The 72089-nt window shown below is 39.0% G+C and overlaps 2 protein-coding genes across 2 annotated transcripts; one reads left to right on the top strand and one right to left on the bottom strand.

Moving 5' to 3' along the window:
- The first annotated feature begins 31245 nt into the window (after positions 1 to 31245).
- Positions 31246 to 31908, top strand: LOC111921659 (uncharacterized). The gene has a single exon (XM_023917239.2). The coding sequence runs from the start codon at positions 31246 to 31248 to the stop codon at positions 31906 to 31908; it is 663 nt and encodes a 220-aa protein (XP_023773007.2).
- A 27444-nt stretch (positions 31909 to 59352) lies between these two features.
- Positions 59353 to 61006, bottom strand: LOC111921678 (protein LIFEGUARD 2). The gene is made up of 4 exons (XM_023917260.3): positions 60484 to 61006; positions 60121 to 60234; positions 59801 to 59958; positions 59353 to 59711 (listed from the first exon to the last, which is right to left on the bottom strand). The coding sequence occupies exons 1-4, from the start codon at positions 60737 to 60739 to the stop codon at positions 59505 to 59507; spliced, it is 735 nt and encodes a 244-aa protein (XP_023773028.1). The 5' UTR covers positions 60740 to 61006; the 3' UTR covers positions 59353 to 59504.
- Between the last annotated feature and the right edge of the window lie 11083 nt (positions 61007 to 72089).

Consider the following 72089-nt stretch of genomic DNA (forward strand, 5'->3'; position numbering starts at 1 on the left):
TGGTGTGGCTTAGAGGTGCAATCGAACCTTGTTAGACATGGTTCGTTCCATGATGAGTCAAGCTTCATTACCTATCTTATTCTGGGGGTATGCCTTAGAGACTGCCGCCTATATCCTTAATCTAGTCCTAACCAAAAGGGTTTCTAAAACACCTCACGAGATGTGGACAAGGAAGTTTCCCTCGTTAGTACACATCAAGGTTTGGGGTTGCGAGACTTTCGTGAGGCATGAGACTCACGACAAGATCGAACCTCGTAGTGAGCATTGTGTTTTCATCGGCTACCCACATAAGTCTTTTGGATATCTCTTCTACAGATCGAGTGTAACGACCCAATTTTTACGTCCGAAAATTTCATTTTTAAAATATTACTTTAGAAAACATTAATAAATAAAAACATTGTCTAAATAAAAAGAAACGTTGTTTGTTCACACCATAACACATTGCAACCATGTTCTAAAAAGCTACACCATACATCCCATCAAAATATCAGAGTACAGTCCCAGTAAATCTCATAAATGCGGAAACCGAAGAGTGTGTGTATGACGGGCTGCTACCGCGCCGGCTCCTTCCCCTTCGATGCAGAGGTACCTGAAAACAAAACTGTAAACGTAAGCACAAAGCTTAGTGAGTTCCCCCAACGTACCGCATACCATACAAACACATAACATATATACTGCCAGGCTATTCTGGGGTGCCTGACTACCCGGTACGGCCATTATGGGGTGCCGACCTACCCGTGTCAAGCCATTCTGGGGTGCTGACCTACCCATACGGCCATTCTGGGGTGCCGTCTTACCCGTGTCAAGCCATTCTGGGGTGCTGACTACCCATCGGTCCTGACAACCGATCCTCGGGGACTATTTCACCCCTACTACTATGATCACATATAACATAACAAGCCAGCATGCAAACATATCATCACATACTGTCAGACGTATCTGGGGTGTCTGACTACCCTTCGGTCCTAACGACCGAACTTTACTACTATCACAGACACATATCATGCTAGCATATCACATATCAGGTAATAGCAAACTTAGATGATATCACAAAGACAATCATCTACCATACATCTCCTACTGGTGGGTCGGCATTGTGGCCTTAGACCCACCGCTACTGGAAGGTAACTCACCTCAAAGTAGCTGCTGAACTGATCGGAAACTGACTGCCTACTGCTGCCGCTGCTGCTCCGGAAATCCTCCGGCTGCAATTTCCACAATAAACCCAATCAAACATTGCTCACTGACCTTTGGGTAAAATGACCATTTTACCCATGACCATGCCCTAAGTCAAAGTCAGAGTCAACTTTCAGTTGACCCGACTCGTCGAGTTGGCTTTCCAACTCGCCGAGTCCCTATCCAAACGACTGCCCTGAATCCCGATCCTACCCGTCGAGTTAGGCGATGACTCGACAGGTTCACCTTCTTAACCAATATTCAAGTCCTTCATCCTACTCGCCGAGTTGTATGAACAACTCATCGAGTTCATCTTCATCCGATGAACACTTTATGCTAAGACTCGCCGAGTTGTATGAACAACTCGCCGAGTCTGTTCTTGAGCTATGAAGATTGCCTTGGACTCGCCGAGTCAGGGCATTGACTCGCCGAGTCCTAACATGGGTGAGTTCAGCTCCCAACTCACCGAGTCACCCCCTGTGACTCAAGGCTCAACTCGACACATGAAGAAGGGACCAACTCTGAGACTCGCGACCAGACTCGCCGAGTCACCTATGCGACTCGCCGAGTCGTCGCCATGCACTCCTTAAATATACCGATTTGCTCGGTTCCAGACCATGCCATTCATAGATCTGGGCTTCTAGGACACGAATCACACGTAAAGTTTCCAACTTTACGTGTGGATATCCACCAATAAGGATTATAAGGCTCAAAATGTCCTAAAATGGTAGATCTAGGGCTAACAAGTCTTATGGGGCCAAAAAGCTAACAGATCTGAGCTCCTGGAGCTCAATCTTACATAGATCCAAAGGCCAAACGCCTTATTACAACATATAATGAACATGCAACCTTGGGAAAATGACCAAGAAGGACCCAAATGAAGTTTTAAGCATAGAATCAAGGGGAAAACGGGTTATACCTCAAAGGAAATGTTGAAATGACACAAGGATGGCTGATCTCCTTCTCCTCTTCTTGATCTACTCCTCTTACACTTCAAAACCTTCAAGAATACACTAAGAGCACCTCAAACTCTCAAGAAAACAAGGGGAAAACGATGTAGGGGGAGTTCTGGGGTGAATGGGGACGAGTTGGGGCGGAATGAGGGTTTAAATAGGGTGCAAACCCTTGAAACTTAGGGTTTCATCCCGCAGCGGTGACTCGCCGAGTCCAGGATATGGACTCGTCGAGTCGCCTACTTAAAACACGTCCTGAGTCCCGTCCCTACTCGGCGAGTCGGACCCTATGACTCGCCGAGTCTAAGGCTAAATTAGGTCAATGCTTAAATAAAATTCACATACCGGAAACCAGGTGCTACAAATCTCCCCCACTTATCTTAGACTTCGTCCTCGAAGTCTGCTGCCTGATCCTGAAACAGCTCGGGGTAGTGCTCCATCATCTCGTCTACCGGCTCCCAAGTCCACTCTGAACCCTTGCGGTGCTGCCATTGCACCTTCACTAGCTCCACCCTCTTGTTCCTTAAATCCTTCGACTTCCTGTCGAGGATTGCGACTGGGCGCTCGATGTAGTTCAGGCTGTCATCAACCTGAATATCCTCCAAAGGTACTACTGCAGAATCGTCCACTAGGCACTTCCGCAACTGCGAAACATGGAAAGTGCTGTGGATCTGGCTAAGCTCGGCTGGCAGATCCAGCCTATATGCTACCTTGCCCACCCGGGCTAAGACCCTGAACGGTCCGATGAATCGCGGGCCCAACTTGCCCCGCTTCCTGAATCGGATGACGCCTTTCCACGGCGACACCTTCAGGAGGACCATATCCCCGACCTGGAACTCTAAATCGGATCGACGCTTGTCGGCATAACTTTTCTGTCGACTCTGAGCAGTCTGAAGCCTGCTCCGGACCTGCTGTATCCTCTCAGTCGTCTTGAGCACCACTTCGGTGCTCCCCATAACTCTCTGGCCAACCTCACCCCAGCATATCGGGGTCCTACACCTCCGTCCGTACAACATCTCGAAAGGAGGGCGGTCGATGCTCGCGTGATAGCTGTTGTTGTAGGAGAACTCAGCCAAAGGAAGATAGGTATCCCAGCTACCACCGAAATCCAGAACACACGCCCGCAACATGTCCTCCAAAGTCTGGATGGTCCGCTCACTCTGTCCATCTGTCTGCGGGTGAAAGGCGGTGCTGAAATGCAGACGAGTGCCCAACTCGTCATGGAATCTCTTCCAAAACCTGGAAGTAAAACGCACATCCCTGTCCGAGATCACCGATACCGGCACCCCATGCCGTGCCACAATCTCCCTGATATAGATGTCGGCCAATTTCTCGGCCGATATGCTCTCCGGAATCGGAATGAAGTGAGCACTCTTGGTCAATCTATCCACGATGACCCAAATCGAATCCACTCCACGTGCGGTCCTGGGAAGCTTTGTGATAAAATCCATCGTGATATCTTCCCACTTCCACAGTGGAATGTCCAACGGCTGCATCTTGCCATGCGGCCTCTGATGTTCGGCCTTGACCTTCCTGCAGGTCAAGCACCGCTCGACGTACCATGCCACATCCCGCTTCATGCAGGGCCACCAATAGTCTAGACGAAGATCCCTATACATCTTCGTCGCCCCGGGATGAATGGAGAATCGGGACTTGTGCGCCTCCTCCATCAAAATCTGGCGCACGCCCCCGTGATACGGCACCCACACCCTACGGTGTAGTGTCAATAACCCTCGGCTATCATAATCGAAGGAGGAAACCTGACCTACTACGCGCTCGCTCTTCCGATGCTCCTCCTTGATAGCCTCCTGTTGAGCTTCCCGAATCTGCTCCAACAGGGGAGTCACCACAGTCATCCTCAAACAGGCGTCCCTGATCGGCGCCGTCTTGCGGCTAAGCGCATCGGCCACCACATTGGCCTTTCCCGGGTGGTAAAGGATCTCGCAATCATAATCCTTCACCACATCCAACCACCGACGCTGCCTCATGTTCAGATTCGGCTGGTCCATGAGGTACCTCAAGCTCTTGTGGTCCGTGTAGATGGTACACCGAACCCCATAGAGGTAATGTCGCCAAATCTTGAGGGCAAATACCACCGCCCCCAACTCCAAATCGTGCGTCGGGTAGTTCGCCTCGTGAGGCTTGAGCTGCCTCGAAGCGTAAGCAATGACATGCCCCCTTTGCATCAACACCGCGCCCAACCCAGAAATGGACGCATCGCAATAAACCACGAAATCCTCTACGCCCTCTGGCAGGGCTAAGATCGGCGCCTCACACAATCTCTGTCTCAGCGTCTCAAACGCAGCCTGCTGCTCGGGTCCCCACCGAAAGACCACGGCTTTCTTCGTCAGCCGCGTCAGGGGCACGACTATCTTGGAGAAATCCTGGATAAATCTCCGATAGTAGCCTGCCAAACCTAGGAAGCTCCGAATCTCAGATGGGGACTTCGGAACCTCCCATCTCATCACGGCCTCGACCTTGGCCGGATCGACCAGAATCCCGTTCTGGTTGACGAGGTGCCCCAGAAATTGCACCTCGCGCAACCAAAACTCACACTTGGAGAACTTGGCATACAAGCTCTCCCTCCTCAGGGTCTCTAACACCTCTCTCAAATGCTCCTCATGATCCTCCCGGGTCTTGGAATAAACCAAGATATCATCGATAAAGACTATCACAGACCGATCCAGCATCGGTCTGCATACACGGTTCATGAGGTCCATGAACGCGGCAGGAGCATTGGTGAGCCCAAACGGCATCACCACAAACTCGTAATGGCCATAGCGCGTCCGAAACGCGGTCTTCTGCATATCCTCCTCCCTGACCCTCATCTGATGATAACCCGAACGCAAATCAATCTTGGAAAACCAAGATGCGCCCTGAAGCTGGTCAAAGAGGTCATCAATCCTCGGAAGCGGGTAACGGTTCTTCACCGTTACCTTGTTCAGCTCCCGATAATCTATACACATCCGATGCGACCCATCCTTCTTCCTCACAAACAGAATCGGGGCTCCCCAGGGCGAACTGCTCGGCCGAATAAATCCCTTGTCCAGCAGCTCTTGCAGCTGCGTAGACAACTCCTGCATCTCGGGAGGAGCCAACCGATACGGTGCTTTGGCTATCGGAGCCGCACCGGGAACGAGGTCAATCCTGAACTCCACCTGTCGCTCCGGAGGTATCCCAGGTAGTTCCTCCGGAAAAACATCAGCAAAATCTCGAACCACCGGGACCTCGCTCACGGTCGCCTTACCCGCCTCCCGGGTGTCCATCACGTACGCGACATAACCCGCGCATCCCTGCTGAAGGTAGCGCCTAGCCCTCGCTGCTGAACATACAGTGGGTCCACACTGCGGCCGCTCTCCATGAATCACCAACTCTCCCCCACTTGGGGTCTTGACTCGCACTAGCTGCTGCGCGCAATCTATCACTGCCCCATTAGGGCTCAACCAATCCATACCAATAATCACCTTGTTCCCACGCAATGGAATGGGAACCAAGTCCACCAGGTAACACTCCTCAAACAGTCGCAGGGCACAATCTCGAAACACCCTCGATGCTCGCACCGATCGATCATCGGCAATCTCTACCTCTAACGGGCAATCTAACTCGCCTGAAGTCTCATGAAATCTCTTGCTAAGAGCAAGAGAAACGAACGATCGGGATGCACCCGAGTCGAACAATACCTGAACCGGGATGCCGTTCACATGGAACGATCCTAATACACATGCATACACACAGAGCACATATCAATATCATAACAACGAAAAATAAAAGATAGAAGGAAGAAATCATACCCGTCACCACATCGGGCGCGGCGCGTGCCTCCTCGGCAGTCAACTGAAATGCCCGACTCCTCACCACTGGAGCCTCTGCCTTGCCCTGCCGGCCATCCGTGATCCGCAGGGTCGCTGGAGCTGGCGCCTTCACTGGCGCTGAAGCTGTCAACATGGGGCAATTGGCCTTCTTGTGGCCCCTCTGGTTGCAGTGGAAACACAGCAACTCCGATGTCTGAATAACGGTCGCAGGAGCAGTGCAATCCCTGCTGATATGCCCAAACTTGCCGCACTTGTAGCAGCCTGACGATCCCATCCTGCACGCCCCCTCGTGCGGCCTGCCGCACCTCCTGCAGCGGCTCGGTCCCGACTGACCTTTCGGCCTCCCATCTGATCCCTTGGGCTTCTTCCCCGAAGCCCCTGATGCCTGACCATCCTCCAGTTTCCGTTTCCGGATGTGCTCCAAATCTATCTCTCTCTCCCTAGCCCTGGCAATCATGGAGTCCAGGGTAGGGCAAGCCGAAAAGCTAACATGCTCCCGAATGTCAGCTCGTAGCATGTCGTGGTAACGAGTCCTCCTCATATCCTCGTCACCTGCATACTGGGGCACCAATAAAGCCCTCTCCCGAAACTTGGCGGTGATCTCCTCCACGGTCTCTGTCGTCTGCCTCATATCTAAGAACTCCCTGGCCAGCTGCTGAAGCTCGACCGCTGGCGCAAACTCTGCCCTGAACCTAGTCACGAAGTCAGACCAGGTCATTGCCTCGACAGCCGAGGCTCCCATCGAGTCACCCACTGACTCCCACCAATCTCGGGCCCGGTCCCGTAAACACCCTGCTGCGTACCTCACCTTCGACCCCTCGGGGCAGAAGCTGATCAACTGGGCGGACTCGATATCCGCAATCCACCGCCTGGCGACAATGGGGTCCTTCACCCCATGGAAATCCGGCGCACCACTGCTCCTGAAGTCCTTGAAGGACAGTGTGCGAGATCCTGACTGGCTAGAGGCCAAGTCGCTCCTGAATGCCCGTAGGCGATCCTCCATCATCTCCATGATCCCTTCCTTGATCGACCCAAAGATGATGGGGGTCGACTCAAGGATGCCCCTAGTGATCTCCGACGTGATGAACTCACGTAGCCTCTCCTCAATCGGCTCGGTGCCAGATCCCGAACCTGACCCCTCTCCTGACCCGCCATCTGTCGGTCTCGATTGAAGTACCACCATTCTGCAAAACATCAATGATAATCATTAGTGGTACTGCTACTTTCTGAGGGATCTCAACTACTTACAGGTTCCTTGGTCTCGTCTTGGCCTTCCTCGGCTCGGGTACGGATCCTCTGCTTTCAGTAGTACGGGCCCATACTACCTTCCACATCTATCCGTACCTTCTCCGAGGAATTCCTCGACTCCACCAACTCCCCTCTACTACTGCTACTCTCCGATATTCTCACCCTAGGCTTGCCCTAGGGAGAACTCAAGTTCAACACAACTGGTCCTCAGCTGCTGTAGGTCTCCTCCTAATGCCAGTTAGCCACCACCTAAACACCATCACATGTAATGAGGATTAGATAATCCTTCAAGTAAAAGATCCGTCCCTACAACGGTTGGACTCAAACAAGAGCTGCGCAATAGGGCCAGTTCCAACACTTTGGGATTATTCAACCCTGATTACATGTGGTGTGACGTGTTTACCTAGTGGCTCACTCCCATTACTCAGAGTCCTACGTAGCACGAAGCAAGCAGCATTCAGATAAGGGTAACAATCTCAATTAACTCTATCTACTTTCAGGAATTGAGCTAGCATTTAGTGCTAAGCTCATACTACCAGGCATAACCTAATCAGGCTATCCTACTTACTGTCTACTCAATATCTAGCATGCAATTCTCATACCACTGAAACACATAAAGCAGGCACATAAGGCATCACTCCTAGATCCTTAGTCCTATTCTAGCATGCATCATTCATAAAGCTGATAAACATAACATAAACTTGTATGGGTACTATGGGGAATACTTACTTGAGCTCGGCCGGTCGCGCACGTCACACACTTTACTCTTTCTCGAAACTCTTTCCTCAATTTTAGAAAACATTTTCTTTTAGAAAATCTTTTAATCCCTCGATTTGAGTTCAAACACTCCCGAGGGTGTGTCTGAATCCCTCAAACCAGGGCTCTGATACCAACTTGTAACGACCCAATTTTTACGTCCGAAAATTTCATTTTTAAAATATTACTTTAGAAAACATTAATAAATAAAAACATTGTCTAAATAAAAAGAAACGTTGTTTGTTCACACCATAACACATTGCAACCATGTTCTAAAAAGCTACACCATACATCCCATCAAAATATCAGAGTACAGTCCCAGTAAATCTCATAAATGCGGAAACCGAAGAGTGTGTGTATGACGGGCTGCTACCGCGCCGGCTCCTTCCCCTTCGATGCAGAGGTACCTGAAAACAAAACTGTAAACGTAAGCACAAAGCTTAGTGAGTTCCCCCAACGTACCGCATACCATACAAACACATAACATATATACTGCCAGGCTATTCTGGGGTGCCTGACTACCCGGTACGGCCATTCTGGGGTGCCGACCTACCCGTGTCAAGCCATTCTGGGGTGCTGACCTACCCATACGGCCATTCTGGGGTGCCGTCTTACCCGTGTCAAGCCATTCTGGGGTGCTGACTACCCATCGGTCCTGACAACCGATCCTCGGGGACTATTTCACCCCTACTACTATGATCACATATAACATAACAAGCCAGCATGCAAACATATCATCACATACTGTCAGACGTATCTGGGGTGTCTGACTACCCTTCGGTCCTAACGACCGAACTTTACTACTATCACAGACACATATCATGCTAGCATATCACATATCAGGTAATAGCAAACTTAGATGATATCACAAAGACAATCATCTACCATACATCTCCTACTGGTGGGTCGGCATTGTGGCCTTAGACCCACCGCTACTGGAAGGTAACTCACCTCAAAGTAGCTGCTGAACTGATCGGAAACTGACTGCCTACTGCTGCCGCTGCTGCTCCGGAAATCCTCCGGCTGCAATTTCCACAATAAACCCAATCAAACATTGCTCACTGACCTTTGGGTAAAATGACCATTTTACCCATGACCATGCCCTAAGTCAAAGTCAGAGTCAACTTTCAGTTGACCCGACTCGTCGAGTTGGCTTTCCAACTCGCCGAGTCCCTATCCAAACGACTGCCCTGAATCCCGATCCTACCCGTCGAGTTAGGCGACGACTCGACGGGTTCACCTTCTTAACCAATATTCAAGTCCTTCATCCTACTCGCCGAGTTGTATGAACAACTCATCGAGTTCATCTTCATCCGATGAACACTTTATGCTAAGACTCGCCGAGTTGTATGAACAACTCGCCGAGTCTGTTCTTGAGCTATGAAGATTGCCTTGGACTCGCCGAGTCAGGGCATTGACTCGCCGAGTCCTAACATGGGTGAGTTCAGCTCCCAACTCACCGAGTCACCCCCTGTGACTCAAGGCTCAACTCGACACATGAAGAAGGGACCAACTCTGAGACTCGCGACCAGACTCGCCGAGTCACCTATGCGACTCGCCGAGTCGTCGCCATGCACTCCTTAAATATACCGATTTGCTCGGTTCCAGACCATGCCATTCATAGATCTGGGCTTCTAGGACACGAATCACACGTAAAGTTTCCAACTTTACGTGTGGATATCCACCAATAAGGATTATAAGGCTCAAAATGTCCTAAAATGGTAGATCTAGGGCTAACAAGTCTTATGGGGCCAAAAAGCTAACAGATCTGAGCTCCTGGAGCTCAATCTTACATAGATCCAAAGGCCAAACGCCTTATTACAACATATAATGAACATGCAACCTTGGGAAAATGACCAAGAAGGACCCAAATGAAGTTTTAAGCATAGAATCAAGGGGAAAACGGGTTATACCTCAAAGGAAATGTTGAAATGACACAAGGATGGCTGATCTCCTTCTCCTCTTCTTGATCTACTCCTCTTACACTTCAAAACCTTCAAGAATACACTAAGAGCACCTCAAACTCTCAAGAAAACAAGGGGAAAACGATGTAGGGGGAGTTCTGGGGTGAATGGGGACGAGTTGGGGCGGAATGAGGGTTTAAATAGGGTGCAAACCCTTGAAACTTAGGGTTTCATCCCGCAGCGGTGACTCGCCGAGTCCAGGATATGGACTCGTCGAGTCGCCTACTTAAAACACGTCCTGAGTCCCGTCCCTACTCGGCGAGTCGGACCCTATGACTCGCCGAGTCTAAGGCTAAATTAGGTCAATGCTTAAATAAAATTCACATACCGGAAACCAGGTGCTACATCGAGTGACAATGTTGTCTTCGTTGCGAAGAGAAGGGTTTTTCAAGAGAGAGAACTCATATGCCAAGAGGACAGTGGGAGGCAAATTAACCTTGAAGAGCTTCAAGAGTTAACTGATGAAGGAACCTCAAACACTAGTGTGACATCCCCAAAATCACGGCCAGAAAAGACCGATTTTCATTTATGCTTTTAAAATAATTTCAGAGTAAATCCTTTTGATTTGAAAGAGTTGCGGAATTTGTTCCCAAAACAAAACATGATAAAATAATATTTATCAAAGCATTTCATCAAGAGATGCATTTTCATTATATAATCAAAACTCGGGATGTCATGTTCTGATACAGACCATAAAGCATAAACGATAACATTACAAGTCATTCAACAAATATATACATATACAGACTTGTAAACAAAAACAACTCGATGGTTCATCCATCTTACGCCCTTGCGTCACTTCCTGTAATACAAATAAAACTTAGTGGGTCAGGCTTGGGAGCCTGGTGAGCATATAGGGTTTTCAACCCACAATAAATAATTTATATTTAATTTCACCAACCAATCACTATCCCGATTACCCATTCCCGTTATCCTCACTTTACGTCCCTAAAATAACATCTATCTCAAGGGACCTAATCTAGGATTTTCATCGGGACGGACATTACTGCTAAGGGGTTTCCTCAACAATAGATATGCTAAAGGCAACCATGAGGGGGATAGAGTACACCGGTGAACACATCGTTCACAACACCTACGGGTTATGAACCTGCTAGTGTTCCACAGGACTGTCTAGAAAGAGTCTGTGGTCATTATCCATACTCCGCTGAATAACTAGATCAACAACAACAACAACATCGAGGCCTCTCATCTATTTATTACACACCAACTATCTACCCATGTTCTACCCAACATATTAGTAGATAAAAATAGATATTTTCATACATAGTTTAAAACCTGTATATCATTATCATTCAATACATATTCCACATAACAGACGAGGCACACCCACATAACACGTATTTCATAGAAAATAAATCAGATCTATGAGATAGAAGAGAATGAATATACATTCACACATATAACAACAAAATTATACACATAACACGTATTTCGTATAGAATACTTCATAACTATGCGTTAGAAGAAAGTAACTACACACTCACGCATATAAACAACAATATACTTAATACACTCAAACCATACTTGTATTATTATCGTGTTTATGAAAGGTAGTATACACTCACTTGATCAGAAGATGATCAGACAGCACTACGGCTTGTAAAAGTAGTATCTCTCCGCAGATCTGGAAGATCTTCACAAAAATCGAACTTCTTGCGGGCAGAGCTTCGGCTCGAGAATCACACTCTTCGGGATTCTCGGGGCTTCGGATCTTGCTTCGGGACTCGGGAATGATACCGGGGCTTCGGGGTACTTCTGGCACGCAAATCGATGCAAAACGGGAGAGAGAAGAGAGAAAAAGAGCAATTGAGTCGGCTGCCCTCGCATCCTATTTATAGGAGGCTGGAGCCTCGGAGTACGCGGTGCGTACGGCGTTACGCGGGGCGTACTGGTCCGAAATCATCATTGCTTACGTATCCGAAGTCACTTGAGTGCGAGGTTCGTCATGCTTCGCGGTAAGCGGGGCGTACAGCAGTACGCTGGGCGTACTCCGGATGAGTCCGATGACTCCTCTTCGGATAATACCAAGATTTAGAATTAAATTTAAATATTAAATATTTAATAAACTTCGGAAATTCATATCTTCTTCATACGAACTCCGTTTTCGACGTTCTTTATATCCACGCGTAGGTGAGACTACGCTCTACAACTTTCGTTTAGACTTCGTCGGCTAATTTTGACCTTATTTTTATTATTTATTTTTAGTAGGCCGGGATAGAAAAACTTCGTTATAAATTCATAACTTCTTCGTTTGACGTCCGTTCTCGCCTAACTTTTCATCGCTTCGATACCAACAACGAGATCTTCGATTCTCGTTTAGATTGTTTCGGCTAAAAACCGCTCGATCTCAAATCGAGTATTTCAGGCTGCATACCGCTAAGTCGAAACTTCAATAAATCATAACTTCCTCATACGAAGTCAGATTTGGACGTTCTATATATATTCAGAAACCTCGTTTCAACTACCACAACATTATCCAAAGATATCAAGTTTATTTTACACTTAAATTTTGACGTTTATTTTTATTCTTAATTAATCAAACCACATAGTTAAGAAATTAAGCACAAAACACATAATACTCAAATAATATACTTCTATTATTTCAAAACGGGTTACAAAGGTTAACCTAGACTATTACATCAATGGTAATGCCTAGCCTGGAAACGCAGGCGTTACAATTCTCTCCACCTTAGAATGATTCCGTCCCCGGGTTCACACATCAACAAACAAATGCGGATAGCGACCCATCATGTCACTCTCCGTCTCCCAGGTGAGATTCGGCCCATTCGTGTGTTTCCATCGGACAAGCACTAACTCGACCATCTTGCGTCGCAACTTCTTAGTGTTTCGGTCAACGATTGCCTCTGGTTCTTCTATCAACCTTTTGTTCTCATCGATTCTCAACTCCGAAAGTGGAATCATGTTGGGAACTTCCCCCGTGAACTTCCTCAAATAACACACATGAACAGTGTTATGAATTCGATTCAGTTCTTCTGGTAGTTCGAGCTTGTAAGCTTGGTTCCCAATCCTCTGAAGAACTTTAAACGGTCCAATAAACCTTGGACTCAACTTTCCCCTTTTAACAAATCTTATAAGTCCCTTCCACGGCGAGACTTTAAGCAAAACCGAATCTCCAATTTCAAAAGTCATCGGTCTTTGCTTTTTGTCAGCATAGCTCTTTTGACGATCCTGAGCTGCTAACATTCTTTCCCTAATTATTTTCAACTTTTCAGCAGTTTGGTGGACCATCTCCGGTCCCATAAACTGTTTTTCCCCAGCCTCAAGCCAACAAGACGGCGTACGACACTTCTGTCCATACAAAGCTTGGTAAGGTGCCATCTTAATGCTCGAGTGGAAACTATTATTGTAGGAAAATTCTACCAAAGGTAAAAGTTCATCCCAGTTACCTAGGAATTCCAGAGTACATGCTCTCAGCATATCTTCAAGCATTTTTATTGTCCGTTCGCTCTGACCATCAGTCTGCGGATGGTAAGCTGTACTTAAACACAACTTGGTACCCAATTCCTCTTGTAGACTTTTCCAAAACCTTGAGGTGAAACGGCTATCACGATCTGATACAATCGTTAACGGAACACTGTGAAGCCTCACAATTTCCTTCACGTAATAATTTGCAAGCTTCTCAATAGACCATTTCTCATTGGCTGCTATGAAATGCGCACTCTTAGTGAATCGATCAACGACCACCCAAATCATGTCGTGACCATTCTTTGTTCTAGGCAGTTTAGTGACAAAATCCATAGCAATGTCTTCCCACTTACCCATAGGCACAGAAAATGGTTCTAAACTCCCGTACGGTTTCTAATGTTGTGTCTTTACTCTCGCACAAGTCACACACTCAGCCACATACTTTGCAACGTCAAGCTTCATCGTCGGCCACTAGTAGTAATGTTTTAGGTCCCTATACATTTTAGTGCTACCGGGATGAATCGAGTACATGGTTTTGTGAGCTTCTTCCATCAGAAGATCTCTGACTCCTCCTGTCTTAGGTATCCAAATCCGATCTTGGAACACCTTCAGTCCATGACTGTTTACACCGAACACCAACGTTTTGCCCAAACGTTCCTCCTTTCGGTCATTCTTTTCAGAAGCTTCCTCTTGAGCTTTCTTTATACTTTCCACAATGGTCGAGACAACTTCAACTCTCAATGCTCTTGGCCTTTTCCTTTCAAGATTGACTTTCCGACTGAGAGCATCTGCAACAACATTAGCCTTACCGGGGTGGTAAAGTATCTTGCAGTCGTAGTCCTTGAGTAACTCCAGCCAGCGTCGTTGCCTCATATTCAATTCTTTCTGATTAAAGAGATATTGGAGACTCTTATGATCAGTAAAAAGTTTGCACTTCGTGCCATAGAGGTAATGCCTCCATATTTTCAGAGCGAAAACTACCGCTGCCAACTCCAAATCATGAGTCGGGTAATTCTTTTCATGCTCCTTCAGCTGTCGAGACGCATATGCTATCACCTTTTCTCTTTGGGTCAGAACACAACCCAATCCAACCCCAGACGCATCGCTATAGACAGCGAAGTCTTCAACTCCATCGGGTAGAGAAAGTATCGGTGCCTCACATAGTTTCTTCTTTAGCTGCTCGAATGCTTCTTTATGCTTATCATTCCAACCATAAGTAGCTCCTTTGTGGGTCAAAGCTGTCAATGGACTAGCGATTGAAGAAAAGTCTTGGATAAACCTTCGGTAATATCCAGCTAATCCTAAAAAGCTTAGGATCTCCGTGGGACTTTTCGGTGGTTCCCACTTCATCACAACTTCGATCTTCGCTGGATCAACCATTATCCCTTCTTGGTTGACCACGTGACCCAAGAATTGGACTTCACGAATCCAAAAATCACATTTGGAGAACTTTGCATACAACTTCTCCTGCTTCAAAACTTCTAACACTTCTTGCAAGTGTCTTCCATGCTCCTCCTGGCTTTTCGAGTAAATCAGAATGTCGTCAATGAACACTATCACGGATTTATCAAGGAACAGATTAGAAACCCTATTCTTCAAATCCATGAATGCTGTCGGAGCATTGGTTAGTCCAAACGACATAACCAAGAACCCGTAGTGTCCATATCTAGTTCTGAATGCGGTCTTCTCGATATATTGCTCTCTTACTTTTAGCTGATGATATCCTGACCTTAGATCGATCTTTGAGAAATAGTTCGAACCTTGCAATTGATCAAATAGGTCATCAATCCTTGGCAACGAATATCTATTCTTTGTTGTTGCCTTGTTCAGCTCTCTGTAATCGATGCACATTCTCATACTTCCATCTTTCTTCTTTACGAATAACACCGGAGCTCCCCACGGCGATGAACTAGGTCTAATGAAACCTTTGTCCAATAACTCCTGAAGTTGCATCATTAGCTCCTTCATCTCCGTCGGTGCTAATCGGTAAGGTGCTTTTGCTATTGGTGTCGTCCCTGGAAACAAGTCTATTCTAAACTCCACTTGTCTATCAGGCGGTAATCCGGGAAGATCTTCGAGAAATACTTCCGGATAATCACACACGACAGGAATGCTCTGCATCACCTTCTTTTCCTTCTTAGCATCGATCACGAATGATAAGTATGATGTACACCCCTTGGTCAAACATTTTCTGGCTTTCATTAGGGAAATGATTCCAGAATTCACTCTGCGTTTGTCCCCATACACCATAAACGATTCCTTCCCAAGCGGGTTCACTTTAACTATCTTCTTCTTGCATAAAATTTTGGCATCATTGGCGCTAAGCCAATCCATTCCCAAAATGATGTCGAAACCGTTAAGTTCGATAGGCAATAATTCCTCGTGGAACTTATTCCCATTCAGATCAATTAAGATGTTTTTCATACGATGGCTAACAGGTACAAACTTGCCACTAGCAACTCAACTAATAAGGCATTATTTAGTCTAACAACAGGCAAGGCTAGTTTTCTACCAAATTCATGCGATATAAAGGAGTAGTTGGCTCCAGAATCTAATAAAATTTGGGCAGGCAATGTGGTTACGAGAAAGGTACCTGAAGCGACATCAGCTTCATCTTTAGCAGCTTCCAGTGTCATCTGGAATGCTCTCGCCTTTGGCTTTGGCGGAATGTTGGGTCTAGCTGCCTCCTTCTTCTTCGGGCAGTCCCTCGACATGTGTCCCTCCTCACCACAACCATAGCAAACCTTCTTAGAGAGGGTGCATTCATTGGCATAGTGCCCTGGCTTTCCACACTTGTAGCATGTGGTCGCTACCTCACATTTTCCATGATGCTTCTTCTTACATTTGTCGCACCATTTCGCTTCGCCTCCACTTCCCCTCGAACCAGACTTTGAGAATTTGTTTTTCTTATTGGACCCTGAAGTTCCATCGAACTTCCTCTTTTCACCAACTTCTATCCTTTCCAGACCCTTTTCATTCTGCTGGGCCTCCACATTCTTAGCTACACGAACAACCGTTTTCAGAGTAGTTGCCGTCTTGACTGTCGGACCAAAGTCGGCAGGCAGTCCATTAGCAAACCTCTCAATCTTGGAGAGTTCCATTGGCACTAGGTACGGAAATAACTTCATTTTCTCAGTGAATGCAGTAGCATAGTCATCTATGCTCATCCTCCCCTTCTTCAAGTTTTGGAACTCATTGTTCAGATCAATCAGATCTATCTCTGAACAATACTGCACCCTCAGTTGTTCCAAGAACTCCTCCCATGACATTTTCAGGGCTTCTCCTCGTGGCATAGTATCTGCCAACAACATCCACCAACTCAAGACTCCAATCTTCAGTTGTATGACTGCAAAGACAGTCTTCTATTTGTTGCTACAGTCGCAACTTTCAAATACCATCTCCATTTCGGAGATCCGATCCATTATCTCAACAGGCTTTGGGCTCCCAGAAAAACTTAGCGGCTTGGCGCCCAAGAAGTTCTTGTACATTCGCCCATCCTTGTTATTTCTCCTTTCCGGATCGTTCCTTCGTTCTCCTTGAGTCCCAACTTGACTCATAATGCGACTATTGTTCCCTTCCTCCGATTGCTCGGGAATCAATTCGGGTTCCTCAATAGGTATGATAGGTTCGTCCCTATTATCATGCAACATCTGTCGCATCTCATCCCTTTGTTCGGCTAACATAGCCCGAATCATGGTTTGCACCCCAGCCATTGTTATTGGTTCTGGTGCTGCTGCTACAACAGGTATTTGCTCAATCACTGGTGGTTGATTCCTGTTTTCATCCGCGCTTCCAACGCCACTCCTCGTCCTCACCATTTTTGATCTACACACTGAATAAGGTGAAATTTAGATCTTCATTCACGATAGACATCCAAATCATCCTTTTTACTCCGAAACGTTTACATGATAGTTCTAATATCGTATACATACGCTTAGAATCCTAAACACATAAACCTTCAGATCCGGTTGGCAACAAACCGTAGATCCGAACAAATAATATCATATATGGCAACATATAACATTTAGCACATAAAAGCATTTTAGGCAACTTTCCTAAAAATAAACTAGTGCTCGTGTCTAAAATCCAACAGACACACATCTCAAAATTCCACTTAGCATTCTAAGTTTAAGTCTAGAAATCCTACAAATTCCTAGTTCGCTTAAACTAATGCTCTGATACCAACTGTGACATCCCCAAAATCACGGCCAGAAAAGATCGATTTTCATTTATGCTTTTAAAATAATTTCAGAGTAAATCCATTTGATTTGAAAGAGTTACGGAATTTGTTCCCAAAACAAAACATGATAAAATAATATTTATCAAAGCATTTCATCAAGAGATGCATTTTCATTATATAATCAAAACTCAGGATGTCATGTTCCGATACAGACCATAAAGCATAAACGATAACATTACAAGTCATTCAACAAATATATACATATACAGACTTGTAAACAAAAACAACTCGATGATTCATCCATCTTACGCCCTTGCGTCACTTCCTGTAATACAAATAAAACTTAGTGGGTCAGGCTTGGGAGCCTGGTGAGCATATAGGGTTTTCAACCCACAATAAATAATTTATATTTAATTTCACCAACCAATCACTATCCCGATTACCCATTCCCGTTATCCTCACTTTACGTCCCTAAAATAACATCTATCTCAAGGGACCTAATCTAGGATTTTCAGGGACGGACATTACTGCTAAGGGGTTTCCTCAACAATAGATATCCTAAAGGCAACCATGAGGGGGATAGAGTACACCGATGAACACATCGTTCACAACACCTACGGGTTATGAACCTGCTAGCGTTCCACATGACTGTCTAGAAAGAGTCTGTGGTCGTTATCCATACTCCGCTGAATAACTAGATCAACAACAACAACAACATCGAGGCCTCTCATCTGTTTATTACACACCAACTATCTACCCATGTTCTACCCAACATATTAGTAGATAAAAATATATATTTTCATACATAGTTTAAAACCTGTATATCATTATCATTCAATACATATTCCACATAACAGACGAGGCACACCCACATAACACGTATTTCATAGAAAATAAATCAGATCTATGAGATAGAAGAGAATGAATATACATTCACACATATAACAACAAAATTATACACATAACACGTATTTCGTATAGAATACTTCATAACTATGCGTTAGAAGAAAGTAACTACACACTCACGCATATAAACAACAATATACTTAATACACTCAAACCATACTTGTATTATTATCGTGTTTATGAAAGGTAGTATACACTCACTTGATCAGAAGATGATCAGACAGCACTACGGCTTGTAAAAGTAGTATCTCTCCGCAGATCTGGAAGATCTTCACAAAAATCGAACTTCTTGCGGGCAGAGCTTCGGCTCAGGAATCACACTCTTCGGGATTCTCGGGGCTTCGGATCTTGCTTCGGGACTCGGGAATGATACCGGGGCTTCGAGGTACTTCTGGCATGCAAATCGATGAAAAACGGGAGAGAGAAGAGAGAAAAAGAGCAATTGAGTCGGCTGCCCTCGCATCCTATTTATAGGAGGCTGGAGCCTCGGAGTACGCGGTGCATACGGCGTTACGCGGGGCGTACTGGTCCGAAATCATCATTGCTTACGTATCCGAAGTCACTTGAGTGCGAGGTTCGTCATGCTTCGCGGTAAGCGGGGCGTACAGCAGTACGCTGGGCGTACTCCGGATGAGTCCGATGACTCCTCTTCGGATAATACCAAGATTTAGAATTAAATTTAAATATTAAATATTTAATAAACTTCGGAAATTCATATCTTCTTCATACGAACTCCGTTTTCGACGTTCTTTATATCCACGCGTAGGTGAGACTACGCTCTACAACTTTCGTTTAGACTTCATCGGCTAATTTTGACATTATTTTTATTATTTATTTTTAGTAGGCCGGGACAGAAAAACTTCGTTATAAATTCATAACTTCTTCGTTTGACATCCGTTCTCGCCTAACTTTTCATCGCTTCGATACCAACAACGAGATCTTCGATTCTGCTAAATGGAATGAACCTAACAACTACAAGGAAGCCATGGCAGGCCCCGATTCTGTTAAATGGAAAGAGGCGATGAACAGCGAGATTCAGTCCATGTATGACAATCAAGTTTGGAACTTGGTTGACAATGTACCAGGTCGTAAGACAGTTAGGTGCAAATGGATCTTCAAGAAGAAGACCGACATGGATGGGAAAGTACACACATATAAGGTGTGATTGGTTGCGAAGGGCTTTACTCAAACTCATAGAGTTGACTATTATGAGACCCTCTCTCCAGTATCAAAGATTAAATCTATAAGGGTTATGCTTGCCATAACTGCATTTCATGATTATGAAATATGGCAAATGGATGTCAAAACCGATTTCCTTAATAGGAAGTTGGCTGAAGATGTTTCATGAGTCAGCCAAAGGGTTTTGTCAGTGCATAGTACCCTAATAGAGTGTGTAAGCTTGATAAATCCATTTATGGATTAAAACAAGCATCTTGGAGATGGAATCTTTGTTTCGATGAGAAAGTCAAAGAGTTTGGATTTTCGAGAAGCGATGATGAGTCTTGTGTCTATGTCAAAGCTAGTGGGAGTATAGTTAGCTTTCTGGTGTTGTATGTGGATGACATACTTCTCATAGTAATGACATCCCAACCTTGCAGGAGCTTAAGTCCTGACTTGGGAAGTGTTTCGCATTGAAGGACCTTGGGGAAGCTGCCTATATTCTAGGGATATGGATATTGAGAAACATTAGTAAAAGACTAATTAGACTTAGTCAAAGTACCTACTTGGATAAGGTGTTGAAACGGTTCAACATGGAGAATTCCAAGAAAGGTGACTTGCCTATCCAAAGCAATACCAAGCTGAGTAAGACTTAGAGTCCGAGTACAGAGGGCGAGATAGTAGAGATGAGTCGAGTACGGTATGCTTCCATAGTTGGCTCGATCATGTATGCTATGACTTGTACTCATCATGATGTGGCCTTTGCTTTGAGCATTGTCAGCAGATATCAAGGGAATCCTGGTATAGCTCACTGGACTGTGGTAAATAACATTCTTAAGTACATGCGGAGGACTAAGGATTGGGTCCTTACCCTCGGTGGGAGTGATGACTTAAGAGTGACAGGTATAGTGATGCCAGATTTCAGACCAACAGAGATAATTTCCGCTCTCACTCGGGCTGGGTATTTACCCTGAATGGAGGAGCAACAACTTGGAAAAGTTCCAAACAAGAGACTGTAGTTGATTCAACGTACGAATCAGAGTACATAGCAGCAAACGAAGCGTCGAAGGAGGCAATATGGATGAAGAACTTCATTGGAGACCTTGGAGTTGTACCCGCTATAAAGGATCCTATGGAAATTTTATGTGACAGCGAGAGTGCGATCGCCTTAGCCAAGGAACCGAGGGATCATGGCAGATCCAGACACATTGACAGAAAATATCACTTCATAAGACATCGGATAGAAGAAGGACTCCTCGTAGCAAAGAGGGTATCATCAGAGGAGAACCCAGTAGATCCCCTTACGAAGGGATTGATTAGGGTTAAGTACTTGCAACATGCGAGGAGCATTGGGCTGAAGGACGATACTAGTTTTAATGATTAGATAGCTGTTTAGAAACTTGTAATAGATAAAATGTAATTAACATTTGATGATTAAATAAAAGGAGTTGTATTTACGAGTAAAGTTACTATCTTGTGTCAATTGTTTTACTATTGTTTCATTTTGCATGTTTTGACTTCCAGAATAATAAGATTATTCAAACTATCCAAAGTCGATCATACTTTGGAAGTAGGTATTGAGGCAAGACTGTCATGAATTTGGCTTGTAGATTGTTTAAAGTGTTTAGACATAGCAATAGTTTACTACAACATTCATGAGTGCTCATAAGGTCTGAGTATTGGATTAAACCCACGCTCACATGAATCACTTCATGGAATTTATCACGAGTGACTATGAGACAATAATATCATATAGTCTTCAAACCGAGATATATGAGTTGTTGACTATGAGTTGGTTGTACATTGATAGTGCGAAAATGCATCAGTAACTTGATGTTATAAAATGTGCTATTGTGTATGATTTAACAAGTAGTTAGTACAAGCATATAAGTCAAAGTTTATCTGTTCCTTTTATCCTTGGAGGATTAAAAGCGATATCTTGGGCCCCTCGATGATTTTGTTTTGACTTATGTGTCGGGCCCGGTCAGGACTTAATTAATGTGTTCAATTAAGTTCTATGTCAAACAAATTAGAAATCGGGAAACAAACTGCTAGACAATAAGTATGATTATGTTCCATTTATTTGTCCGCACGATATCTTGAAGAACAGATGATTATATGATCCCTTATCTAAAATGGCACGTCAAAGTTCGACATCGGTTTTTAAGAGCTATGATTGCTAGTAGGTTTTTAAGTCGTACTTGCAGTTATAGTTATTAGACTTATCCAAGTGGGAGATTGTTGGATTAGGTGTCTAAGCCCATAACTATAATTAGTATGTACTTGACCCGAAAGTAACATGGTTAATTTTGGGTTGCATTAACCAGAACAATATGATAGGATGGATATTTGAGAAAGAGGTTATTTATGATTTATTAATATATTATAAGTATAAAATATTAATTGAGCAATCATATTATTTAATTAGTATTGATCAGGAATTAATTTGGAATTAATTTAGTGATCAAAAGAGACTAATTAAATTTACAAGGGCTGATTGTGTAAATCAATGATATATATAGGTTGGGCTAATAATCCATGATTGATTAGTGATGGTCTAAGCTTATGTAAATATCCATATAGTGTTAGTCCATTACAAGCTCAAGTGTAGAATTAGGTTTTACATATAACCCTTGGAATTCTACACTATATATATATATATATATATATATATATATATATATATATATATATATATATATATATATATATATATATATATGTAACCCCTTGGCCTAGAATGAGGACACTAGTCATCTTAGAGATAATATAGTCGATTCTTGAGTGCATCTAACCTCTCTCTCAAGTTCTCCAATTGTTGGTGGAGTTTTGTGAACCATTTGAGGCATCACACTTGAGGTGCTAATTTCTTAAAGGCCAAATACAACAAGCTACAAAAAAGGTAATCTTCTAACTAGTATTTTATGATCCATATATCAAGTTGTATGCTAGTTAGGCTTCACGCTTTGGAAAATTGTTTATTGCACGTATAACTAGAGAAAACTTAGATCCAAAACATTAGGGTTGTATGTGCACCATAGGGATGGTATAATGCTCAAAACCCATCAAAAATGACCAGCCAAAACCACCACCATGAGCTTCATGAATCAAGAAATCCCATATTGTAGGTTTTGGGACACAAAAGTGATTGCCTTTGAATAGGAAGCCATCTTGAATCACAAATTCACCATTAGGAGCACTTGCACATTTCAAAAACATATCTCTAAAGTCCGCATCAGATTGATAATGGTCCTTTAGAGTTTCAAATCCCAATAAACGAACATCCAAAGTCACCAACAATGAGTAACGCCTAGAGAGTGCATCAACCACCACATTCCTTCTGCCATCATTGCATTTGCATGAAAAATTAAAGGATTGCAAGAACTCCACCCACTTTGCATGTCTTATGCTCAACTTTTGTTGCCCATTGATGTACTTTAAGAATTCATGATCAGAATGCAAAATAAAATGAGTTGCACACAAATAATGACTCCAATGATCTAAAGAACAAACAATAGCATAAAACTCTTTATCATAAGTGCAATAATTCAAACGAGCACCACCCAACTTTTTAGAAAATAGAATGCTTGTCTTGAATCATCACAACACAAAAACCAACTCCACTTGCATCACACTCAACTTCGAATGGTTGAGAAAAAAATGGAAGATGGAAAACTTGAGCACCACACAACAACTCCTTAATCTTCTCAAATTCCTTTTGGGCCTCTTCCCCCAATATAAAAGCTCCTTTCTTCAAACAACTCAAAGAACTCGCTGAATTCCATCCTAACCATGCCTTCTATTTGTGCAACAAAAAACACTTTTGTATATTTCCGTGAACAAGATTAGGACCCTACAAATTAACCTTGCAATAATTTAAATGATTAATAGCAGTCATTTGAAAGAATGGATCATGGTTTGTATTTGTAAGTTGATGAGTAGCATACCCCAATATCATGGCTTCCTTATTTAAGGCGCACCAAAAGAATATGATTCCAAACATCATCAGCTCCCTCCCATGTAAATGCTTGGGACTTAGATCTTTATATTGGTTAATTTCTTATTCTTTTCTCTTAGAAAGATGATTTGTAAAAAGATGGATACGATCCTTCTTCTTTCTTTCACCACAAACTTCACGCCATTGCTCTTGGTGTTTTTGAACAACGAATGAAGAATTAATACAAATATCATTTGAATGTGGACAACATGAAAAATTAGCATAAGAATTGCCACACAATGCCTCTTTTCGTGATTGATTGCTACCACCATAAACACATCATTTTTTAGAAATATTAAAATCGTCTTTTGGAGAGTACAAAATTTTGCCATCGTCCAAAAATAATTGGTCTTTCTATTTTTGAGTCACGAATGAAAAGTCACCATCTTTAATTGTGCAAAAATGCACATTTATTTTGTTTTTGATAAATAAGAAACTTTGGTACTCCCCAAATTTTAATGGGCTGTAGCCGTTACCATCGGAGATTAAGTCATACCAATTTATCATCTTTTTATCAAAAGTAATATGTAACTCTTTTTCCTGTTTTTTGCTCAATGAATGAAGACAAAATAGAGACATCATTGGTAAGATCATCATAATCAGCAAAATCCAACCTCTCACCACACTTCCTCCTCCCGTCAACGCCTTCAAAATGCAAAATATAAGCATGCCATGGTCTCCAAAATGTAAATTTTTTTGTTATGCCCGTGTTCCTGGACTAAGCGTTAGTGTAGTGATGTAATAGTCAGGTCAACAATTGTAACTTATTTTGAAATAATAAAGAGAAATTATGTGAATATTATGTGACATACCTCCGTCCCAAATTGATAGTCCACTTTTGACTTTTGAAGTCTTTTTTCTTCAACTTTGACCTTAAATATTTTTGTTTTTGATAGATAATACTTGATGCAAAATATATGAATGGATTGTATTTTAAATGTTTGTTCATTTTTATAAGTTTTATTAAGTAATATATAACACAAATAAAAATATTTAAGGTCAAAGTTGAAGAAAAAAGACTTCAAAAGTCAAAAGTGGACTATCAATTTGGGACGGAGGGAGTATATGATTTTATGTGCTTAAATACTTGTTTATAATGATATAATAAATAAGGATAAAAATAAGCGTCAAAATTTAAGTGTTAGATAAACCCGATATCTATACATAAAGTGGTAGTGGCCGTGACAAGGATTCCAGGCATATAAAGAACGCCGAAATCCGAGTTATAACGAATAATTTATGACATGTCGAAGTTTCGCGACAAAATCGGCACGACACTACGTGACGTAAATAGTGAAATTACGATAGAGTGCTTTTTAGCCTTAATGATCTAAACAAAAGCCGTAACATACGTTAAACCGAGAGCATGCATAAAAAGAACGCCAAAATCTGACTTCGTATGAGAAAGTTATGATTTTTCTAAGTTTCAGATTAGCAGTACACAACCCAAAGTTTGAATATTAGATCAGACGGTTTTTAGTCGACACAACTTAAACGAGAATCGAAGGTCTCATTAATAGTAGCTTTAAAAATAAAGTCAAAATTAGTCAAAATTATGAATTTTGACGGACTTTTCCTGACTCGGCCTATTAAAAATATAACTTTAAAAATAAAGTCAAAATTAGTCAACGGAGTCTAAACGAAACTTGTAGAGTACGGTCCCACCTACGCATGGATATAAAGAACGTCGAAAACGGAGCTCGTACGCGAAAGTTACGGATTTTAGAAGTTGGAGGTGGGCTGTTGCGAGAATCGATGACGTGGCACAATCTCAGTCGTTGCTTGTTGCCTACGGCCTTGCCTTCGGATAGTGACACCTGGCCTCGCCTACGCCCCACATAGAGAAGGAACGCCCAGCGTCCGAAGTACGCCATGCATACGAGGAGGGAGCATTGCGCGTACTCGTTTTGCTAGGTCCAAAGATTGGCCACGATGCACCACCAGCGAAGTGAAACGTCTCGGTACAAATGCCCCATGTCTGAGGATTACACCCAACATACATGTGAGGCTCAGCTTATAAAAGGCATGCGAGGGCTGCCAGATTTCACACATATTTCTCTTATTCCTTCTCTCTCTACTTTCTCTCTAGCCTACCCCAACCCCCTCCCCCCAAAGCCTAGGGTACCCCTAGCACTAGAAGGAAGCCCCAGAGCTCCTGAAGGCTCCGAGAAAAAGAGTTTTACGGCTCAGAAGTTCTGCTCTAGCGGAGCCCGGTTTTTTTAGCAAAACTCGTTGTAAGTGAGATACGCCTACCATACTTTAAATATAACTTATATGTAAATATAATATCGTTATTATGAACCTATAAATAAGATTTATCAGTGAGTCAAATTCGTTATACTAATTGAACTACTTATGGGAGAGGTGTCTGGAATGGTCACGTTGGGTTTGGTTGTTGGATTTCAGAAAAGCTATATGCCGAAATGGTCATACCTCCCAACTATCCTGTCTGGCTGATCCTTACTTGATAGATCATGAAGTAGACTCTGAGTTAATGACGAATCTAGACTAATAATTAGTCTCAATAAATATTAGACTAAAATCTAGTGGTAATAATACTATGTTTCGTCGAAGGAAATCCTATTGTTAAGAAGCGAAGCGCTGCTCGAATTTCGAGTCGTCACTATAACAAGTGAGTGCATAGTTACTTTCATCTTACACATAGATATGAAGTATTTTATATAAATTATGTGATATGTGTGCATATTATCAGAATACTTGTTGTCTATGATGGATGAACGTTTTTATACATGTTTTGAATGATTTAAACTGTATATGTATTTTATATCTACAAAATGTGTTGGGTATAACATGGGTAGATGTAATAGTTGGTGTGTGATGAAATAAAATGATGAGATGCCTCGATGTCGATGTTGATCTAGTCATCTAGCGGAGTATAGATGACGACCACAGAATCTTCTAGACAGTCCGGTGGAACGCTAGCAGGCTCACAACCTGTAGGTGTTTGTGAACGATGTGTTCACCGGTGTACTCTATCCCCCTCATGGTTGCCTTTAGGACATTTATTGCTGAGGATCCCCCTTAGCAGTAGTGTCCATCTCGATGATGATCCTTAGGCTAGGTCCCTTATTATAGGTGTTTAGGGACGTAAAGTGAGGATAACGGGAACGGGTAATCGAGTTATTGTTGGTTGATGAAATTAAATAACTATTTATTGTGGGTTGAAAACCCTATGTGCTCACCAGGCTCCCAAGCCTGACCCACTTAATTTCTTATATTACAGGTAGTGACACTCGAATATAGATGTGATGTTTGGATGAGGGATTACGGATTATAGGCATGTAGATATGAATAAATGTTGTAATGCTTATATTGTACTGTTTATGCTTTTGATCTGTATCGAACATGACATCCCGAGGTTTTTAATGAAATACATTTATTTGGAAAGGCTTTGATAAATCTTTATCATATTTTCTGTTGGGAACAAATTCCGCAATACTTTTCTTTGAAATGTTACTCTGATTTTTAAACAAGCATAAACAAAATCGGTCTTTTCTGGTCGTGAAAATGGGGATGTCACAATTTTCCTCGCTTTAAAATGAACATGAAGATGAAAAACTAATAAACCTTCTTGATCAATGAAGCATCTAATTTGGATATCTTTAAGATCTTTAGAAAAGGAATTATGTTCTTAAAAGATATGAGAAGCTGAATTTTTGTGGCACTTATATTCATTTGTTCTCGAGGTTATGAGCTCTTGGAATGATTTTTGTTGTTCAACAAAAATCACCATTTCTTCAACAATTTTGTCCATGTCAACAAAATTGATTTCTTCCACAATTGCTTCAACAATTTCATCTCCGATCACAAAATTAATTTCTTCTTCAATTTCTTCAATAAATTTCTCTTCAACCAAGAAATTTATTCTTTCACAAAATTCCCCTTCCCCATCAGTGTTGTAGATGGGACTGAAATCTTCTTCCTCATCTTCTTCAATTTCTCTTCCTCTATTTCTTCTTCATCATATAAGTTACTCAACATGTTTGGAAAACAATTTTTGAACAGGAATTGAAATCAAACAAACTTAGCTGGATTTTTTTTAACAAGAACTCAACAACACCCAATCGGAACTGGGCTTTGATATCACTTATGATGCGTGTATAGGCTTGATTTAGTGAGTAGGGTAGTGTTTAGGTAAATTAAGATCGAATAACAATGATACGTTTATGGGAAGAAATGGATAGATTAGTAACAACTCAAGACCAATTAAGTTGTATACCAGTGAAAACAATCCAAGAGCTATTGGATTGAATTCGTATCAAGTCAAGAACACGTCTCAACTTTGACAAATAGTGAACTATAAAAATAATTCAAGGTGAAAAAAGGTTCTTTTGATTAAAATTTCGTCTATCTCTTTTTTCCTTGCATAAACTTGGCTTATATAAAGCCTTTATTACAAAGTTGGTGGTTACAAGCCAACCAACCAACTACTCATTAAAACTAGTAAATGAAAATTAAGGAAACTCATGAAACAACACAAAAAAACATCTAAAACACTTATGAATGGAAAAAAAAAAACCCAACCGTCCATGCTCCATTGAGGAGCCATGAGAAGCATTAAAGTGTAATCATAATCCACCAAATAGTATCAAAACCGGCTAGGAGGCTTTATGATGAAAAAAGTAACGGTTTTGAGCACTTAAAAAGCCTTAAATCCTTGCGTCATGCAACCCTAATTCAATTTATGGTTTACCATGCACAACCCAGCCATTGAGCCCAAACCACCTTCTAACCCACTGGTAATCACTAATTCATCACATTTTAGGCTTTCATGATCCATGCATGGATTACATCTCAAACACTATTAATAAAAAAATCAATTGTAATAATCATTGATATAGCAAAATTTATTTTCTGATCTCTTCTTATTTAAACGTTAAAATATCATAATTGCCCAGCCTAACATTTAAATATCATATTTGCCGTTCTTAGCATTTTAGAATAACATATTTAGCCAAATCTATTTTTTATGTGATTTTTAATAATTTATAATTCCTTTTTATAATCTTAAATCATTATAATTGAAAAAAACACACTCAATGGACAATAATTCCCTTACTTCTAAATGCCAAATATCACAATCATGTTAGGATTTATAATCGTAGCTTCGCTCTTAGTATCTTATCGCAGTTCCTTCTTCCCACGAATCGTAGTTCCTGATCCCCAACCATTGCCCCAACCCACCCCATGCACACATGTATAGTCACAATATTTCTGCTTGTAGTCTGCTACTGCCATACAATCTAGTTTCTTCTTGGAGTTTGGCACACACGATTTCCTACAAATACATAGTGTGTGAATAATTGGAGCATTAATCGTGGGTAGTAAGAGTTGGCATTTTCGAATTAAATAAGAAGGTTGCCATTCAATTCGACAAATTGAATCTCTCGTTTCTTCTGTATTGCATACATGTTTTACTCATCTTTGTGTTTGACTCTTCATTTTTTTTCCAATCAAATATAAGGTCTTAATTAAAATAATAATATATCTCATGGACTGACTTGGCCGAAAACACATTAAACTTATTTCCCTTTACACTTCAAATACTAGATTTTGATCACAACCATGAGACATAATACACACAATTAAACCGCTTGTTATGTATCACCTTTATCTTTCTATGATTGTCATCATGTAATTGTATTGACATATTAATTGGATGCTCGTTAATGGAAGGTTTTATTTGATATATTGAGTAATCACTACGACAAAATGTATTATAAAGACCCGGTCATATTTAGCCGAGTCATATGTTATAATGTGAAAGACAAATAAAACCCGATTAGCAAATCGGTTCATATGCAACAAATGGAGTCCGGTTCGACTTTATGTAAATGGGTCCTGAGGGAAATAGATTAGTGTGGTTCCCATTTAAGAAATCAGGTTCCATGAGGCTCCTAACCCATGAATTATCCATCCCACATATCGCCATTGATTGATTATAATACAAAGTTATGCTTGCTGATATCTGTTACTGTAAGTTACATCCGAGTTTTTGTGAAAATTGGAATCCTTCAACCCCATATATCATCATAAGAAATAGATGGCTTCAATCTAGTCATTTCTTCAAATCCATATTAAACAAAGTAGAATAAAGAAGAAACATAACTTCAACAACAAAAGTAAGTGAGAATTGAATAACAAAGACATAAACATCAATTAGAATCAGACATCCATCATAGAAAAAATAAAATACTTGTAGTCATCACTTCATCACTATCTAAAAGTATCAACACATTTGAAGAGGCAAAATAAAAAAAATTAAAAAAAAAAAAAAAAAAAAAAAACAAAACAAAACAAAAAAACAAAAAAAAACAAAGGATTCAACAATTTCTCCTTCGCTAAATATCGTAGGGTCGAAGTCAATTACCTTACTTGAAGGGTGATGGGTGTGATTGCTAGAAGCTAGGTGGGATAACAGGGGAAGAAGGAACTTTGATGCGATCGTAAGGAAGAGAGAAGCTACAATTGTAAATCCTAATCGTGTGATTGTGATATCTAGCATTTAGATGGTGTTTGGCTTGTCTTTTTAGAGGCAAAAAGAACTTTTAGAAAAAAATAAGAGGAAAAAGATGTTTGTTAAAAATATTTTAAAAGCAACTTTTGAGATTTTGATATAAACAAAACTCATTTTTTGGAAAAGTCAAGAATTCCTAGCTTTTTGTGACTTTTCCCAAAAGTCCTTTTGCCATCTAAAAAGATAAGCCAAACACCCCCTTAGAAGTAAGGACATTATTTTCCGTTTAGTATGTTTTTTCAATTATAATGATTTAAGATTATAAAACAGAATTATAAATTAATAAAAACGACCAAAAAAATAGATTTGTGTAAATATGATATAATAAAATACTAGGAAAGAGAAATATGATATTTAGATGTTAAACCGGACAAATATGATATTTTGACGTTTAATAAAGGTATATACGAAATTTTGCATTATATCAATAACCTCTTCAAACATATGAATATCTTTTGTAGAAAACTTTATTTATATATATTACTAATATTTGTATAAGGCCAAAACGGTATACATATAACGAGTGGGTTCGTGGTCGAGCTGGCCACGAACAACAGACATGCACACCACCCCGTTGTTTCGTGGTGGTTCGTTTTCGTGGTGACTCGTGCTCGGGACCACGGATTCAAACGAGACATTTGATTGGTTGTTTGGTTTTTGGCCGTTGAACGGCTATTTTGGCCGTTTCTTTTTTTTTTTTCTTCAAACTCAATTATAAATAAACTTCTATTACCAAAACACATACACATACATACACATTCTATTACACCCCATTCTATTCTCTAAACAACAAAATACATACACATGGAATTTTTAAAAAGTTTTGACTCGGATGACGACGTAGAATTCGTCGAGACATTCTTCAATGTTGTGCAACACGTTCACGCCGAAGAAAGTTCGAATGCAGCGCGTACAAGGGCGGTCGTCAATCGTGATCGCCAAGCCGCACACGACTTATTGGTACGTGATTACTTTGCCAATAATTATCTTTATAGTGATAACTCGTTCGAACGTCGTTTCCGTCTGAATAAGGCTATATTTTTATGTATTAGTAATGCTTTAGAATCTCGTTATGATTTTTTCAAACAAAAACCCGACGCTAGAAGAAGAATGGGTTTTAATAGTATACAAAAATGTGCGGCTGCTCTTAGGTATTTGGGATACGGTATAGCATTTGATGCATCTGATGAATACTTGAAAGTATCCGAGTGGACCGCAATCGAATGTGTAGATTGGTTTTCTGCATGTGTTTATGAGGTTTTTCACGAAGAATATTTGCGTAAACCTACTCAACGTGATATTGAGAGATTATATTCGGCTCATGAAGAGAGGCATGGATTTCCTGGTATGCTTGGCAGTCTAGATTGTACGCATGTGGCTTGGGAAAAATATCAAACTGCATGGCATGGTCAGTTCACTCGAGGAGATATAGGTGAACCAACTATCATCCTAGAAGTTGTTGCATCTCAAGATTTGTGGATATGGCATGCCTTTTTTGGAGTAGCGGGGTCTAACAACGACCTTAATGTTCTTGGTCAGTCTCCACTTTTCAATAATATTTGGACCAGCAAAGCACCTGATATGACGTTCACGGTAAACGGGCACACATACAAATACGGTTACTACCTTGGTGATGGGATATACCCGAATTATTCCACATTGATGAAGGCATACTCGGTTCCTCAAAGTGAAAAAGCAAAATTTTTTACAAAAAAACAGGAATTGGCGAGAAAGGATATCGAGAGGGCATTTGGAGTCCTTAAGCAAACATGACATGTAGTGAAATATGCTACACGACTCTGGGATAAAGAAAGAATTAAACGAATGGTCCTAGCATGTATTATAATGCATAATATGATTATTGGAGATGAAGGTCGAGCGATTTGCACGTATGATCCGAACGACGTTGTCGTTCCAATCGAGGACTTTGTACCCGGAACGAATGTTTTTTTAGAGCGAATTGTTGAAATTCATAACAGTGAAACGTGTTTCAATCTTCGAGAAGATGTCGCGGAACATTTGTACCAACATAACATGAACGACGATTATGATTTTTATATGTACGTTTGTTCGTTTTCTAATTAATGTAATGTTTTTTTTTTTCTAGTTTAACTAAGTAATGTAGTTTAAAGTTGTTATTTTATTTTTATAATTAATGAAAAAATAGTTTTAAAAAAATGAATGCTTTTTAATTATAAAAAATGTAATTTTATTGTAATTTTTTAATTAAAAAAAAAGTAATTTTATTGTTTTTTTGAATTAAAAAAAATAAAAATAATGATGTGGAGTGGCGTGTTAGTGGTAGTGGAATGTGGTGCGGATGTGACACCCACCACATATGTGGTATGTGGTAGGTATAACGTATGGTCTAACATGAGAAATTTAAAAATAATCAGTAAATGTTATTAATTTTCAAAAGATGAAAAGTCATTTAATTAAAGCTTATTGAACATCAATTTTAGTACTTAGTAATTATAAGACATAAGATAAAACAAATCTTGAATAATTGTTTTTAATTGGTTGAAAGTTAAAAAGTTTTGAAATTTTCAAATGAATATAATATACGAATTTAACATATCTTCAATTATATTAATTTAAATAACATTTTTATAAAATTTATTAAGATAAAGAATTTTATCAATATATTGAATATAAATTAAAATGTATTAAATATAAATAAACATGTATCCAAAACTTTACCCACAACAGAAAACCTTTTAGCACATGGCTACAAGAACTTCCCATTAAAACCACCATTTGATGATCTAATGCAAATGAAGTGGGCAAATGGGTTAATTTAAGCCATTATTTATAGTAATAATGGGAACTTTACAAAAAGGAAAATAATTGCAAGAATATTAGCGCAAAACTTCACTAGATATTACCTGCACTCTTGCATGAATCTAAATAATTGCAACTTTATATTATTTGTCGATAATCCAACTAACAGTTTTAAGTATAATTATTAACGATAGTTAAAAACTACGCCTTTTTTAGTTTTTTTAAATTCATATTTCATAATTCATATTAGGGAATTTGACTTATTAAGTTAACTAAGGGGTGTTTGGATAGGTTATTAGCTTATTTGTGGTGGGAATAAGCAATAAGCAATAAACATGGGAAGAGATGCTTATTAAAATTATATTTAGCTTAAGAAGCTGGATTTTATCCAAACACTCAAAGTTAGCTTATTGTAGGAATAAACAATAAGAGCCTCTTTTTTTCCTATCCAAACACTCCCTAAGTATTTTGTATGTTCACGTATGGGTAATATTGTTTTTTTGTACTCATTTACCCAAGTAATTTTTTTTCAGTTGTTCACAAATAACCAACATTACCGGTTATTACTTGTTTTAGCCGGTAACATTGATTTAGCTCGGTTAAAAACATTACGTGGAATCTTATGTGACCATTACACCCCTTTCTCATTTAATTAGGGTTCGTCATCGTCAACTTGGGACAAGCTCCAAAAATCAACCCCAGTTACCTTCTTCTGTGAGAAATCAATCAATACAACAAATCGACGATTAGGATTTGGAATTGAAGATACGAGTTGAAGTCGACTGTTAGCATGACATCCTCATCTACAGGTATGTATGTATCTGTAGATTTTCATTACAATGGATTCTTTTCGCCAAACCCATTGGTGTACTTAGACCCCGTAAAAACAAGTGTACGTGATGTGGATTTTGGGGGATTTACGTATAAAGAGTCTCTTTTGTGGCTTACGAAATTAACCAAAGGAGCATGTGATAATGTCTACTATTGTATTAGAAAGGAAAGCTTGTCAGAGGGTATTAGAAGAATCGACAATGATGCTGATTATTGGGAGTTTGTGGAAACTTTTTATAGTCTTGAGAGTGATAGTCTTGAGAGTGAGTTAGATGTGTACATTGACCACGTAAATGAACCAATTCTTGATTGGGCTGATAACGAGTTGTTAGCAGATGGTAAAGGGTATGAGTCGGATGACAAGGATTCTGAACTTTCAGAGACAATGGAGTATGAACATGAATGTGATGAAGAGGTCCATACTTTTGATAAAATTGTTGGAGACCCATTTTTGGACTAACTTTCGGGACATATAAGTGATGATGATGAAGAGTAAGTAAACGATGGAAAATATAAGGATGTTGTGTTCCCTATCCATAATGAGAATCAAGAATGGGAGCAAATGGTGCCAGTTTTGGGTATGAAGTTTTCTAACTCATTGGAATTGAAGTTGTGTATCACCAACTATGCAGTCAAAATGGATATGATTTATGGTATGAAAAAAGTGATCATCAAAGGTTATTGGTAAAATGTTGTAAAGGTAAGACAAATAAGCAGGATAAAGGTTGTCCCTTTAGGTTGTGGGCAACCTGGATGACCAATGAAAAATCATTATAGATTAAATCTCTAAATGATAGGCATAATTGTGCAAGAGTCTTCAAATTTGGGTCCATTGTTACCTATAAATGGATAGCAAATCATTTCATGAATCAGATACTTCAGAAACCAAAGATGTGTATAAGAAAATTGAATGCTAAAGTCAGCAAGAAATTTAATTTGATTGCAAGTGTTGGACTAGGCAGAAATGCAAGGAAGTATGCATTTCAGGAGATAAAGGGTTCTTTAAAAGAACATTATGCAAAAACATGGAGCTATGGTGAAGAGATAAAAAGGACTAACCCTGGATCAACAGTGAAGATGGATGTAGATGTCATGCCTGATGGAACCACTTATTTCTACAAGTTTTATGTATGTTTCAAGGGATTGAAGGATGGATGGATTGAAGGTTGTAGGAGGGTAATTGGACTAGATGGTTGCTTCCTAAAGGGCATATGCAGAGGGCAGTTGCTTTCTGCTATAGGTAGAGATGCAAACAACCATATATATCATATTGCTTGGGCTGTTGTATTAGTGGAAAGTAAAGAAACATGAAAGTGGTTTATTGACCTTCTAATTGAGGACCTTGGAATGGGAGTTGGGGATGGATTAACCTTATTATCATACCAACACAAAGTAATCAATTTCTATTTTTTCCATCTTTATTTGAGCTTATGTTTTGTTTATGTTGTTTATGTTGTTTATGTTTTGTGTCTATTGTTAACATGGATTACTTGAGGCTATGAAGGAAAGGGTTCCAGCAGCAGAGCATAGGCAATGTGCTAGGCACATATGTGCAAAGTTCATGAAAAGGTTTAAGGGCCAACAGTTTAGAAAGCTTTTTTGATATGTTGTTGCAACTACTACCCCTGCAAAATTTGAGCAACATATGAATGAAATCAAGAAATTAGAACCACTAGCTTATGATCATTTGATGGAAAGGGACCCTAAAACTTGGAGTAAAGCATTTTTTCAGACTGATAGGGCTTGAGATGCATATGAAAATGGTATATCTGAGAGTTTTAACTCAGTGATTGAAGTTGCCAAGAAGAGACCACTAATCACAATGTTATAAGAAATTCGAATTTATGTGATGGAGAGGCTTTATACATAGAAGATTAAGGGGCAATCTTGGGATTTAACCATATGTCCTTCCATTAGACTGAATTTTTCCAAGCTTAAGGATCTTCAAAGGTAACTGCTTAAAAATGTTTTTCCTTCATTATGTGTATGTGGATAAGTTTTCAAAAGTTATACCATCTGGTTATCAACAGTATGAAGTCAGACTTGGGTATGATGCATATGTTGTGGACATTGGTAGCAGGACATGTGCCTGTAGAAGTTCAAAATAAACAAGTTACCCTTGTGTGTATGGGTATGCTTCCATTGCAAGCCTCAACAGGGATGTAGAGGAGTATGTGTCAGCATAGTTTACCATATCAATGTTCTTAAATTGTTATATGTATACCATTAACCCACTCAATGGTAGTGAAATGTGGCCTCATGTGGACTACATCAAGCCATTGCCCCCAAAAGGATAAGGCTACTACGAAGACCATCAACAAAAAGAAAAAGAGATCAAATTGAGAGGGAAAACAAAGGAAAAAAGCATTCAGTCACAAACAGAGGTAGTGTGATGAAATGCAACATATGTAGGGAAAGTGGGCATAATATAACAACTTGTCCTCAAAAACCAATTGAGGAATCATCAAATGCAAGTTCAAAGAGAAAGAAACCCAAGAAAACTAGTATGTTTGATATATACATATATCTTATACAACTTAACATATTTGGCATAACTTAACTTTTCAAGTAATGCAAAACAGGTAAAGTGAAGGTTTCATTGGCAAATGAAGTTGATATAGAAAGTGATAGTGAAGTAGAAATGGAACCTGAAAGTGAAGTGGAGTCTTTTGATGTTGAATTTGAAGATGATGTGCAAGCTAATGTGCAACCTAAAGTTCAAGCTCAAGTTCACCCTGAAGCTCAAGCTGAAGTTCAACCTGAAGTGCAAGTTCAAGTTGAAGATGATAACCAAATTACAGTTCAAGATCAAATGGAAGTACTAGCTTTTCAAGTTGTAGTGGGACAGAGGGCAAGGAAACCTTCATAAAGAATTACAAAACTTAAGATAAGAAAGAAGTGGGAGGGAAAACAGGGAAGCAGTGATGACAATCTGTATGAATTAGAATAACTTTTGGCTTCTTGGATTGTTGTTAATGTTTTGGCATCTGTGACTAACATTTTTTAACTTTGGAATCTTTTGGCACATCTTTTGAAATCCAGTTGGAATAGCTTAAATGCATTTTTAAGTGTGTAGTGTTTAACTTTTTGCACAACTTTTGGGTGTAATGAATGTTTAACTGCCTTATGTAAAACTTTTGACACGTCTTTTGAAATCAATGTTCCCTGGAATGTTTATAATTTATTATCGTCTTTTGCACATCATTTAAATACCATTTGTATTGTTTATAATTTATTACTATCTTTTAGAATACCAAGTGTAATCACAATTCCATTACAATGTTTCACAATTACAATACAATGATTCACAATTCCATTACATTGTTTTTACAATTCCATTCCAATGATTCACAATTCCATTACAATGTTTGTATACTTCTATTCCAATGATTCAATTCCATTACAATGTTTATTACCATTGTCCATAATAACAAGTGTAATAACAATTCCATTACAATGTTTGTACACTTCCATTCCAATGATTCAATTCCATTACAATGTTTATTACCATCTTCCATAATACCAAGTGTAATAACAATTCCATTACAATGTTTGTACACTTCCACTCTAATGATTCAATTCCATTACAATGTTTAATACCAATGTAACCTTTTTCATTCAAAACATCCCACAAGCATACATAATTTAGTCATTCTACATCATAATAAACTATATAATTTAAAACAACATTTTGACATACAAGAGAAACAACACAATCAATACAAGTCTATGAGTAAACAATTTCCAATTGACTTTGTCTAGTTCTTGTTTATTGTTGTTCTTCTCTTGTTCAATCTTCATCCTGCATATGCCGATTTCATTCTCCAAGGTACAAATTTTCAAGGTAAGATTGCAACTATCTTCTGGTTTCATCATGTAATGCTTTCTTCCATATTTCCTTCCTTCATCCTCATCCAACCATTGCCAAAATTTACAACTTGGACTTTTTCCATTCTTCAAGAAATTCATAAAAACATGTTAAATTGAAGGATGAAGAAGAAGAAGTAAAAAAAATGATTTACCAATGAGTTTTGACAAGCTCTGAATTTCCTTCCAGGATTGTCTGGGGTTCTTGATGTCTTCACACTAGATGGAAAGTCGCAATCACATGGATGATCCGGTTGCAATTCGTCTTGCCGTTTGGAAGAAAATATGAGGAAGAAGATGCCATCGATCGATCTAGGTTTTTAATTAATAACAGTCGTATCTCACCATTCTTGTAACGTAAACACTTCTCAATGCCACGTAGGTGATGAGTGATATTGCCATATTTATACATGTTTTAGGTAGTATTTACTTATAATTTTATTAATATTTTGGTTATTTGCATTGAATAATGATACTTATAAGCTTTAATTGTACTTTACAGCCAAATAGAAGCATTCTTGAAGAATATGGACTAAAAATGATAAAAAAAAATGGAACTTTGGAGGCTTGGAGAATAAAAGAGAAAGAAACACACGTAATCAGCTACATTCACGATGTGAGGCTTTTAGATTCATGACGCGAGTACGAATGTTCAAGAAGATAAACATCGCGGAGGAGGAATCCTTGTAGAACACGGATATCTATTGTATTCACGGTGTGAGACATACTCATTCACGACGTGAGTGCGAATTTCATGATAACTATATATTCTCTTGATCATTATGACTTGGGAGACTTTTGTCTATCTTGGAGAGTTCCTAGAGACAAAATTCAGAGGGACAAGAGGTCTGGAATTGGCTTTCAACACCAAGGAAGAAGGAAGAGTTCATTATTAGCTTTATAGTTGGTACATTTAGCATGCTTTTAAATATTACTTGTGCTTGTTTATTTGCTAGGACGCCCAACTAAATGTAGTTGCTTCTGTTAGCTAGGTGAAGCTGGAACTCATGGTTATAATACTTTAGCTTTGATTTACTTGTTGGTTATGACTTGTGTTTGATTGATTGAACCTAGCATGTTTGATTTAATATTTGATTGCTTTAAATTCTTGTTCTGTGTAGTTACTGAATATGAATCTGCATGAATTTGAATACCTAATAATTCAGTGAACACCAGTTTATTAGAGCTAAGATCAAACCAATCTTAGATAAATAATTGAACTATTGAATTAAGGTGTGCTAGAGAACCCATATTATGACTGTAAGTGTGTTTTTCAAATCAATCTTACATGGCTCCAAATCCATTTAATAATTGATTATGTGTTAACTATTGTGTGACCATACATAGATCTACATGAATTAATTAATGTTAGTAAATTTAGAACTGAATTGCTAATAGTATCTTAATTGGTAACCAACAGTAATTGTCATAACTAATTTATAAACCATTGAGGAAAAGTGGATTCGAACTAACATAAGTTTTTGTTTATTGATTGAATTTTGTGTTAAAGAATTAAGTTTTTCTAAACTTGAAAACATAGATAAAACCCTTTCCTTTATTAGAAATTAGGTTAATTTAATAGTAGGTAGATTAATTAGTTAAAACCGTTCCCTGTGATCAACACCCGACTTACTCAAACTATTCTATAATTTGAATAGGTGCACTGCCTATGTGCATTTTAGTTAGTTAAGTAGTTAGGTTATAAATTTAGAATTAGGCGTAGCTATTTGCACGCACCAATGAGTATTGCAACGTAGAATCCATGTAAATGCCACATCACCCAAAACATGTAATAGCCGGTAATTTTGGTTATTTGTGAACGGATGAAACAACTTAGTTGGGTAACTGCATACCAAAAAAACAATATTACCCATATGTGAACATAAGAAAAACTTAGTTACCTTAATAAGTCAAATCTCCTTCATATTATCTGCTTAATGGACACACGTAATGTAATAAACGCCTATATTAAAGCATAAATAATACGAATATAAGGAGCATATATTAGTGTTGAGCATGGGACATAACTAATACCGACCCGAGACCTGACTACCGAAATGAATGAAATAATGATATTGCATATCGAACCGAACTAACACTGGATGTACCGGTACCGGGAATGATACCGGTTTTTGATACTGGTACCATTACCGAATACCAAATTTCGTGATTTTAGAGTACTGAGTACCATCTCATATGTTTAAAATTTTGTAACGTTCCAAAAATTACAAAACATATTTTTTATTTGAAAAACGATTAATCAATAAAAGCCCTTTACTTGAAATCATGTTGTAACATCAAATTATTTGAAAACCATATGATTAGTAGAGTTGAATTACAAAGCAACAGAAACAATATCTTCGATGCATGTGTACAGACCTTTCGAAGTACTCTTTACATGAACAACTTGTAAAACATTTAATCCACAATTATAAGTATAAAGCTTAGTGAGTTCCTATAACAGCTGTAGAATCGGGCAAGTCAATTTAGAGATAATAAGCGTTAAAATGACTTTTTGATAGGAGACTATGTAGGACAAATAATCTTAACACAAGTTATAGTATACGTGACAAGGATTCTGTACATATAAACAACACTGGAATTTGACATTGTATGAAGAAGTTATGCTTCTTCGAAGTTTCACGATTAAACCAGCATGACTCTACGTATCGTAAAAACAGAATGCTTGATAAAATACATTTATCCTAAAAATATCTAAACAATAGTCGTAGTAGTCGCTAAACTGATAGCGTGTATATAGAGAACGTCCAAATTTGACTTTGGAAGAGGAAGTTATGATTTTTCTAAGATTCAACGCAACAGTGTACGCACTGATGTCAAATTTTAGAGCGGTTGATTATTAGCTGAAATAATCTAAACGAGAATTAAAGATCTCGTTAATAGGAATCTTTCAATATAAAGACAGTCGAAAATGGAGCTCGTATATAGAAGTTGTGAATTTTACACAATAATTAGTAGTATAATCTTCTTAGACTGTTAAATTTAAGAATGGTTGAGAATTAGCCGACGAAGTCTAAAGGAAAGTTATAGTACTTGGAAATACCTATGCATGAATATAAAATACATTAAAAACAGAGTTCTTATGGCTGATATATGAATGTTTGAAGATAGAACCCGTACTTACGACTTCTGCCATGTAGCCCCATCCACTAATTGCCACATGTTCGAAGCTGAGAGGAGGAGTAGCGCCCAAGCAGGTGCACAGCATGCACCTGCCCTTGCGTCGCACGTAAGCCTGGATTTCTGGCTATAAATAGCTAATTTGTGTTTATTTCTTTCCCCACCTTTCCAAACACACACACACACACACTCTCTCTCTCTCTCTCTCGATTTCTGCTTCCATAGCCTGAATTTTCTTAGAGTTTAGGGTATTTTGGCAAGTTCTGTAGTCCCTAGTAGTCCCTAGGAGCTCGAAATCTTAGAGTTTAGGGTATTTTGGCAACATCTGTATACATCATTTTATGGATTTATGTTTGAGAGATTTTATGTTATACTATGATTTTATGATTATGTTTTAAAACAAAGAATTGGATGACTTATAGGTTTTATGAATATTTCTTTTGAAAATGAAAATTTTACTATGGTTTTCGGGACGTTACAAATATGAGAATTATAATGTCATCTCTATATAAAGATTTAATAACGTAAAATTTCTTGAACATCCACTACTAGAATAAAGGCCTTTAATGACACGAGAACCATGACACACAGAGATTTACGATACGCAAAAGCATGTGTCCTAAAACAATGTCATCTCTTCTAAAATTTAAAGGATTTATGACACACATTTTTGCGTTCCCTTAAAATTAGTGTCAGAACAAAAAAAAAAATAAAAAAAAATAAAAAAATAAGAGAGCCAGTGGACACTCAGGATAAAAGGTGTGTTGTCTAAGCATGACGTTTTATAAAGTTTTTATCAAACGTGCATTCTCCATCTTTAATAGATAAGGGGGAAAATCAAATCCCAAAAAATTAAAACCCCCGCCTTGTTCTCATCTCCTACCGACTGAAAACCCCTTCTCCTTTCCATGACCTAATTAATCAAACTCTACAAATTCCATGACCACTTTAAAATCTAATCGGATCCAACCATACCTTTGGCCAAAATTCTTTAGGTATGGTATGTCTCAATCTTTTATCTTCATATATAGCCCCTTCTTCACATAATCAACAAAGATACTAGGGCTTTGAACCGGACCTCACAAAATTCTTCGAGCTCATAACAACTTCTCACGCTTACTATACGTCTCTAGTTCTTCCTCACAAAATAGCCTTGTAATTTACAAAATGTCCGTATATAGATTTTTTTTACAGAAATGATTAATGTGTTTAAGACTTTTTGTTGGTTAGTAGGTTTGGTCCATATATAGAAAATAAATTATACAAATTATCCCTATAATTTACACAAAGGTCCATATACATATATTTTACAGAATTGTGTATGTGTTTAAAAAAATTATAAAAATAGTCCCTAAATTATAGAAACTTTACAAATAACGCCCCACAAAACAAGGCTTATATCATCTAGTTGTATTCTAATACTTCTAGCCTTTTGAATGATTCTAACAAAGTGTAAAAATTGTGTGGTCGTTAATGTGATCGGATATAAAAAAAAGTTTTAAAATATGATAGATTTTATATAATTATGTGGTTACATTGAAATTCAAAAAAATGGTTAACATGGAAATTTGCCCAAAATAAGATGACTTTTATTTAATTTGCTCTAAGGTTGCACGGTGTGGTATGCGGTTTGGAGCCGCGGTCATGCCACATGGGACACGAACACCGCCCCCAAGGTGCGGTTTGGGGCGGTCGAGACTGCACTACGGCCTTTGAAGACCGCGTTTTGTGATTGGCTATTTCTTTCTTGACCGTTCAAAGATTCGTTCCATTTAATTTTTTTTTAACCTTTTACTCCATCTATATATACATATGTTATCATTTTTACATTTACACAACCTTTAAACACATATAAATACAATCATTTTATCCAATTTTCTTTGAAAAAATGTCTTCTTCCAAAAGACCTAGCAAAGAAAAAACAACAGTCAGAAACACCAACACCCCAATACCTTCATTTGATCAACCAATTTTCTCACCTCCGTATTACCACTATGGAGGTATGTTTCCTTCTTTTCCACAACGACCAGGGCAACCACATCCACAAACACCACCTTCTTTTCCACAACCCGACCCGGATTTTAATCCATTTGATTTTTTGTCCCAACCCGATTTTGTGCAACAAACACAAACACAACCAGAAACGGTCGTTTTTGATTCTGAACCGGAATTCGTTACAGAAACTCAGCCTACTCGAGCAACGAATAAAAGAAAAGAGAAGGCGGATGCTAGATGTTGGGAACCTTTGGAAGCATTGGTGTTGGCACAATCTTTGATCGATATTTCAGAAGACGCGACGGTTGGAAAAGACCAAAAGCATGACCGCTTTTGGATTCGCGTTTTACACAGGTTCCATAAAGGAATGAACCGTGGAGAATACCGTTCAAAACATCAAGTGTACTCCAAATGGGGGAAGATGAACAAGGAAGTCATGTTGTTTAATGACTTGTGGAACAACATGAAACGTCAATGGAAAAAGTGGAGAAAGTGATGAATTCATTTTGAAGAAAGCCTTGAAAGTGTATCAAAAAGAAAATCTGAAGGCTTTCAAGTTTCTTGAAGTTTGGAATTTTTTGAAAGATAACAGGAAATGGCTGAGTAGCAAAACATCTGACCAACATATCGACAGTGGGTCAAAACGCAGCAGAACATCTGAGTCCGACCACACTACATCAGATGCTCGTGTTCAGTTTGATCTGAACGAAGATGAACCTGTTCCAGTTTCACCACCTTCCCGACCATTGGGAAGAAACAAATCAAAAGGCAAAGGCAAAGGCAAAGCGTCGGATTCAGATGATGTGAAAGAAATGGGAACCGACATGAAGGATATAAAAGAGAGAATGGACAAGATTTTGAAAATTGCTTCTGAAAGAGAGCTTCGGAAACAAAGGGAGAGCGACATGCGAATACTAGCAATGGACACGTCGAATATGACCGGGGCCGAGCTTGAAGTGGTTTTAGCGATGAATGAGGAAGTGAAAAACCGTTACATGAATCGTGGCTAATTTCTAGTTTTTTTTTTAAGTTTTTAATGGTTTCTTGTGTGTTTTTTTTAAGTTGTTGGTTTTTTGTTTCTACTTTGTTTTTCTAAATTTTTAGGTTTTTTTTTTAAAAAATTAAGTAATGTATGGTATTTGTATTTTTAATTAATGAACTATTATGTTTTTAAAATTATGTTTTTTTTATTAAAAAATAAGTTTTATTAAATTAAAATAGTTAACAAAAAAAAAAAAAAAAAAAAAAAAAAAAACTAAAACTGTGGCACCACACCCTTGGTGTGGCAAGAAACCACACTTAAGTGGTAAAATGTGATGTGACGCTTACATGGCGAGGGAGGGAGTGCGGTTTCGGTGGCACCACTCCCTCCAGCCTAATTTTAGTCAAAAAAATCACCTAAATATTGAAGTATATAGTTCTTGTGATCATTTTTAATAAATAAAGTATTCATAAAGTAAAAAATGGACAAAACATGGTTGGTGGATCAACCTAACCCAAGTCCCAACGTAACTTAAAAAAAGCAGACAATGCATTTGAATATTATGCACTTTGACATGAACCTTGTTTGGGATGCTACTCAAATTATCGTATACTACGGTCACATATTCAAATACAAGTTTTATTTATTTACTTATTTATCATGAGATGATTTGTAGATCGTTTTTGAAACAATAATTGAGGGAACGGGTTGATTGCTTATTGGACTTGTGATGTGCTATTATTCTCTTGCTTTTTGCCACATAACTACTTGTCGGATGCTATTTGACTTGCCTTTTTTTTTTTTTTTCTGATATGGTGCATCTCCCTTAAAATTCAACAAAAAGCGTCCAAGCTTCTATAATAATTTAGAAAGACACCATAAGAGGCTTGGATTATGTAATGTTAATGCCATGAAAGTGGTATTCAATGAACACGATTGAGCTTGACTACACCACATGATGAATGGTGACACCAAGAGATTCCCCACACCAACAGTTGCCAGGTGAGGTGGGGTATGAGCTTTGGGGTCTACAGTTGACTTAGGTTAGACGACGTAGCTCATAATCCATCATACAGGCGCTTTCATGGGAACACTGTTGCTGCTGGCATCAGAAACTAGTACTGTAGATCGAGCCGTAGATGGTGATGGAGATACTGCACGAAATGTGGCTCCTAGATGCCTACAAAACTAATGGATAATTAGTCTATAGGGTGTACAAGGCCCACACCCACCCTCTGCAGGGGTGTTGAGGTGGCACTGCGGGCACCCGCGGTGAACGCTGCAACCCGCACAAATCTTCCCTCCTTCGGCGAGTTCTCACCACATACACACCCGTCATCATATGATAATATTCAAAAATTACAAGTTTAACAAAAGCATAATATATCAATAAAAATGGTAGTGTTTTTACGCCGACTTCCCAATTACAACTGGAAGTAAGCCTTTTTTTTTCTAGGCTAATCTTCAATTCATCCTTCAAAAAAATGGGAAGAAGGAAACCTAAAGAGAAGCTCGTGAGCGAGAACTGAGAAGGGCAGGGCAAAAGGGTTTTCTGTGTTTTAGAAATAAAGGGCAAAAGGGTCCATTATATATTTTTTTCCCAATTTTTATGATTTTAAAATATAAAAAAGAATTATTAAATATTAAAAACTATTAAAAAGTAGATTTGGGTCAATCCGGTATTTTAAAAGATTAAAAAGAGATAAATATGATATTTAGAGTTTAAGTCGAACAAATACGATATTTTGACCTTACTTTAATAAGGATATATATAAAATTCTTCTAAAAGATATATACAAAATTTAATAAAATAAATAAATAATAATTAAATACATATAAAATATAAATATAACATATTTTATAAATTTAGGGTTAAAGTTACAATCGATTGTTGAAATATGTATTGGAGTTGTGGGGTAGGGATGTAAAAATTCCCCATACTTGATGGAACCTGAAACTCACACTCGGATTGACGGTGGAATCCCTAAATTGACTGGGAATGAGGAATTCCCAAATAAAAAAGTGGGGATGTAGATGGAAATACCCCTTGGACTTGACTATGATAGATATTTATATTTTAGAATAAAACAAAACATATATTTTATCTAATTTAAATTCGTATATAATTTTTTCTAATTTGTTTATCTATTGTTACCTTAAGTATCTTTCTCATAATTTTTTTCTATTTGACTTTTCATTTTGTGTATTAAATTTGATAGAAAAACTGTTTATATTTTTATGCTATAAATATAATTTTTTAAGATTTATAAAATCTTTACTTTTATGTTGGTAAAATTAAAATTAAGAATTTTTATTTACATAAAAGTTTTTATATTAAAATTGAAAAAGAAATCTATAATTCTACACCGAAGATCCCCGGTCTCAGATGAGAATAGAGATGAGGATTCATTTATATTTTCGGACGCAGAAGAGAACAAAACGAAGATTGAGGAAACAGCCCCGTTTTACAAATAAAAACTCTGAGCAATTAATTTTAAGGTAACATCTTGGAATTCAAGCTTCTCATACTCATGAAGACTTCAACTTTGTGAACCGTGACCACACTTTCAACCAGCCTATCAATTCGCGTTTTCGTTGTCTTCTTGAGTGTTCTTTTTGTTTCTTTATCACATTTTAGATTCTAGGTCAATTAATCTTGATCACGATACAAGTGTGTACAATTTCATTACATAATTTAAAAGTTGTAAAATTCGGTTATCACACTTGTATTTATATTGCCAAATGTCTTATCCTTAAACGTGTGATATATGGATTCTCAAATCTCTATTAAACTAATATCAAGATTTTGAAGTTTAAAGTTTAAACTGTAACAATAATTCTTTTAGAAGATATGTTTATTAATTATACCAGAAATTATGCAATCAAGATCAATCCAAATTACAAACGAATCTTGATTTTATTATATTTACAATTTTGTGAATGTTTGTCTCTACGTGTTCCAGAAATTAGTGAACTTTTACAGCTCTAGTTTCTCACCAATTATTGCTCATTACTTCAATAAATTTGTCCCTTTTGCATTATCATAATTCATAAGTTATAATTCCTAAAATTTTGTTCTTTTGTTGCCATTAGAGTCCTATCTAAAGACATAATGATCACTTTTTTCCACGATAATCTAATGAAATCATGCTGAATTCTTATCTTTACAATGTATAGTAAACTATCAATGTGTTTATCAATCAACTTCAAGAACATGAAGGGATGATTCGTTAAGAGACAGAAAGTCACCAAGACAAGACCCTAATTGTTTGACTTATTATGAGCATATGACCACTGAATGCACCATAACCCTAACTTTGCTCGATATGGAGTTGTGGACGAAGGTATCCATGGGCCTGTTGGTGGTCCAAAAAAGGCATATATAGATCGAGTGGAGGTGTCTCGACCACATCACCTTCCCATGCTCCTACATATCCATCATTTACTTTTAAGGTGTCCAAGATTCCCAATATGATATCATTTTCCATTTTCTATGTGATCAATTGTATAATAATATTTTTCTTTAGTAATATCAAAAAGGGACAACAAGTTTTAATACAAAATGTGTCGAGTACAGAATCATTTATCATTACAAACTACAATGTTTTTTTTTTTTAAATATATCGACCAATACTATAATTTCATAGTCTCACTGTTAATGGATTTTATTTGGTTAAAACTTAATTTGGGCAATTACATATAACTATTTGTTAATTTCTTTTTTACTTAATACTATATGAATGTCTTAATATTATAAGGATAAGTCTACTAAAAGATTCTTATGTTTTGACCCTATTAACTATTTAGTCATTATTCTTTTTAATCAATTAAGTCTCAAAAACCAACATTTGTTTTCATTTTGATCCTTTTACCCATAAACTGATCACCATGATCACCAATAATGGAGGAGATCGCTACCTAGTTCTATGAGAGGGCTATGTTGGTTCCATAGTATGCTATAGATGAGGAAATGAAGAAGACGAGATACCATGGCATGTTGAGGGACGATCTCAGAGATTTTGTGAGCTTTTCGGGAATGCAAAATCCTGAATGACATGATTGTGAGAGCCTAGGAACGGGAGATTGAGCTGGAGCTCTGGACAAAGCATAAGCTGGAGCAGGTACAGATAATAGTGGTCCAGGGAAAGAGGCCCAAGACTACTGATTCACACACTAGGGCCCAGCAGGATTGGAGTCATTACGGCAAGTGCGGCAAGCTGCACGGTTGGGAATGTTGAGCAGTAGGTTTAGGTTGTTTTAGATGTGGACAAACTTGCCATATGAGTAGGGACTGCCCCTACGGTGCACTGATTTGCTTCCATTGTAATCAGAATGGCTATAAAAGGTTGGTTGCCCGAGATTGATAAGAGGATCAGGGGCGACGCTTGCAGCGACCACCTTGAGGATCACCAATGGCCACCAGGGCAAGGCGGAGGCACCTGTGGTGAAGAGCATGACATTTCAACTGGCGGATAAGGTGGCGAGAGCAACACCAAATGTGGTCACTGGTATGTTTTTTGATCTTATACCATTACTATTTCTTTGTTTATGCTTATGTTTTATTTGATCTTATATAGGAACTTTCTTAGCCAATGGTATGACTGCTCATGTCTTGTTCGAATCGGGTGTTACTCGATTATTTGTATATCTTGCGCTTAGCAAGAAGTTTAGTGATGCTCCCTGGATTTTGGATTATCCGTTATGGGTAGAGATTGTTGATGATCGTTACGTAAGTGCTTCGAGGGTTCATCGACGGTGTGTTCTGAACCTTTTCATTGAGAGATATTCTATTGACTTGGTTTTGATTCCTCTACAAGGGTTGAAGGTTATCATAGGGATGGATTGGTTTGGTCCCAATGGGGTCATGATTGACTATGAGCACTACCTAGTGAGAGTTTGAAACCAATTGCGGGAGAACTGGTTATTCATTGCGAGGGAACTCCATGTGGACCGGCCCTCTATTCAGTTGTGAGGGCCAAGAGATATCTTCAATGGGGTTGTTCTGGGTTTTTGGCTTATGTGGCGGATACTTGGGTTGGGGGCATGACGATGTTGAATGAGGTGCCCATCATTCAGGGAATTCCCCGATGATTTTCCTAAGGATTTACCTAGAGTGCCTCCCGAGAGGCAAGCTGATTTCCATGTTGATTTGGTTCCCGGTGCGGCTTCGATAGTTAAAGCGTTGTATCGTTTAGCACTTCCGAAGATGCAGGAGTTATGTACGCAGCCGCAAAAGATGCTAGACAAAGGGTTTATCAAAGCGAGTAGTTCACCATGGGGAACATCGATCCAGTTTGTGAAAAAGAAGGGCGGTTCACACATGATGTGCATTAACTATCGGGAAGTGAATAAGTTAATGGTGAAGAACCGTTACCTATTTTCGAGGTTCGATGATTGATTTGACCAGCTTCAAGGTGCATCTTAGGTTTCCAAGATTGATTTGTGGTCATGTTACTACCAGATGAGGGTCCGAGATGAGGATGTGCAGAAGATGGCCTTCAGGACTTGTTATGGTCATTACAAGTTCGTGTGATGCCATTTGGACTCACCAACGCACCAACAACATTCATGGATCTCATGAATTGGGTTTGCAGAATGATACTGGATCGGTCGGTGATTGTGTCTATTGATGATAGTATGGTGTACTCCAAGACCAAGTAACAACACAAGGAGCATTTGTGAGAGTTATTGGAGACCCTGAGGAGAGAGAGAGAGAGAGAGAGAGAGAGAGAGAGAGACTGTATGTCGAATTCTCTAAATGTGAGTTTTGGTTGCGCGAGGTGCATTTCTTGGGGCACATCGTCAACCAGAGGGGTATATTGGTCGATCTGGCCAAGACTGAGGTTGTGATGCGATGGGAGGTCACGAGGACACCATCATCGATTTAGAGATTTCTAGGTCTCGTGGGTTATTATCAGATATTTATCCAGAACTTCTCTAATATTGTTGTACCATTGACCCGCTTAACGAAGAAGAAAGTTACTTTTCGTTGGGGGCCCGATCAATAGACGGCTTTTGAGACATTGAGATGGAGATTATGCGAGCCCTCGATTCTCACCCTTCCTAAGGGCATGGTTGATTTTGTATTTTGTTGCGATGCATCTATATATGGATTGGGGTTGCGCTCATGTAGAGGGTTCATGTAATTGATTATGCTTCAAGGCATATAAAGCCTCATGAGGCAAATTACCCTACACAATTTGGAGTTAGGGTTTGTGGTTTCGCCCTCAAGATTTGGAGGCACTATTTGTATGTGGTTAGCTGTATTATCCATACAGACCACAAGAGTTTGAGATACCTGATAGATCAGCCTAATTTGAACATGAGGCACTAGAGATGGTTGGATGTGGTAAATGATTATGATTGTGAGATCATGTACCACCCGGGAAGGCCAGTGTTGTGGCTGATGCCTTGATATGCAAGGTCGCCAGTGCATCCCCTCAGAGATTTTTGTTTAAGGATGGTCGTTATTCCTCTACTGTTAGATATGATCAAGAAAGCTCGAGTGGAAGGGTTGAAGAGGGGAAATTGGAAGGAGGAAAGGATTCGGGTTCAGATTCCATTATTCATCAAAAATGGACAGGGCTTATTGACTCAGTGTGGTAGGGTTTGGATTTCAGTTGCATGTGGGGTTAGACATACATTTTTAGAGGAGGCTTATAATTTAAGGTTTTTGATCCACCCAGGGGCTACAAAGATGTATAGGGATCTGAAGTTGAGTTATTAGTAGCCCTGTATGAAGGGGGAGATATCGTGGTTTGTGGAGCAGTGCTTGACCTGCCGAAAAGTCAAGGCCGAACATCAAAGACCCCATGGCAAGATGCAGTCTTTTACCATTCCCATTATAAATGGGAAGAGATCACCATGGATTTCATCATAAAGTTGTCGAGGACGGCACGTAGGGTTGATTCTATCCGTGTCATTATTGATAGATTGAAAAAGAGTGTTGATTTGATATCGATCGCTGAGAGTATATCTGCTGAGAAGTTGGCCGGAATTTACAACCGCGAGGTGGTGGTTCGGCATGGAGTGTCAGTTTCAATGTTTTTTTATAGAGACGTTCGCTTCACCTCCAAATTTTGGAGGAAGTTTCCTGAGGAGTTGGGTACTCAGTTGCATTTCATTACATCATACCACCATAAACCAATGGATAGAGTGAGCGGACAATTCAAACACTCGAAGTTATGTTGAGGGCAAGTGCGCTAGATTTTGGTGGGAGTTGGGATACTTATATTCCACTGGCCGAGTTATCCTACAATAACAGGTATCACGCCAGTATTGATCGACCACCTTTCGAGATGTTGTATGAAGGAAGTGTAGGACCCCGGTTTGTTAGGGTGAGGTTGGACATCTGGTTACGAGGAGTACCGAGGTAGTGCTCAAGACCACTGAGTTGATACAACAGGTGTGCGATAGGTTGCAAATCATGCAAATTCAACATAAGAGTTATGCTCATCGGCGATGATCGGACCTCGAGTTCCAGGTGGGGGACTTCTTACTTCTGAAGATGTCACCTTGGAAAGGTGTCATCCGGTTTCGGAAGCAAGGAAAGCTAGGCCCTTAGTCCCTTCAGGATTATCACCCGGGTGGGCAAGGTTGTATACCGACTAGATTTTACTGATGAGCTCATACAGATCCACAACACTTCCCATGTCTCTCAGTTACGGAATTCTTTAGCCAATGATTCTGCAGTGATTCCTTTGAATGGTATTTAGGTTGATGAGTGTCTGAACTATGTAGAGAGACCGATTATGATTCTCAACAGAAAGACAAAGATGATGCACAAAAAAGTGGTGAACTTGGTAAAGGTGTAACGGTAGAACCGAAGGGGTCCTGAGTGGACATGGTAGCTTGAGGAGGAAATAAAAGAGCATTACCTAGAGTTATTTATAGTAGCGGACTTTGATGACGAAGTCTGATTCAAGTAGGGGAGAGTTGTAACATCCAAAAATTAAGGTACATTTTTATTTATCAAAGTTTAATGTTTAGGAGTCCCCATGGCGTGGTGAAGGATCACCATTACATGGCAAGTCATTTTTGAGTCATTTGTTTATTTGACTCACCACATGCAGCGTCGCAGGTATAGGCCATAGTGTGGTCGTCGCAGGTGGCTAAACCCTATTTTCCAGGTTTTGCACCCTATTTAAAGGAATGATGAGGCTTGTATTTTCTCACCCTCAAACCAAGGCTCTAATACCAACTTGAAACATGCCAAAATATGGTCCCAAAAATTGCATTTTTAAAATAGATAAAATAGTATTTTCAGTTATCATCCATACATCTCAACAAAACCAAAGTATCAAATGTCATAAAAATCATAGTAAATGTCATATGCAGAATCATAACGGTGCGTGCGATGCAGTCAACCCTAGCTCTTCTCCTTGGAACTGGAAGTACCTAAAATATAAACTGAAAACTGTAAGCACAAAGTTTAGTGAGTTTGCCAAAGTACCACATACCATACATACAATAAACATATAATGGGCCCCGCCCGGCATCGAGCCCCACTCGGTAATAGATCAGGCCCCGCCCAACATACATATAACATATATCAAATAATAACATACACATGCAATAATCACAGAGATACATAGCATACAAATGGTCATCGGGTCCTGCCTGGCATCGGGCCCCGCCCGGTAAGCATATAAGCACATAACACATGCAAGAGTCACGCAGACAGCTAGCACACTGACATAGCATAAACATGGGTCAACATTGGTGCCTTCGACCCGCTAAAGCCAATGAGGAAAACTCACCTCGAAAAAGCAGAATGAAACGAATGATCCCCGACTGCTGGTCCTACAACTCCATGAGCTATTAATTGCCACATAAGAACTATATAACATTTACGATCTACAACATAATCAGAAGTCTCTACTTGGGGTAAAAAGACCATTTTACCACTACCCTAGCTTGGTCCAAGAATTAAGCCCATAACCACAATCCAACAGGCCCAAATGTTAAACAATCCACCAAGGCCCAAAATATGGCCCAATTTCCAACTGGGCCCAACTCCTTTACATGGGCCTTAGCCCAAGGCCCAGTAACATACTTGGCCCAAAAACAACCAAAATCAGATGGTACCACTAACCCTAACCTTCCAAGCCTAAACCAAAGCCCAAACCGAAAGTCCAATAATGAAATGCCAACAGACTGAGTACGTTGGGCGTACTCATCTGGTACGCTAAGTGTACTGCATTGAGGGCTTGTATGCTGAGTGTACAGGCTTGTACGCCCAGCATACTCAACTATTTTAGCTAATTCATGATTAAGCTCCTAACTCGTTAAGACTTTACTCCATGATGTAGATCTGGCCTCTTTTAGCTAAAATACCACATAAAGTTGCTAACTTTACGTCCATGCATGACCCTAAGAAGCTCCAAAGCTCATAAAGGACTTAATGAATGCACGAGACCCCTAAAATCCATAAAATCGGCACCTTTATGCCAAGGGAGTCCATGAAGACCTTGGATCTGAAAGAATAAGCCATTGGGACGTCCTAATCCCAACATCCATCAAAACCATTCCTAAAAATATAACTATCTAACCAAAAAGGAGATTTAAACATTTAGCAACCAAGATAACAGCTTGATACCTCAAGCTTCTTTCAAAATGAGTAGAGGTTCTGGATCCAAGACCTCCTCTTCAGGCTAAGCAACTTCTAGCTTCTTCAACTCCTTCAAAATGCACAAAGATGAACACCAAAAGCTCTCTAAAAGCTCACACAATCAACATTGGCATATAGGACTCGATTTTAGGGTTTCTGGACATAAGAGGCTGATAAGGAGGCTAACAATTGGGACATAATGACATAATATTGGGCTTACACCCTAAAATTAGGGGTTTTGGGATCTGGCCACGTACGCTGTGTGTACCACTTCATACACTAAGCGTACGTGCATGCCTCCGTGACCTTATTGATCCACTTACGCCCCATGTACACCAGGCTTACGCCCAGCGTACGGCCTCAACAAGTCCATTCATGAAGCCCAAGTCTTCTAAGCCCAACAACAGCTTACATGATTAAAACAATAAAATAAATAATTAATACATTGGAACCATCAGGTGTTACATATATTAAGTAGGAAATTTTACTACATATGATACTCTAGCAATGAATTTTGAAGGGGATATTTACGCCTTGTCAATCCTCACCCTAAAATATTTCTTCACAAAAGTGATTAATGCTAAATAATTATTTTACTTTTCAATTTACTATTCTTCCAATTGATTACGTTAAAAAATTAATTTACAGTCTCTTTTCCTCAATAAAGAAAACAATGTCATTTGTTTTCCGACTCTAGGTTGCTTCGGCAAACATGATGTTGTTCCTTGGGATTTTGGAGAGGGCTTATGCCTATTTTTCTTTATGTGAAATCTATAAGAAAGTTATTGAAGTTTGGCTCTATTAACGTAAAAGTCTTTTCTATTTTTTTTTTTTTTTTGCAATTTAGCCTAAAAAATCAGTAAACACTTGCAAAAAAAAACATTTCTCCTAGCTAACGTTGGTTTTCAGGGTTTTTTCTTGAAAATTTTAAGGATTTTTCTGAAAATAAAAAATCATAGATGGATTTTTTAGTTAATAAGTTAAAGTTTAAAGACTTTTTTGGAAAATTTTCTTTTTTATTATATCTACTAAATTAAAGAAATAAAAGTCATATTTATTAATTAAAAACTCAAAATAAAGATACCATCTATATAATTTTCATTAAAAAAAACTCATTTTTATTTATTAAAAAACACGATAATGATAATTTATATATTATTTCGGGTTGTTTTTATGATTTTTTCAATAAATATCATAGCGAAAATCATAACTATATATCATTTTCAACATGTGTTTTTATAATTATTGAAGATCTTATAATGTTCTTTGCAACTATTTAAGCATGATGACATTTAAGTTATGTGTTGTAAAACAACTTAAACTTAATTTGGTCATTTATAAAAAATTAAAACTTCATTCATTGTTATTCTTTACACCTAAGTCATTTTTTTTACACCCACGGCGTGAAAATTCAACAATAAAAATAACATGTGGCCTAGAAAAACTCTTCATACGACAAATCAACAAAGTCCTCTTAAATTATATAGGAAATAGATAGTATCTTAATAATTGCAGTTATCACATATAATTAGTGGGCTTATCAATTTATTTAGTGGGCTGTTATTTAGATTATGAATTAGAATTTGAACTTTATATTAAGTCTATTGAGTGCACTTTTATGCACAATATATAAAAAAAAATCAAATATTTATAATACTTGAGGGGTAGCACATGGTACCGGTTCAACATGTTAGTTTATCTAGTGGTTAGCATGCGTTTTTATAACTATTGTAGCTTTTCCAACGTTTTTTTACACCTATTTAAGCATGTTGACGTTTAAGTTATTTATTCTAGAACAACGTGAACTTAATTTGATCAATTCTAAAAAAAAATAGAAACTCCTTCCATTGCCATTTTTACACCTAAATGAGGAGGGAGTCATTCTCTTCCAACCCATTGAACCCACTGTCACATTTATTTTTGTCTTTCATTTATCTTCATCTTTTCCAACCCATAACACACGGAAATCCTATCTTTCTCAACCCACTCAATTAAAATAATACAAAAAACTAAGGTGCATGTTTTAAAACACATGGCATAAGAGAAAATGAGAGAGAGAGAAAGTAGAGAAAGAGGATGAAGTGGGTTAGTGAAACCAATTAAATAACCCGCTGGAGAATGAGTGATACCAGTGGTAACTCTATTGCTAATTAAGATTTTACCTTGATTGTTTTGTATTTCTTTTAATTGAATGAGTTGAGTGGGTTGAAAATGATAGGGTTTACGTGTGTTGCGGGTTGGGAAAGATGAAGAAAAATGAAAGAGAAAAACTGATGTGGCAGTGGGTTCAGTGGGTTGGGAAGGGATGACTCCCTCCTCCCTAAGTCACTTCTTTTTTACACACAAGACCTGAATATTCAACAATAAATATAACATGTAGCCTAAAAACATGCTTCATACGATAAATCAACAATTACTCTTAAATTATATATGATAACTACAATCATTAAGATATCATATATATATATATATATATATATATATATATATATATATATATATATATATATATATATATATATATATATATATATATATATGAGCTTTCTTCATTAATTTAGTAGATATAAAAAGAAAATTTTTCAGAAAAGCCTTTAAATTTTAACACTATTACTGAAAAAAGTCATTTATGATTGTTTATTTTCAGAAAAATCCTTAAAATTTTCAGAAAAACCCTGAAAACCTGCATTAGTCGGGAACAATGTTTGGTTTTTTTTTGCAAGATTTTACCAATTTTTTAGGCTAAATTGCAAAAATAATAATAATAATAATAATAATAATAATAATAATAATAAAGAATAAAAAATAAAAAAATCAGGGAGGGTATTTGTGTTAATATAGTCAAACTTTAGGGACTTATTGCGTATTTCCCATTTCTTTATCGCAAAAAGTATCGAGGTATTTCTCTTTGTATAGTGATTTCAGGTGTACCGTATACTTAGTAGTCTTTTGTCAATACTCTCCTCACTGATTATTTCACTTCGCAGTTCCCAAGTATGTGCTTTGTTTCAAGTTTTCCAAAGTGGATTAGCTAAAAACTTAATGGGACCAAAGATGGGGTTTTTGGGAAAAACCTTGTGCCACGACGTGGGACATGGTTGCCACGACGTGACAATATTTATATAAGCGCATTTTAATCTTATGTGTCATGACGTGACAAGCCTTTGGTCACGATGTGACGGCCGCCCGTGTGTTTAACCCTAATTCTGGGATTTGTGCCCCTATTTAAAGGAAGTGAGGGCTAGGGTTTGCATACCCTTAGCCTCCATCACCTCCCTTTCAGCCTCCAAGAAACCCTAGCCTTCATCTTTACCTTGTGATCTCTTTGTGGTGATTTTAATCCTTGAAGAAGAAAGAAATGGTGTGCTTGCTAGTTAGAAGAGTGTATAACTCCATATCTTGCATCTCATGCATCTGGTAGAGCTTGGGAAGGTATAAAGCTTCCACCTTTTTGGTTCTCTCTCCATATATTTAGGATTTATTGCATTTCTTGGCTCATTTTCAAGTTTGGGTTGGTTTGATGAGATAAAGTTTGCAACTATATAGCTCATCTTGGTCCTTTGGTCTTTATAGCTTTTGGATCTGAAGCTTGAATGTGTATTGAGCTTCATGCATGAGATTTTGGTCTTATTTCTCCATTTTGACCTAGTTTGAGTTTTAGACTTGTATTGGGCATGCATGTTTGTAAAGCTATGATTTTTATGTTGGAATATAAGTAAGAAAGCCTTCTAAAAAGTATGATTGGGTGGCTTGAAGGATTAAGAGCTTAACCCATTAAGCTGTGAGAGTTCAGCTTTCATAACGTGGCATCCTGCTTGCCACGACGTGACGTTTGGTGCCATCGTGACTGTTTTGTCATGAATATGAAACGACGTGACCAATGAGTGGTCACGACGTAAGAGTGGACTGGGGTTGACTTTAGCCATTGACCATTGACTTTTTGACCAGTTTGACTTTTGGTTAAACTTTGAGGAGGGGTATTAAACTGTAGTATGAAGATTAGTCTAGGTTTTGTTTATGAGGATCGTGTAGCTGATACTATGGAACTTTGAGTAGTGTATTTCAGCTCTTCATTCAAGTGAGTTTTCTCACTATACTTTGTACTGCAGTATATGTTATTATATGTAGGATGTTGTTATGTTGTAGTGTTCTATTAGACTGGTAGATCTATTATGATTACTTATGTTGCTTGTTATTGTTTTGTGTGCATATGTCGACATAGTATGGTTGGGTTGAGGCGGTACTGCTTTGTGCTATAAGCCAACAAACTCGGGGAACAATCTAGTCATAAGCTAAGGGCCTTGGAGGGGGCAATCCAATCTTATGTTGTAGGCTCAGGAGCAAACCAGTCATAAGCTAATGGTCCGGTAGGGGCAATCCAGTCTTATACTATGGGCTTGGGAGCAAGCCAGTCATAAGTTGATGGCCCATGAGGGGGCAACCAGTCTTATGTTGTAGGCTCGGGGGCAATCCAGTCTTATGTTGTGGCTCGACGTGTATGCATTAAATATGTATTGTTGTGTAGGGTATTTTGGGGAACTCACTAAGTTTTGGCTTAGAGTTGTGGAGTTAAATGTTTTTCAGGTTTTTATCTGATTTCGAAGGCAGGATTGTACACATGCATATCAATGGATTTATGATTCAAGATTCCGCATTGTTTTCCTTATAACTCAGATTTTGAATTATGGTTTTTGAACAAATTGATTGACATAATGTAACTATATAAGAATGAATGTTTATTCTATTATAAAAATGAAAAATTTTATTATGGAATTTAAGACGTTACAATATATTGAAAGATTTGAGCTAGGGACCGGAAATACATGCTATTAGAACTAAATTTAGCTTGCTTTTTTTTTTTTGCTTAACTTGTTAATTTCTTCATGGCAAATATATTGCATGAGCACGGAGATCGATTATGAGTTGTTACGATATTTGCAATATCTATGTTCTTGATATTTGCAGTTGATACTTGTTCTTTGTGTTTGAATAATTTGTCACATGTAAGTTGTTCTTTATGTTTGAATAATTTGTCTCATGTAAGATATGAATACGTATTAGCAGATTTGATAGATAAAAAAACAAAAATAAAAAAAAAAGTAAAAAATGGTTGATAAGACATTTCTCTTTCAGTAGAGTTTGTGTTTAAAATGGATATTAAGTAATAATGTTGCTGATATTTTAAAAATCTTGGTTTGATATTGTTAATCCGGGTACACGTAATATCAGACAAAGTGACAAATTCATAATGAACCTTCAACTTTATCGCTACATACAGATCTACTAACCCAAAGCCCGGTCCAAATAAAGCAAAGCAACAATCCCGTTCGCATTCAAATTTAAAGTCCACAAAATTTTAACACTTTTGCTTTAAACTCCATCAACTAATGCATCAGGTCCGTTTCTCAATCAAAGTTAAAGAATACTTTTGATGAAGTTTACAATCTAATATATATTTTTGCAAGATGTGTCTTTCAAAGTTGAAAACCTTGCATTAAACATAAATACACAATAATGAATGTATATCGCAAGAAAATAAAACATCATTGTTTTAGAATTGAAAAACTGCTCTGGCAAAAGAACAAAAGAGATAGACATATTTTCTTTATTTTTTTTATTATATGATTTTTTCTATTATAAAGTTAAAAATAAAACTATTTTAGTAAAAATAATCTAATAGATTTTCTAAAATACAATATTATAATTAGCTTAAAAACGCAAATTACAATGTCTTCATGTAAAATGAAATTACAATATTTTATTGGAAATCAATAAAATCCATGACAAATAAATAAATAATTATCATCCTTTTAGAATGCCAGAATATTTTATTAAACTAGCAATAAGTTACTAAAGTTTCTTGATAATATGCTAGTTTTTACTTATCGGCAAACAGCAAAAAAACATATACATAAAAAAATAAAATAAAGATAACAAACAAGACAATTATAAAGTATTTACAAAAAATTAAATAAATCTAACTAAGTACGAAAAGCAAGAAACACATTAATTAAACGAATAGCTAGCTCCATAGCAACCAAGTTGAAAAAGCAACCAATATCATCTCATATGTTTATCCACAATTCCAATACATCATTTCGTGTGTGCATATATATCAACAGGATGCAATTAACAAAGTATCATATCCATCATACCAAACATCTAACTATCAGCAGCTCTGAAAACAGTAAGCAGCGACAAGAACAGGTTGATGATATCAAGATAAAGCGAGATAGAAGCCCATATGTACTCATCGTATGTGTAGCGTTTGATCAGATTATCAGTATCATAAACAATGTACCCACAAAAGACAATGGAAGCCAGACACCCGTATATCATCACTGAAATCTTACCCAAAGGGAAGAAAATCTGCACAAATATGAACACAAGCATGTAAATTATCTGAATGAATCCAGAAATTAAGAAAGGAATTCATTGGATAAAATCAGATGATGAACCTGAATGAGAGAAAAGACCATAAGAACCATAATGGCACCAAACAAGAATGGCCCCAAGAAGTTGAAGTCGTAGCCTCTTCTTGCAGCCCAAAAAGTGAACAAGGTCAAACTCACGACCACCACCGCAGTCAGAATAGCAGCTTCCAATATCACCTTCCCTGCAATATTATCCAACATTAGGGTTTTCCGGATTCTTTTGCAGTCGTTAATTACTTATTTATAAGTGTTTTTTCTTCCATACATGCTAGCAATTCGAAATTGAACATGCATAATAACCCTAGCAAATATGTTTGACATGGAATAACGGAAACGATGCTTACCGCTAGTGAATGCGCATGTCAAACCGATTGCGAAAGCAAGAGTCACAGTGAAGATCGCAAGAAGCAGATAGTTGATCGGATGACGCTGATGATAGTAGTACAATGGGCACAGGGCTGTAAAACAACACAAAACCGTAATCAAATACACGATCATACGGATTCGAAAGAACATTAGAAGTTACAAAGAAATCAAACCAAATTATACCACTAGAATTTCATCTATTGACGATTGATAGAAGAAAAACATAATAAGGATCAGAGCAAATTATAACAGAAAAACCTCATCGATTCATGCTCACACGATTTAAACCAAAAAATACATATATTACAAAGAAATCGAGGGAAATTGATTCGAGAACTTACTTATGAATGGCGCGATGATGAGAACAATATAACAAACCAATCCACCGGTGGTTGTTGTCATGAAAGTGACAATGGGATGATAAGAGACAACGACGGCACCGACAGCGACGGTAAGAAGTAACTGTATGGCGACGATAGAGTATATCTTCCGAATGAATGACCACCGGAGTTCAGGCGACTCCAACATCGTTGGATACAGCACTCCGCTTGTTCCCGACTCCACGTCGGTCTTCCCAAATGGCTGTTGGTTCCACATCTTAGAGAAATCCGAGTAACCTTCAGGCTATCTGACTCGAAATTGAGAAATTAGGGTTTGGAATTGGGAAAACAAGAGGGTAATTTGAACAAATTCTGAACTTAACGAAGAAGTAATAATGGGTTTGGGAAGGAGTTATAAAGGTGGCCAACAGTAGTTTCCTGGAGGATTTGAGAAACTTCTTGACTCATCGTCGCTCGTACGTGTGGTGTCTACACGCGTGCAAGAATAACAGCACTTCCATATTTTTCTCGCTGATTCCTTTTTTCCAATTCTAGATAATCACACAAAAAAATAAATAAATAAATAATCACCGAAAAAGCGCTTTGATTGGACAAGCCTTTGGAATCGGAGTGAATTGCATCTCTTGGGAAAACGAGAGGGGATGAATGAGATACAAATAGAACTTTTAATTTGGTTGATGAGTTGGATGAGTTTAACTCATTTCTAAATAATGTGATTTTTTTTTATAAAAAAATTACTAATCTAACCAAATTTATTAATGATTTCTTATTTTTTTAGCTAAAAATTAGGATTTATGTACAACTAACCCACAAAACCGTAGGTTAAAATGGTCTACTGTGTCGTCCATTTACCTACTGTTTTGATTTTAGTATATAATTTTTTTTTTATTTTTCACTATGAAACCGTAGACGAAAAAATAGTCTACTGTATCCTCTGAGAAGTCTATTGTTTCCCAAATAATAGATTAAAAATGATCTACTGTTTCGTCTAAAAACCTACGGTTTTGGGTTTTTTTTAATTTAAATGAAAAAAACTAACTTTTTGACTACTATATCCTACCTACTATATATTAGTAGAAAAATCTCTTTTACAGTAAAAGTTAGTGTTTTTTTTCATTAAAAAAAACTCAATTCATGAGGTCTTAGGCTTCCTAGCCTGACCTACAGCTGTCTACACCTGCTCCGGCTTCCGCTTCGTGCGGAGCTCTAACCCAATCTCTCGTTCCCGGGCCTTTTCTACCATGTCATTCAGGGTCTTGCACCCTAAGAAACTCACGAACTCTCGAATGTCATCTCTCAGCATGAAATGATATATGGTCTTCTTCATCTCCTTGTTCGCAGCATACTGTGGAACCAATAAAGCTCGCTCCCGAAACTTAGTGGTGATCTCCGCCACAGTCTCGGTAGTCTGCTGCAAGTCCTGGAACTCTCTCACTAATTGTTGCACCTCGATAGACGGTGCAAACTCCTGATCAAATCTCCTCACAAACTCCGACCAAGCCATCTCAGCCACACCTGCTGACCCTACCTCGCGGGTACCTCCTCCCACCAGTCTCGAGCTCGGTCCCTCAACATACAAGATGCGAACTCCACATTTTCCGCCTCAGGGCAAAAACTCGTGTGTTGGGCATTCTCCATGTCTGCCACCCAATGCCGAATCGTGATGGGGTCCTAACCCCAAAGAACTCAGGCGCACCACACGCCTTAAACTCCTGGAACGAGGGAGCTCGGGCTCTAACCTGGCCTGCAACAATCTCGACTCGAAAAGACCTGAGCCGCTCCTCCATGATCTCCATGATACCCTCCTTGACGGTCTCGAAAATCACCGGGGTTTTGTCAAGAATGCCACATGTCACCTCGGTTGCGATAAGATCGCGCAACCTCTCATTAATGGGCTCTACACCGGAGCCCGACCCAGATCCCGATCTTGATTCCGAACCTCGAGTGATCATCACCATCCTCAACTAAAAATACCACATAACATAATGATAAAGATATTCAAAAAAAAAAAAAAAAAAGGAATCCCTCGTCCTCACCGGTCTCCTTAGAGCTTACCGGTCTAACATTGATTCGGGTACATGTCATGTGCTTTCAGTAGTACGGCCCCAATACTACTTTCCACACCTATCTGTACCTTCCTCAAGGCTCTACCTAAAAACTCTAATTCGCCCTGAAACAATAACATGACCCGCAGAATACCATATAACCCAAATCCTAGGCTATCCTAAGATTTTCTTAATCTCTATCAAATCAATCATATTAGGTTGCCCTATGCATGCAAGTTATACACAAATAGAATCACAAAGACTTTCAAATAAGTTTCTACCCTAGACCACAATCCAGACAAGGAACAATTATAAGACATAATTCATCATTCTATGACTATGCAATCCTAAACGTATACAACTTGAAAGCATACACATAGCAAAATCCATCCAATTATTAATTTCCAAATATATCCATAACATGGCTAACATATTAGGGAAAAACTTACTTGAGCTTGGCAGGTTACGCGTATTGCACTCTCCCTTTTTCTTACAAAGAAATCGGTTTCAAGAAGTTTTTAACTTTTGATTTTTGGAAAACAATTTTACCATTCCACCAGTTTGAGTTCTGACACACCCGAAAGTGTGCTCGAATCCCTCAAAACAAGGTTCTGATACCAATTTGTAATAGCCAAAATTTTCAAATAAAAATTTTCATTTAAAAAGAAATCAAGGTTCCTTATTTGTAAGTTCCAACCATAAAGTGTTTCTCAAAAAATCCATTACATCAATTAAATTGTTCAAAAGATCAGAGTGTCCCTAACTGACTGCTGGAGAGTGCGTGCAACACCATCATGTCGGGCCCTTGCCCTTAGATCTCGAAGTACCTGAACACAACCAACAAATCTGTAAGCTAATGCTTAGTAATTTTTTCCCAAAATACCCAATACACATATTCAAAGAAAACATACAACAGACATGCAACATAAATTGCCATGGACTTCCTCCATGGTCTCTACTTGGAATGTCATGGCCTCCCCCATGGTCTAACAACCAAGTGCCATGGGCTCCCCCATGGTATTTACCTGGAATGCCCTGGGCTCCCCCCCCCCACCCAGAGTCTAATAACCAAGGCCATGGGCTCCCCCCATGGTCTTCATATAAATCAATCAATACTACTAAGCATACAATGCATACCAACCACTCATATACATAAGAAGATGGGCCGGTATTGGTTCCTTCGACCCATTGATATGATGAGAAGACTCACCTCAGTCAGTTGAACCCGAACGTTGCTTACCTAACAGTCTGAACTCACACACTGAACAATAATACCATAAACCCTAAATTAGGAATATAACATAATCTAATTAAAGAGTCCAAACACCTAAACCCAAGTTCTTCCATAGTGGCCCAAAGGTCTTCCCTTTGACAATGGGCCTAAGGTCCATGATAAAACTATTAATGGGCCACATGGACCAATAAGGCCCTACTAATACAATTATGGTCCGACTCAGAATATTAGCCCACAAATCTAAATGGGACCCGACCCGACAATGATTAAAGCCCACACAAAGCCCAAGATCCAATCTGGAGTGCGTACGCCCTGCATACCACTCCAGTACACCCAACGAACTTGACTGAGAATGTGACAACCCGAAATTTCTATTCTGTACAACGCTTCACTTCAATAGAAGTCAGAACAGTTTTTGCTAACTTTCAAGCTTTTTGGAATAAGTTTGAGTATTTTAGGATTAGCACTTTAGGAGAAATCAGGAGAGATGATGCCCTAGGGTTTATTGTGCATCAATAAAGTTCCAAAAACTCCAAGAGTTTGGAGTTTACGGCCCAAATGGTATTTGGACCGTAAACTGTAACGCCCGTAGATCCGGGCTAGTCAATTTAGAGACGATAAGCATCAAAAAACGACTTTTTGATGGAAGATTGTTTAGAAGGATTAATCTTAACTAAGTTTTATTATATGTTACAAGGATTTCGTACATATAAAGAACACCGAAATCCGAGTTATAACAAAGAAGTTATGACTTGTCGAAGTTTCGCGAAAGAACCGGCACGACACAGCGCGATGTAAATAGTGAATTTACGTTAGAGCGATATTTGGCCTTAGCAATCTAAATAAAAGTCGTAGAATACGTTAAACCGAGAGCGTGCATAAAAAGAACGTCTAAATCTGACTTCGGATGAGGAAGCTATGATTTTTCGAAGTTTCAGCATTAGTAGTATGCAGCCCGAAACTCGAGATTGAGGTCGAGTGATATTTAGCCAAAACTTTCTAAATGAGAATTGAAGATTTCATCAATAGTATTCCAAGGATAAAAATACAGACGAAAACGGAGTTCAGATGAAGGAGTTATGAATTTCGAACGGAGTTTTCCTGTCCCGGCCTACTAGAAATAATATATAAGTAATATAATTATAATTTATAAAAAATAAAGTCAAAATTAGCCAATTGAGTCTAAACAAGAGTTGTAGAGCATAATCTCACCTTCGCGTCGATATAAAGAACGTTGAAAACAGAGTTCGTATGCGAAAGTTATGAATTTCTGAAGTTCGGGGTGCGAACCCCAAAGCTGTGTCAGAGACCATGACGCGGCAAGCAGTTCCACGACATGGAAGGTCTTCTGATACCTCCGAGAGTCCCCCAGATGAAACTTGCGATGATGCATGCAGTGACGACCAAGCCCACGACGTGGAAGAAGGTGCCACGACGTGGCGAGGGCCAATTTTGCCCTATAAATAGATTTGAAGGGCCAGCTGTTTAGGGTTGCTATTTTCTCTTCTCTCTCTCCCGTTTTACCTCGATTTACGTGCAAGAAATATCCCGAAGCCCGAAGATCCCGAGAAGAAAAGAGTTTCCGAGCCGAAGCTCTGCCCGCGAGGAGTCTGGTTTTTGTGAAGATCTTCCAGATCTACCGAAGAATACTACTTATACAAGCCGTAGTGCTATCTAATCATCTTCTGATCAAGTGAGTGTAAAGTCCCTTTCATAAACACGATTTTAATACAAGTATTGTTTGAATGTATTGAGTATATGTTTGGTGTGAGTGTATAGTCCCTTTCATAAACACGATTTTAATACAAGTATTGTTTGAATGTATTAAGTATATGTTTGGTGTGAGTGTATAGTCCCTTTCATAAACACGATTTTAATACAAGTATTGTTTGAATGTATTAAGTATATGTTTGGTGTGAGTGTGTAGTTACTTTCTTCTAACACATAGATATGAAGTATCTCTATAAAATATGTGCTATGCGTTATATGTATATTATCTTGTTATTTGGAATGGGTAAGTGTGTGTGGTTGCTTTCTGTTAACACACATATATAGATTATTGTAACATCCCGAGTTCAGGAGTGAAAGTTCAGGGTTCAAAGTGTAAATGTGAAAGGGCAACTCAGCGAGTCCATGGGTGGACTCGGCGAGTAGGGTCGCGATTCTGGTCGCGTGTTAAGTGGCCAACTCGGCGAGTCGGCGGCTGGACTCGGCGAGTTGGTGCTGTGTGGAGAAAACCCTAATTTCGGGGGATGAGCCCTATATAAAGGACATTATACCCTCTCCCCAGCCTCTTTACCCTCTCTTGAAGTCCAGAAAACCCTAATGCGCGTTTGTGAGTGATTTGAGAGCATTTGAACCTTGGAGAAGAGATTTTGGAAGAGATCTTGGAGAGTTAAGAGTCTTGGAGTAAGGGGCTTTGCAAGGATTTGGATTTCTCTTCTGTTGGAGCTTTCTTTTGAGGTATTAGTTTGTTGTTTGGGCTGTTATTCATCTAGATTCATCATTTTGGAGTTTTTGGAAAGCATAGCTTGTGATATTTTGAGTTTGGAGGTTAGATCTGAGGTTGCTACCTCAAATCTGGAATGGAGAAGGTCTAGAGTGCATTAAAGTCCCTGTTCTTAAGTGGGTGGTGAAGCCATCTTGTCCCAAACCCTAACCCTAGAGTGTTATATGCTTAGATCTCTTTGGATTCACATAAAGTTTGCCACTTTACGTGATGGATGGGTTGTAGAAGGGTAGATCTATGGTTTGGATCATCTGCATGGCCTGGAAAGCTTCTGTATGGATTAAGATCTAGGGGTACTCGGCGAGTCACAAAGGTGTACTCGGCGAGTTGCTTGAAGATGGGCAGGAACTCGACGAGTTGGAAGAACAACTCGGCGAGTTGGTTGAAGATAGCCTTGGACTCAACGAGTTTGTTCTTGGAATCGGCGAGTATGGTCGTGAGGTCCTAACCTTCTTCTGGTTGAGCCGTGATTCGGTGAGTTGAGTACGAGGGGACTCAGAGTTGTGGGAATCGGCGAGTTGAGTCGCGGATTAGGGAAGTTCTGAGCATGGGGACTCAATGAGTCATCGGGTTGACTCGGCGAGTAGAGTCAGTCAGGAGGTTGACTTTGACTTTGACCAAGGGTTGACCAGTTGACTTCCTGGGGCATTTTGGTAATTATTGGCATTTGTTTTGAGTTCAGTGTTGGTGTTGGCTAGTGGTGGAGATCGTGTCAGTGGTCGGAGCAACTCGGTTGTATCTTTTCAGTCGGCAGTTGCGAGGTGAGTTATCCTCACTATATCGACAGGGTCTACGGCACCAAGGCCGACCCTTTATTGGATTGTGATCCGGGTATCGTTGTTATGTTATTGCTTGCTATGTTTGCATCCTGGTAGTTAGGATGGTATATGCTTGTGACCGGTTAGGTCGGTATCCTGGTTAGGATGATGTTACGCTATGTGATCTGCTAGATCGGTTTGATTGGATGTGAATTGTTATATGATTGAATGTTTATGTGCACATGGTTGTTGGACTGGGGTTGGGTTGAGGCGGGACCTGCTTCGTGCTGTAGGCCAACATACCCAGGGCAGACTGGTTATTCCGAAGGCCCAGCGAGCGGTCCGGATAGGCTGAAGGCCCCAAGAGGGCAGACCAGACGTGCCGAGGCTCGGAGAGTGGACCAGGCCAACTGAAGGCCCAGTACGGGTGGACCAGTCATACTGTAGACTTAGAGAGTGGACCAGGTGGATTGAAGCCTCGGTGCGGGCGGACCAATCACACTGTAGACTCGACGTATATGGCTAGACTCGGAGGGTGGACCAGGTGGACTGAAGGCCCGGTACAGCGGACCAGTCACACAGTAGACCCGAAGTGCATGGCTGTTTTGTGTTCTGTTATGATATGGCATGTTGTGCGTGTATGGTATATGTGGTTGGTATTTTGGGGTTATCTCACTAAGCTTTCGGGCTTACAATTGTGGTTTAATGTTTTTTAGGTTCTTCAGGAGACCGTGGCAAGGCAAAGGCGTGATCGTACCGCTCCTCATGATTATGTTTTATGATGTGGTTCTGGGAAGACTCTGATAATAATTGTATTGAAAACCTTTTTGTAATGACTTTATGAAACTGGGTTGTTTTTGAAAAGTTTAAATTGGTTGAAATTTTTAGAGTGTTACAATTATACTCTATAAAATACGTGCTATGTGAATATATACTATTTCTCATGTGATATGAGTGTCGAAAGAATTTGTTATACAGGTTTTATGTTGTATATAAACAAATATATTTTATCTACAAATATGTGGGTAGAACATGGGTAGATAGTGATGTGTGATGACATAAAAATGTTGAGAGGCCTTCATGTCATTGTGATCCAGTCATCTAGCGGAATTTAGATGACGACCACGAACTCTTTCTAGACAGTCTCGTGGAACACCAGCATGCTCATAACCTGTAGGTGTTAATGAACTTGGGTGTTCATTCATTGTATTCCATCCCCCTCATGGTTGCCTTATTTGACTTATATTGTTGAGGAACCCCCGAAGCATGTGTTGTCGCCCCGATGAAATATTCTTAGACTAGGTCCCTTGTGTTAGTTGTCTTAGGGACGTAAAGTGAGAATAATGGGAATGGGTAATTGGGTTATTATTGGTTGATGAAATTAAATTAATTATTTATTGTGGGTTGAAAACCCTATATGCTCACCAGGCTCCCAAGCCTGACCCACTCAGTTTTCTTTGCATTACAGGTAATGGCACAAGAGTATAAGTTGGTGGACTTGACAAGAGGTTTTGGATTATAGATCAGTAGTTATAAATAACTGTTGTAAGGTCTATTTTGTTCTGTTTATGCTTTTGGTCTGTATTGAACATGACATCTCGAGATTTTGTTATATAATGAAAATACATTTCTTTTAAGAAATGCTTTGATAAACTCTTATCATATTTTGTTTTGGGAACAAATTCCGCAACCGTTTCCATTAAACGATCACTATGATTTATAAAACAAAGCATAAATCGGTCTTTTCTGGTCGTGAAATTGGGGATGTCACATAAACCCTAATGACTATATATATGGCACTTAGCCATTTTTCACACTTTTTCACTTTTCAAGAGCAAAACTCAAATCCTCTCAAGTAGCATCCGAATTTTCCTTCTTGATCTTCAACTTGTAAGTCTTCCTAGCCCTAATAAGTTGATATCTACCTTAATCTAGTGATCTAACACACTTTCATTCGTGAAATCATTCCAAAAGTGTAGATCTTCAAGTGTAACACCCCGATCCTCAGGTATTTCTTTATTATGAATATCTGGATAAAGCTCTACTCGACAAGTTAGTCGACCTACTCGTCGAGTAGCAGTGGGGTGAGAACGCGTGTTTAGTGACCTACTCGGCGAGTCCACTATTGGGACTCGGCGAGTAGGAGCTGGCAGATGAAACCCTAAATCCCAGGGTTTGCGCCTAAAGGAGCCTCAGCCTCCTTTGGGCTTCCTTACAGTCTTTGAGAGCCCTTAGTAACCCTAATTCGTGTGTGTGTGTGCCTTGGAGTGGTTTTGAAGTTTGGAAGAGAGGATTTTGGAAGAATGGAGTTAAGAGTGCAAAGGAAATTAAAGCAAGATAGGAGAGGGAAACGGGTTTTGCCTCAGCTAGCATCTTTTCAAGGTATCAAAGTGTCATTCTTACTTCCTTTTCTTTCCTCTTGTTGAGTTCTAGGGATTTTTATGGATTTTCAAGTTGGGATGTTGAGCTATAGGCTAGATCTGAAGTTGTAACTTCAGATATGGACCCTCCTTGGGTGCTAGAGTCATAAAGTTGTTGTATTGGTTGTAGATGAAGTCCCTCTTAGACTGAAAGCTCCATTAAGAACTTAAAATAGACTTTCGGAGCCCATATAGCCATGCATGTACGTAAAGTTTGCAACTTTATGTGATAAGTATGCCCTAGAAGCTTGGATCTGTGATATGGAGCCGCTGCATGGCTCAAAACAAATATGTATGGAAAGAGGACTGAATGGACTCGGCGAGTCCCATGAAGATGATCATTGAGCTCGGCGAGTTGGATGAACAACTCGGCGAGTCCGATGAAGATCGCCATAAAACTCGACGAGTTGAAGAACAACTCGGCGAGTCAGATGACTTTTCCCTTGGATAGACTTGCGTGTGTACCCATCGAGTTGCAGGGGGAAACTCGAAGGGTGGCCCTTAAGGATCGATCGGGATTCGAAGGAACTCGACGAGTCACTCCAGTGACTCAGCGAGTTGGAATGTGCTCCATGAACTCGGCGAGTGGCCGAGTGCACTCGGGGAGTAGAGGTCAACATGGACTGTTGACCTTGAATGAGGACTCTGACCTTGATTAGGAATTTCCAAGAGGTTATGGGGTGTCTCATAAGGGTAAGAACTTATGAGTATATTGTGTTATGGTTATAGGTGGTGGAGCCGGTGTCAAGTGATCCGATAGTTGGAGTTTGCATTTCTATCGACATCTGCAAGGTGAGTTATCTTCACTATATCGATAGGGTCTACGGCACCAAGTTCGGACCTTTATGATTTACATTCTGGGTTAGGATGGTTTCTTTGTTATTGCCATGTTAGATTTCATCCTGGTATAGGATGGGTGTCATGTTATTGCTTTGCTAGAATTTATCCTGTTTAGGATGGTTGTTATACTAGAGATCGGTAGTTATGGTATGCTTCATAAGATTCTGATCTATAGGGTCGAAATCAGGATAGATAGTATGTTATGCTTTTATGATCCGTGAGGATTGGTATGTTAGTGACCTGTTAGGTCAATACTCTAGCTATGAGTGAAACTCTATGATTGATGGTCAATGAGATATATATGTTTGCTATGTGTACATGCCAGCATATGATAGTATGCGTACATGGTTAGTTGCTTGTTTGTTGGGCTGAGACGGTCCTGCTTTGTGCTGAAGGCCAACACACCCTCTGAGCGGTCCGGGGAGACTGTAGGCCCACGTGGCGGACTAGTCATGCCGAAGGCTCGGGATAGATTCAGAGAGACTGTAGGCCCAGTAGGGAGGACTAGTCCGGCCGATGGCCCAGTATGTATCTTGTTTGATTGATCGTTATGGCTATGGTTCTGCCAGTGTGGTATTGGTATTTTAGTGGTAGCTCACTAAGCCCTCGGGCTTACAGTTTTCCGTTTATTGTTTCAGGTACTTCAGGAGAGCGAGGGAAGGCGAAGGCGTGACCGTACCGCTCCTCATCCCCATGATCTATTTTGGGACACTCTGATGATAAATGCATTGGAAATGTTTTGTAAAAACAATTACTATTTGACTCTTTTGTTAGTATTAAAAGTTTAAATTTGGCGTAAATTTTATGGGTGTTACATCAAGTTTCACCAAGAACACACACTAGTGTTCTTGGACTTTTAGCACCTTTTCAAGCTTCTATCTCGTAAGTAATTCTATCCTAGAGTATCTTAAGGCTTGTTACACTTCCTTATATCAAGAAATCACACAAGAAACACCAACATCAAGGTGTTTACGTGCCAAGATGTTCTTGGACCGTTAACCCTAAAAAGGGTGCCAAAGTGTGCTCTAGTCCCTCCTAAGCCTTGGAAACTTGCTTAGATCTCTTCCTTGATGAGTTAAGGGCTTGAAAACATCAAAATACCATAAACCATATGGGTTTATGGTCATAAACCCAAAGGAAAATGGTCTAAGGACCGTAAACTCCATTTAGGAGTGAAATGGTGCCCTAATCCCTTCCATAGGCTTATACTTCAAGTAGAAATGCTTCTAAGGACTTATGAGGCTTCAAATCACAAAATGGTCAAAGGAGCATGAGTTTACGGCCGTAAACTCATGGGTTTACAACTGTAAACTCAACGGGCTATGGTCACCAAAAACCATAAACTCAAATGAAGGGTTCCCTTGAACCCTAAACTCAATAGCAATGTCCTACAACACTTAGATGCAATCCTTAGGACTTATATCACTTATATAAGGTGTTTTACATGTCATAGGATGTCTTAACTTTGTTAATTAGTTGTTTAAAGACTAATTGGATACATATATGTGTTATTATATGTTAACTAGGATCATTGTACGTGTTCGAGTCTTCACTTGACACTTAGCATCCTATACAGTCCGTTCAGCCAAACCACTCAATACAGGTGAGTTCATACCCCCTTAATCAATATTTTAAATGTTTTTAAATGCTTTTATGGGGGGATACAAGTTGAATCATGCTAGTTATTATATCAATCACATGTGATTAATAAGTAGCATACAAATGGATTTACTACTCTTTTAGCTGTTTTACCAGATAGATTACTTCAAATGGCTTTCCAAAACGTTTTTAGTTGTTTAA

The sequence above is a fragment of the Lactuca sativa genome, chromosome 9, assembly GCF_002870075.4.
Source record: "Lactuca sativa cultivar Salinas chromosome 9, Lsat_Salinas_v11, whole genome shotgun sequence".
Classification (NCBI taxonomy): Eukaryota; Viridiplantae; Streptophyta; class Magnoliopsida; order Asterales; family Asteraceae; genus Lactuca; species Lactuca sativa.

Coding starts and splice junctions, on each gene's coding strand:
- LOC111921678 (XM_023917260.3), bottom strand. CDS start 60,739: ATGTGGAACCAACAGCCATTTGGGAAGACCGACGTGGAGTCGGGAACA. Junction 59,959..60,120: donor GACATGCGCATTCACTAGCG/GTAAGCATCGTT, acceptor ATAATATTGCAG/GGAAGGTGATATTGGAAGCT. Junction 59,712..59,800: donor TGGTCTTTTCTCTCATTCAG/GTTCATCATCTG, acceptor ATATTTGTGCAG/ATTTTCTTCCCTTTGGGTAA.
- LOC111921659 (XM_023917239.2), top strand. CDS start 31,246: ATGGGTTTTAATAGTATACAAAAATGTGCGGCTGCTCTTAGGTATTTG.